This window comes from Leptinotarsa decemlineata, unplaced genomic scaffold (assembly GCF_025532065.1).
Source record: "Leptinotarsa decemlineata unplaced genomic scaffold, Ldec_3_MD MMD2_tig00000199_RagTag_RagTag, whole genome shotgun sequence".
NCBI lineage: Eukaryota > Metazoa > Arthropoda > Insecta > Coleoptera > Chrysomelidae > Leptinotarsa > Leptinotarsa decemlineata.
Genome location: NW_027412544.1, coordinates 13970720 through 14030423, shown reverse-complemented (window position 1 = coordinate 14030423; position 59704 = coordinate 13970720). Strand labels below are relative to the sequence as shown.

General features: G+C 32.8%; 3 protein-coding genes, 1 long non-coding RNA gene and 1 pseudogene across 6 annotated transcripts; 2 read left to right on the top strand and 3 right to left on the bottom strand.

The window, feature by feature from the left end:
• Positions 1-13569: 13569 nt before the first annotated feature.
• On the top strand, positions 13570-46367 carry LOC111506545 (uncharacterized). Of its 3 annotated transcripts, XM_074172996.1 has the most exons (5): positions 13570-13727; positions 14004-14265; positions 40899-41110; positions 44381-44716; positions 45822-46367. In XM_074172996.1, the coding sequence occupies exons 2-5, from the start codon at positions 14189-14191 to the stop codon at positions 46019-46021; spliced, it is 825 nt and encodes a 274-aa protein (XP_074029097.1). In that variant the 5' UTR covers positions 13570-13727; positions 14004-14188; the 3' UTR covers positions 46022-46367. The 3 variants fall into 3 exon arrangements, with proteins under 3 accessions (XP_074029097.1, XP_074029098.1, XP_074029099.1); XM_074172997.1 differs by lacking the exons at positions 13570-13727; positions 14004-14265 and adding an exon at positions 22103-22239; XM_074172998.1 differs by lacking the exons at positions 13570-13727; positions 14004-14265 and adding an exon at positions 40270-40377.
• LOC141481455 (uncharacterized) lies at positions 41197-42178 on the bottom strand. Its single transcript, XR_012464988.1, has 3 exons — positions 41770-42178; positions 41531-41579; positions 41197-41476 (listed from the first exon to the last, which is right to left on the bottom strand). It is a non-coding gene; the product is annotated as an uncharacterized lncRNA (long non-coding RNA).
• A 5292-nt stretch (positions 46368-51659) lies between the features above and the next one.
• Positions 51660-53927, bottom strand: Ccdc58 (Coiled-coil domain-containing 58). The gene is made up of 3 exons (XM_023161655.2): positions 53691-53927; positions 53293-53559; positions 51660-51868 (listed from the first exon to the last, which is right to left on the bottom strand). The coding sequence occupies exons 1-3, from the start codon at positions 53733-53735 to the stop codon at positions 51767-51769; spliced, it is 414 nt and encodes a 137-aa protein (XP_023017423.1). The 5' UTR covers positions 53736-53927; the 3' UTR covers positions 51660-51766.
• Positions 53928-54028: 101 nt separating this feature from the next.
• On the top strand, positions 54029-54129 carry LOC111506550 (U6 spliceosomal RNA; annotated as a pseudogene).
• A 1376-nt stretch (positions 54130-55505) lies between these two features.
• On the bottom strand, positions 55506-56473 carry LOC111506546 (mitochondrial ribosomal protein L30). Its single transcript, XM_023161654.2, has 3 exons — positions 56209-56473; positions 56030-56156; positions 55506-55975 (listed from the first exon to the last, which is right to left on the bottom strand). Exons 1-3 carry the CDS (start codon positions 56325-56327, stop codon positions 55679-55681), a joined length of 543 nt encoding a protein of 180 aa, XP_023017422.2. The 5' UTR covers positions 56328-56473; the 3' UTR covers positions 55506-55678.
• Positions 56474-59704: the final 3231 nt, after the last annotated feature.

Sequence of the window (59704 nt, the reverse complement as noted above, 5' to 3'; positions counted from 1 at the left end):
ATAAAAACCATACCACAATCATGATCAACTTTCAGTGATAATACGTAATGAATATTAAAAATAATGAAAAATAGATGAATAGTATGTCCTCTCATCAACATCAATTATAAAAACGATCCCTGGAGAGCACCAAATACTTTGTTTTATGTTCATACGACTCCTCCTACAGTTTTCACGTTTCATTCATTTTCAATTTATGAAATCTTGAGAAAAAAATTTAGAAATCGAAATGCTTCGTTTGAATTGTTAATACTATCCAGGGCTAGTGCATAGGGATTAGGAAATATAACTGACTTTTGGCACATGACGTAAAGAGAGTTCCGCGACTTCATTGGAGGGAAATTATTATGGCCCTCAGAGTAACTAAAAACAATAGAGATGCCTTTTCCATCCTTACATTGAAGGCAGCATAACTTTGTGTTTGTTTACGGGAAGTAAGTTGGACCATAAAACAGTGGCGGTGGGTTAAGTTAATAATCGAAGGGATATTATATATTTATGAAATAAATCATTTCAGGTGAAAATGTATTCTGTTTAAATAGTTCCTACAGAAAATCTGATTTATTATTGATGATAATGAAAATGATGCCACTTACTAGATTTTTATTTATGTATGGCTTTATAATAAAACGCGTGGTTTACTGAGTCAAAATTAAATTATTTCATATGAACTCATTCATATCAATGACAAATGTTGATTTAAAAAATAATGAACTTTGCTTCATAAAATCAGGTGAAGAAATTTCTGATTTATTCTCCGATTTGATAAACAAGCGGTACGGTTTGTGAGGTCCGATATAAAGAATTTTCGATTAGAAATCATGATTTCATTCAAAATTGGTATCTTTAGAGGTCTTTGTGGACCGACATTATGAAAAAGGATATTTTTGATGTTTTTAATGATCATTTTTTTGATCTTATTCTAATAAATAAAGTTTTCGAAACTAGGTTTATATTATTTCATTATTTGACATATCCCAACCAAAAAGAGGTTAAAAAAATGACAACCCTCATTTCTTATTGAATATTGTCTGTATGCAACGTGAGAGTCTCGTGCAAAGAAAGAAAAACCAAAACGGAAATCATATTCTTTGTGTGACGTAAGTTAATTGTTAAGTGAGCAATAATAACACCGGTTGCACAAGAATAATTATTTAATATACAAACTGAACATTGAGCAGAAAGCTTTTTAATCTGTTGATCACAGAATGAATATGACCTATGGCATACACATGAAAAACATATTTTTCATTTTTTAATAAAGTTTATTTCATTTACATTAATGATTTTTCGTAATTATAGAATTCGTCAGCATGAATTATTGCAAACATAATTTCGGTTCACAAAGACTCCTAGATACCAATTTTGAATGCAATCACATAATAATATCAAACCTCAATCGTAATTATAAATATTCATGATTTCTAATCGAAAATTCTTTATATCGGACGTCACAAACCGTACCGCATGTTTATAAAATTTGAGAATAAATCACAAATTTCTTCATCTGGTTATATGAAGCAAAGTTCATTAATTTTAAAATTAACATTTATCATTGTTATGAATTAGTTCATTTGAAATAATTTAATTTCAACCCAGTAAACCACGCGCTCTATTATAAAGCCATACATGAATAAAAATCTAGTAGGTGGTAGAAAAACTGGCCTCATTTCCATAATCATCAATACTAAATCAGACTTTCTGTGAGAACTATTTAAACAGAATACATTTTCACCTGAAATGATTTATTTTATAAATATATAATATCCCTCCGATTTTATCAACTAAGCCAACCGCCACTGTTTTATGGTCCAACTTACTTCAAATGTAAACAAACTCTCCATAACCCCTCATTACCCACAACACACCCCCCCACCTCGCTATTAAGTTGTACAGAAAAGGATAGTACGATACCTGTTTCAAAACATGTATTGTATTGGTATAGGCATAGCAACTCTATGTCTTATTATTACTCTAAGTTCTGGCCATAATGGAAGTGATGGCATTTATGAATGATAATTTAAGGGACAGTTTCATAATATATATTGTCACTAACAAAAAAATTTTTGGTTGAGTCACTGTTGACATCTGAATCGTTTCAAATATTTAAAATCGTCACTATCGGTTTTCACCGTATAATCAGAAGGAACACTCGGAAGCGGCACTTTTGATTTGAGGAATCTATTTTCATTAATCTACGCCATTTTGAGAGGTTGAAAACTGTCAACACAGCGGCGAAAAAGTTCATAAAGTTCATAAGCAAGAAACAAGGCTAGAAAAAGGAAATTAATTCCTTTCCCTACCTCTTTGCGTTTACACAAACTTGGGGCAATGAAGGACGAGATATCGGTACGACTGTTTAACATTTAAAAAGCAATTTAAATGCCTGGGAGGTGAATGTTTCATTTTGGCTCATTTTAGATATTTTGAGTTCGTTCTGTGTGGTTTTGAAGTATAAAGTAGGTGCGACGTATAACATGCCTCCTAATTGCTTCAAACGTCTTTTTTCCGAGCGTAACTCCTATCATCAATTTTCAACAAAAAATGATACTCCCAATGATTAGGAGTTGGTAGGAAAATCTATCTGAGAGGAAAAAAATCAGTGAAAAATTTTAATAATAGAATATTAAACAAAAAATTAACAATGAGTTGAGAAAAATGAACAATGAACAAGGAATTCGAATGAGCATAGGAACACTTAGTTGTGATGAAGAATTCATTGTGACCTGAAATGCAAAGGAATAATTGAATCTATCGAATAATAGTTTGAGTCAAGAATATGTGAACACTAAAAATGAAGATAAACCAGTCACCTATCAGCCGAAGGTGATTGTGAATAATAACAATTGAAAAGCCGTCAAGAAGTATGATTTGAATTATTTTCTCTTATTTTATTTATTTGCATTTTTCATCATCGTCTTATCTTAATTTTTATTGTTCACATATTATTATGTTCTTTTATATTTCTTTTCTACCTATTTCATTGGAATATTTCGGTTCAGGTAGGTACTTTTGAAATTTTTTCGACCTATCATTCAGACATTTCTCTATTTCAGCTTTCATCGATTTCAAAGATGGTAATACTAGGCTGCAATACTGATCACATCACCTTAAAATTAATCATCCCCTCTTTGAGAGATTTCTTAACTTTTCATCACAATAATTCAAATTTATAATTTCTATCCATACGTAAATAACGAAAGAACCACGAGAACTGACCTTACTCCTCTCAACGTCCTCTTTCTCGAATATTCCAACTTCATAGAATTTCAGTAATAATCAGTAGTGAAATCTGTTTTAACTGCTTCTGTAATTATGATGCACTGTTTGGAACCTTTGGTATAGTAATGAATATTACTGGAGTTTTTTCCCAACACCAAATCGTTATTTTTAACATCTCGACACGTGTTTCGATCTTCCTCTTTGAAGATGATCACTTGGTGATCGAAACACGTGTCGAGGCGGTGTTAAAAATAACGATTTGGTGTTGGGATATCCATAAGATATCCAGTGTTATCTGGGGGTGTTAAAAATAACGATTTGGTGTTGGGAAAAAACTCCAGTAATATTGCTTCTGTAATGGTTACCAACTATGAATATGCTAGAAAAACTCTAAATGATATTAAATATTCACATCCATTTTGTTTCTCACTACAATCCTTCAAAATCAAAATTAAAATGTATCTATTTCTATGAATTAATCGTAGGTATTAATTAATTTCCATTAACACATTGAATGTGATATTAACCATATTTTTAGTACATATAAAGATTTATTTTAACATCCTATCTTCTCTTCAAAAAATAGGATTTAGATTGAAATATATTTTTGAGAAATATCGTTGTAGATAAATATGTAAATATTAGTTGTCATCCCACCTTGTGTCATCCCACCTTGTGTCATCCCACCTTGTGTCATTTCTTATTGAATCTCTAGATACTATTTTGGATTCCAACTTATTTGTATTCCGAAGTTGGAAATAAAATAAATAAATATACAGTAATGTACCATTATCGCATACACATATTTTATATGACATGGGGTCAGGTTGCATTTGAGCTTAGGGCAGGGTTGCCAATGACATCTATAAAATATCCACACCGTCCAAACAAAATACCCGATTTTACCCGCGCGCTATTTCAAAATACACGCATTTTACCTTTTTTTGTCAAAGCTTTCAAAACTCCATCTTATTCACAAACACTTGTACCTAATTTTTCTACAGGGAGTGACGGTTTGATGTCTAATTATAATAAAAAAATATTACAAAAATCAAATTTCATTTCACAATATTAAACTATACATTCTATGGCATAAAAAAAATCAAGATCATCTTTAGATAACACAAAAATGAATATTTCACAATTGACAAACTATCCCAAAATAAAATAGGTGATATATTCCAGAGAAAATAAAATAAACAAGAAATTAACAAAAAAAATCTAGTTAACACAGAATTGAAAATTCCATGTACTCACATAAGTATATATAAAGAAATATGTATTATTCAAGTGGAAATCATCAGTTCTTTATTTTGTTTCTCAACATTCCATTGGTTGGTTTGAAGTTAATTACACCTCCAATAAGGGATGATACTCTTCGGTGGAAATAATCGATCTTTTTGTTTTTGTTTCCAGCTTATTTCGATGATTGGCCTTTGTGTTTGTTGAGACACTGAATACTCTTTTCACAGAAGCATTTGAGAATGGTAAAATGAGTGAAACTCCAATAACAATTTTCAAATTCAAGAAGAAGTTGAATCAGTATGACTCAGTTGTTGTGTTGCAATCAAAATCATTTGTTTTGAAATTTAAAAATTCATGTCTACTCCATTCGTTATCGAACTCCAGTTGGTCAACTTGTTCTTTCAGGAATGGACACTTTCCTAATATTGCTGCCAAAGTCTTCACTTCGTAGTTTTGAGTAATCCTTCGATTTACCACTGAAGTGATTTCAAATAATAGATCTAAGAAAATGAAACGTTTTTTCATTTCATGCACAACTTCAATATAGAAATTTTGGCAAGATTCGTAAAACTGCATAAGTTTAGCTTGTTTCAAATTCACGTCTTCTTTCATTGAAAAAATACTTTCATAGACAGATACCTACATAAATATTCTTCAATTATGCATGGATCTGGAAGTCTTTTGTGATCCAGTTCAAATATATTACATTCTTTTAAATAATTCACGGATCTAAAATTGCTACACCTACACACTCTTCAGTAGTATTTCACATTCTAGCTTCAGCTTATGGAGCAAAGGGGTTTGTAATTGAAACAGCTTATTAAATTCTGTCAAAAGACCCTAAATATACGACATAAATTCAATGTAAACTTGGCCGAATCTGTTCTCAAGTGTGGCTGAAATATTTCTGTCTAAATTGCCTTAAATTTTAAAACATTTCAATGCAACCATATCAAAAAATGTTGTGAGAACTCCTATAGTTTTTCAAAACAGTTATACATAACAGTGAAAGCATATTGTTTTTAATAGTGCTCCTATCTGTTGTTTCATTTCATTCATTATTAAAAAAAACGTATTTTGTAATGCACTACGGCGTGCTCAAGAAAGTGGCAAACCATAGACACTTGTTTCGGGCTTTTGGCCCATCATCAGTATGGTGCAGCCAAGTGTAAGGATGGGCGACACTTGGTTATCAGAAGAAAGAAATACAAATGCACGGAGCCACCAACAGGAGCCAGCCGCACATTTGTAAACTATTAAAATCACTCCAGAAGTATGTTCTCAGAACACTCACTCACACTTATTACACTTTTCCAAAGTCTGATCCCTATAACAGTGGCTAACAATTCCAACCTAGGTAGGGTTATATTTTTAGGAGCTATTCTTGATTTGGCCTCAACGGGTTCAACAAACACTCTTCCTCACATAACTTTGCTGAGAAATACGCGGTAAGCATAATCAGATTTACTAGTATCCGAAAACACATGAATCGTTACATGGTCATAATCAACTCTTTGACCAGCACTGAGTGATCTTGGAATTTCACACAGACTGAGAAAATATATTTGTTTCAACCACATATCGAAAGGTTTTACAATATCACTTGGCAAAACTTCATCCCAATCAACTTTTAGATTCCAAGTTCCTTTTAATAGTAATTTTGGAATAAGTGTTACTGGGCATGTGAAACCTTGGATCAAATACTGTATGTACTGCTAGTATTTCTCTTTATGTTGTTACTGGGCATGTGAAACCTTGGATCAAATACTGTATGTACTGCTAGTATTTCTCTTTATGTATGTCCTTGGAGTGTTTTCTAATTGAATGAGTGCATTTACATCACACGAAAGTTCATCATTATGAAAATTCCAAATCAATCTCAAAACATATATATTTTCATTTTGAGCTACATCATCTTTCATGCTTGAATTGGAATTGAAAGTACAATCTCTAATATTGAAGTCTCCCAACGACATTAATTGTTTGGATTCAATAATAAATTTATTCATTTTTTTTTTCATAATCAAAACTACATAAACAGTTATCTACATAAAACGATTTCTTCAACAAATTAGCTGTGTCTTGGAATTCTGGAGGTGATCTAGATAAATGTTATTCAATATTTGCAGCTAAAATGAATGGACTACATTTCAAACCAAGAACTACTCGACGCTGCTTGAAAAATTTTATTTTTACAAATGAATCATCTTGCTACCAAAGAAATCCCAGAAAATTACAATCCTTTTCAGTAACACTGATCTGTTGAAATAATTTTTCAATTTCAGCTGTTACTCCTATCTTTCCTAATCTGAATTTAACTAAAAGTGACGGTATTAAATCAATCATATTTGGACCTTTTTCTAGATACCCATTCAAAGATACATCTCTCTTATCAGTTGTCAAAGCATCAAAAACCGGCCTCACATTTGTGGTCATACTGACTTCTTTATAATGACAGCTTGATATGGTAAGTAGTGTACTTTTTTCTCCTTAGCTTCTTTTACTTCCTCAATCATTGCCAGTGTTTTCCAGTCATAAAAAACTGTTTCGTATTCTTGAAATTCATCTGTATTTCTTAACTTTTTGGTAGTAGACATCAACCGAGAATTGGTCATTTATTCATTTCTCCTTATTTCCGGATGACCTTCAATCCAGGGTAGATGAACTTCATATCTGGTCTACTTCCAAGCTATCGTTTGATTAACATTCTTAAAAACTTCTTCTTCATGTTCATCTTTGGTTTCGAATTGCGCGACATCTTTTATTCCTATCACATCCAAATTCCATAGATCTGCAATGGAAAACTTCCTTCCTATCACATCCAAATTCCATAGATCTGCAATGGAAAACTCAGTAAAACCGGCAAACATAGTAGAGTAGGTATATCGAATATTCACTTACTCTTCGACCCATTATTGTCCAACCTAAATAAGTTTCGAAAACATTGTACTTAGCCATTCATCAAATTGATTTCCTCTGTCAAGAGCTGACCAAAAATATCGGCTACTAATAATAATTGTATTTCATTTGAAACGTCAAAGTTTGTAGTATCACTCGAAATTATATTTTTATGTTTCAAATAGTCTATAACGGATAAATCAGTCAAACGAGGTAGGTTGTTACATATTTTCACCACATGTTCCACCACATTCAACTCTGTTTTAAACGTTTTATTTGGATTTTGTATAATGAAATTATACATATCATGTATTTTTGGTTCTGACTGAAACCCTCCAAAAATACCTCGTACAATATTTTCCCGACTTACACTATCCAATCGTAATTCAGCTGCACATTGACGTGAAATATATGAGTTTGAAATATATGTATCTATTTCTATGAATTAATCGTAGGTATTAATTAATTTCCATTAACACATTGAATGTGATATTAACCATATTTTTAGTACATATAAAGATTTATTTTAACATCCTATCTTCTCTTCAAAAAATAGGATTTAGATTGAAATATATTTTTGAGAAATATCGTTGTAGATAAATATGTAAATATTAGTTGTCATCCCACCTTGTGTCTTAGATTATTTTTTCATTTCTTATTGAATCTCTAGATACTATTTTGGATTCCAACTTATTTGTATTCCGAAGTTGAAAATAAAATAAATAAATATACAGTAATGTACCATTATCGCATACACATATTTTATATGACATGGGGTCAGGTTGCATTTGAGCTTAGGGCAGGGTTGCCAATGACATCTATAAAATATCCACACCGTCCAAACAAAATACCCGATTTTACCCGCGTTTGTAGTATCACTCGAAATTATATTTTTATGTTTCAAATAGTCTATAACGGATAAATCAGTCAAACGAGGTAGGTTGTTACATATTTTCACTTGTTCCACCACATTCAACTCTGTTTTAAACGTTTTATTTGGATTTTGTATAATGAAATTATACATATCATGTATTTTTGGTTCTGACTGAAACCCTCCAAAAATACCTCGTACAATATTTTCCCGACTTACACTATCCAATCGTAATTCAGCTGCACATTGACGTGAAATATATGATCTTTGCGATCCTAAATCAAGTAGGTAACGTTCTAAAACATTTTTGTTTGTCATTATTGATAATTTTGACAACAACCGTTTGCAATAAAGTTTCGTTTTAAAAATTGTTACTTTATTGTTTGGATTCAGTTTTGATCAGTGATACCTTTCTTCACATGCAAAGCAGGACATAAAATGGGGTAACGTTTCTTTGAACATATCAAACACCTAATTACAGCTCGACAATTCTTACTAATGTGTTTCAATTTCAAACAAGAAAAACATCCACGTTTTTTCATTATCCTAGATTTTCTTTCATCAATTGAAAGACTTTGAGCTTTTAAACATTCATATCTTGCTTATCTTTTAGATAATCCTTGGGATTAGCTGTGTACAAAGCAGATGTTGTATATAATTCGGGCTCACCTTGTTTTGGAAAATATTTATCCTTACTGGCATGATATTTGCTGTGCTCGTTGCCTTTTCAAAATCCTTTTTGTACCAAATTTATCAATTCTTCTGACTCAACCTCCATTTTCAAGAACCTAATAACATATTCAAATAATTAGTAGGTACCTACCTTTAGAATTTCCGTTATCATCCTTTTTATTTCGTTGATCAAAATTACGATGTCTTTCCCAAGTTCTTGAAACTTCTGCAGGCAAAGCCGATTCTACAAGAGGGAAAAGCATAGCCGTATTTTTTTTTGCAGGTAACTCCTAGGGATTCCAAAGCTCTCAACTGTGTTTGAAGTTTATCATACATATTGGAAAGAGACATACCTACCTATTTTAGCTTTTGAAGATTGTTGCAGTACAAGCTGTAATAGTTCCCTTACGTAAACTTTGATTAGGAATTTGTCCCTGGCAAAACGAGTCTTCAACTGGTCAATGGCTTTAATGTAATTGGGCCCAGAAGAGAGGTAACTTTCTACTAAATTTCGGGCAACTGGACCACTTTCCGTCGCTTATAAAAGATACTGAAATTTGTCTTCATTATCTATTTCTGGGTCGTTGTGAATCTTTTTGAATTGTCCCCAGAACCCAATCCAGTTCTTCACGTTCCCATCGAATTTCTTCAGTTCTAGTCTTGGTACATGAAATTTTCTCCGTTATGGAAAAATGGGACTGCTCAAACGATCTTCTTGGGTCTTCGTCATCTCGTTCAATCGGAATTCACATTTCGATCTATATTTTATCAGCTCGTCTCTGTAATATTCTACCTCATCGTACTCCTCTTCTAATTCAATATCATAGCTGATTTCTAATGATAATTTTTCTTTAACTCCTTCATCTGCCTCGAATAATATGCTACTCTTATCCTCCAATTGTCTCAGTAGAAATAGTAAATCCTCTTTAGTTGAATCTGTCAGCTTCAAAGCTCCATGAAGCGCTTCGACAGATTTTTTAAAGTCTCCTCAACTGCTGCCCATTTTTCTTCGAACTATCCATCTTTTATGTCCTGTCACGGTCGCCAAATATTGTAAATGGGATGGATTCTTATTATTTTATCGTTTTAAAAATAGGTTTTGAATTTTCTCGTAATTACTTTTTATTAATATTATATTAACAACTTAACTCAAATGGATGTAATAGATACAAAACAAATCAGAAAACACAATTATTCATATAGGGAGAGAAAATATTAACATCAAAATAATATAATTAACAATTCCAACACCCTAAAATATAGATGTGTGCATAGCATATTTTTAATAAAAAGAATTTTGATTGATTCACTCATTAACGAATCATCAGCCAAAGAAGAATTCTCATTTCCATCTTAACTTCTACAAAAAGTTTTTAAAGTATTATATTTTTTATTGTTCCATATATATTAGACATATTTTTACTATTTTATTTTGATTATATTTGACTAACCACTTGTTTATTATCTTCAAATCTGAATCATAAAAATTGAAAGCATAACAAATAATAATAGTGTTATATTAAGACACAGGACACAGTATATCAAAACGTGTTTGAGAGGTTGGGACGTTTTATGGCACTCTGCTATCCACATTCAAAACGAATTCATATATGTCTATCCTACTGATTTGGTTTGTCCTGAGTGTCCGAGAAAGGACAGCGATCTCTAAATAGTGCATGCACAAATCCCATAATTCTTATTAAAGTGAATTCCGATTTTGACTGTATCATTCCCGGCGATCGAGAGATGTATGACACGCATGGGAATGCCGGAAAACGTGGGAAGACATGTATGAGCTTCATAGGGGAGAGAACAGCCACCTGCGGGACGGTCTCTGAAACGATAAATAGAGGTTGTCCACAAAGTTCTAGTCTGGGACCAACTCTATGGTTAATTGTCATGGAAGCATGTCAGTTGGTCATCATTGAAGGTGGCTCCGTCAGGGAGATCGAGAATAGGTGGGATCTGGTCTGAAGCGAATGCAGAGCATGGGAGGAGGAGATGTGGTTGGGGTACAATGAGAGGAAGAGAGAACGTATGTACATACAGACCAGTAGAGGTGAAAGACCCCCGCTCATAAGGATGAATGAGAGAGATTGAGACAAAAACGAATGTGAGATACCTGGGAATTGTGGTGGACTCTGGATTATTGTTGATAGACCACCACAAAAAGGTTAGGAGCAAATTAGGCACATTGGCAGGAAAAATGAGAAGATGGATCGGGTGGAACTTTGGACTTAGGAGAGACTGCATTAGAGACTCCATAAAGTTGGCCGCGGTGGTAGTGCGCCCGACTCAAGATCGGAAGACCGTGGGTTCTTTTCTTGCCTCGACCAGGTATTTTTCTCTGATCGCCTCATGTGGGGCATACAGGACGGCGCCGACGGCTGCACTAAGCATGATCTCAGGTATAGCCCCACTTCATATTGAAGTCCAGGGCTAGATACCATGAATGGAAAATGAACGGTGAAAAGACGATTAGTGACAGAGTGAGAGGAGTAGACAAGATACTTTCCTGGGTGCAAGGGTTATTGCTGGAGGAAGAAACACCGAACGAGGGAGTGACTGAAGTGTACGTGGACGCCGGCGTGATGGGAACGACGGAAGAACGGGCTTAGGCTAGGTATACGAAAGGAACGAGGTCGGATGGGTTCTAGGAAAGACGCCGAATTGAAAGGCTTGCGAGCTAGGCAACATTATTCATGTATCATTCCTTTTCTGGCAAACTCTTGCGTCACCTTATAACTTTTCTTTGAAATCTTCAAAATTTTCAATACATTTTTCCTAGATCTGGAAATGCCCTCATTTCACCCGAAAAATCCAAATACTCGTAAAAATACCCGCAGAATTTAAAAAATCCGCAATTTAGATAATTACCCGTTATAGCAGGGGGGATCCCACGATGCAAAATGGAGATTTACTCTAGCGTCATTGAGATATATTAGGTTGCAAAGCTCATATGATGAGAAGGAAAAACTGTTATATAATATATACCTTTTCATCGGTGGGAGAAGCGGCTATAGATTTTTAAATATGTAAAAAAATACTGTTGCATGGACATACTCGAGCGCGTCAGATATTTGATAGCATTGATAGCATTTCTTGTTGATCAGGCATTTTATTCCCTGGAAGAATATTTTTCAATATGATAATTTTAATGTGAATCTTATACATTTAATGAATGAATTCTTTTTAATCTTTGTTTTATTATATAATTACTTTAATATTAAGATTTTAAACCAGTATGTAAATCCATATTTGACTAGTCTGATAAGCATTTTATGTGTTCAACTGCAAAGATCTGTAGATTGCTTTAATGATGAATAAAGATACTATTACTACTACTACATCAGACAAAAAATGGCTCTCATTCAATAATCTGACGATTTCCATCTGACGCAAAATCGCGACCATTATTTTAATGGACAAAAATAATTCGCCATTTTGAAATACTCAAGCGCGTCAGATTAGGATATATATGGTTCATATTTATGTTTTAGACGTGCTGTCTCATAATCTGACGCTTATCTAAAGGAATTCACTTAATCTGACAAAAATAATATTTTTTAATTTTTTTTTTATTCATTGAACTCAGTTAATCAAAAAGCTCAGGAAATAGCATGCAAATAAATAATTGTATGTTTTATAAGTAGAATACTTGTATTTATAAAAAATAATTTTTAAAAAATGTAAAAAAAAAATTAATTTTTTTTAATCAATTGATTAATTAATGAAGAAATGAGAAATGAAACTTTCTATTTTTTTTACCACTTTTATTTGTAACTAACGTTAATGCAGTTTCATCCTATGGGGACATTTTCAAACCTATACAATATATAAGGACATTTTCAAACTTATACAATATATAAGTTTGAAAATGTCCTTTTAGGATGAAACTACAGTAACGTTAGTTACAAATAAAAGTGGTAAAAAACATAGAAAGTTCAATGTCTCTTTTCTTCATTATGATTTCCTACCACGTAGTAACGGCTATATCCATCAATTAATTGATTAATTAATCATCATCTTCATCACGAACGAGTCTCTGTGATCAGCTGTGATGGCGTCATGGCAACAGAATTCACAGTGGGGATGGAGTGAGAGTGTAGTAGATAGAGAAAAAGTGAATAGAGAATAGAGGAATAGAAACTTGGAGAGGGAAATATAGGTATCACACAGCTGCACGCATTAAACTTAATCGACGAATTTTTGTTATTTCGGCTTGCGGAAATCGTTATCCTTGAACTATCTCCTTCAAAATAAAAAAAAATCAGCTACGCTCGAAAATGTCGAAATGACGTTATTTTTTCACAACTTTGCTGCCCTCCCCTTTCTTTACGTCACTCTCAAATTGTCAGATTACTGGAATATACACTTTTTAGCAGGTAATTAACTCACCCTACCTTAATCTGACGCGCTCGAGAATTTCTGATGATCAATTTTTTTTTACTAATCTGATCCTTTATCCCTCACAGGCGGCCATATATATGGGGCTCATATTTGGTGGAGGTACTTAACCGGGTACAAGGTATCCCCCTGTATATTAATCTGCCGCGCTTTAGTAAATCCCGAAATCCCCGCTTGGGTTCCCCTATTATCAGTTGGCAATGCTTGTTTCAAGTGTTTGGAATGTTCCGATACATATGACAACATTGTATGAAAATCATTCTTCTTCTGGTTATTTATTCCATTGTTTAATGGGTTTAGTTTAGTTTCTTCTCGAAGGAAGCGGTAGTACCTACCTTGACGAAGTTCAGGAAATCTAATTTTGTCCATAATGGATGTTTGTAAAATAAATCGTTTGAGTAAATCTAATAAGGTAAGAGCAATAGCATTTTATATTGTTTATTTCTCGTCGTGGTTGGTTGTTTCAGGGAATTCCTAATGTATATCAGATTGTTTTTTGTTGAAAAATAATATGGAGTCATTTTTTCAAAATTGTCTGAAAAGTGAATGTAGGCATCGTTAATACTTTGTTGTTACTAGAATATCTTTCAAATGCTAATGCTACCAACCCGCATGATCTATTATTATCAATCCATTTTTATCTTAACTTTTGGCGTTTGTTTTGGTCATATGATTATTTTTTTTTCAGATTTGTACAATGGCCAAAGCTTATTCCTAGGCACCACTTCTAGTTGTAAGCAGTGTTAGCAGTGCTAAAATTTCACCAATAGTTTTTAATTATCAACTATTCTGTACAATTCTAAATCTACAGCATTCCTTTGTACACTGAGACTGGTGTATTATTTTTTTTTTAAACTGAACAAACAATTCGAAATGGCAACACAAGAAGATCGATCACTTGGATCTGGAATTACCATTCCGAAGTGGATGAAGAGTAAAATGAATGACAAGTAAGTTTGACTTTTTGTATGAATGTTTAAAAGTTGATTGGGTATTTATATAGGTAAAATTGTTAGTTTTTCATATTCCTGGAACTGTATATCGAAAATTGCCATCTTTGGCTTTTCTTGTAACAGTTTCCAGTACTTACATTATGTTCAAATCAATTTTATTGATTTTTGAAGTGGTACCTAATAGATAGATCAATTGTTTACAAGAAAACAACACTTCTCTTCTTCACTTACCAGTGAAGTAAATGTCAAACTGTAGTTTTGTTTTTTTACAATAAACATCCCCATTACTTGAATATGTCGAAATTCTGCATTTTAAAATTGTAAAAAATACTCTATAAACCAAATAAATAAGATGTAAGTACTCTAAAATATTCACAAATGAATAAACAAATGAACAGAAATCAAATAGTTAGACTAAAAAAAAAGTCACAGTTGGCTGATTCATACACCAAACTTATCCCTTACTTTAAAAAAAGTCGCCTCAATGGGTGGGTTCATACACCACAATATTTCTTTTAATTTATTGAAAGGTCTGTGGGTGAAAACTTTTTCTTTACGGATTCCTTAAAGTAAAAATATGCCTCAATCCTAGCTACAATAAAAATATCCAAAAACTGAAATTGCTCAGTTCTGTGAGACTCTCATATTATTTTGAATAACTTTAATGCTGTAAATGTTCTGTTCATCAATCTGTGTAAATTCCAAATCAGATTGAGTAGTTATGTCACCTCAACTTTATATTTCTATTATGGGATCACTTGTTTTCTAATGGTCATATAAAAGAAAAGTATTTTAGTCCGGCCGTACATGGACCACATATTTGCAGTTGAGGCAACCACAACATTGTGGTCACGTTGACTGCACTTCGCGGTTAACCCAACCACATTTTTGTGGTCGACTTGCGGTCATATAAACCGCACTTGCAGTTGAGGCAACTGACATCAAAAATTGAATGCTGTGAGACCAAAATGAGAAAAAGTACACCACGATGTAAGTGGTTGGGTACGACTGCAAGTTTGTGGTTAGTGTATGGCGTATGCCGCGATGACACCTCGGCGGAGATCAGCAGCAAGTTGACTGCAGACGTCCGTTTTGACTTTTGTGAATGCCCGTGTACGTGTAGTATAGTTTTTCTTATGGGCGGCTTGAGTTCGCTGGAACGCGACTGCAATTATGTGGTCGATCCGACCGCAAAATGTGGCTCGTGTACGGGCGCTCTTATTGTATATCCCAATTTTTTCATGAAACTGATTACATATTATCTTTTCCAAACCATTGTACTAAATGATTACCAAATTCTGTTCTAAGCAATCATTATGATTTTTGATCTAACTGTTTTTATTTCTATTTGTTTATAATGTATAATTTAATGATGAAGATTATTTTTTTGTTTTGAATGAAAGTTATGAATGTTTTGCTTTTAATTTTTGTTTAAGTTCTTGCTTGAACATTTTTACTAGCCAGCATCATGGAAACTTATTTGTTATTTTAGTACTTTAGTTTTTTGTAAAAACATCATTCCACAATATTTTGAACATAAATAAAAGGTTTTGGAACTTTAGAGTTTGAAAAATGGAATGAGAATTTAACTTCGAATACTCCTGACATCATATTTTTCTTTGTTCTTAAATGAAAAATAATATTACTGTTTTTAATTTCACTGAGTCAGTTATTTTTCTCTCAATTACTTACTGTTGACCGTTTCTCAGTACATGATGAAACTGCACATAACTTTGCATCTGGCTTAGAAACTAAGTAGTAAACTTATATAACTTTGACCTTGATCAAAGAAAGGTTGGTTTGAAACTTTTGGCTATTTTTAGATAACAATATGTGATTTACTGGAAGTCACTGAAAAATTACATGTACAGAATTGAAACAACAATTTGTCATAAATAGTTTAAAACATAAATATACAGGACATGATATACAAGTGTCACAATTGAAAAAGTAACAATTAGATATATTATTTTACACTGGGATTTTTCATCAAGAATTATTATCCCAATTTTTACAACTGATTTAAGGGACATGTAATAAACTAATTACTAATAAACTGAAAACTAATTAGAAAACATATTCGGAAGTGGGGAAGAATTCAATTCTATTTGGTCATTCAGTAAACTTTCAGATTTCCTAAATTTAATAATTTCCAAGCATTCCAAACGATTTGAGTATGAAACTTTTCTCTTTCAAATGTAATACTTCATAGTTTAAATTCATTCACCTTCGCCAGGAGATAGTTTGCGAATGTGGAATTGGTCTTTACATTCAAATAACTGCTCCTATTTTCTCTTAATCTTTAGGAAAAGGTTCTCCCCGTTTGGCCAATAGTGAGTTTTGGGCAAGAACCACAGTTCAACTTAAACTCCTGATCTATTTGATACTGAAGTTTTGTCTTCATTGCTCTGAATAAAATAGCTTAATTTATTATTTGTCTGGTAAGCCACGCCCAAATAACGAGCCTTCCAATCTAGCAGTGCTGTGCAATTTAGGTGATTTTTTTCCTCAAAGAAATCAATCTGCTCATGTTGGCCTGTTCACAGGTATATTTATATATCTCTGCAGATTTCAAGTTTTTTTATATGATCTTGTAGATTTCCCTGTATAGATCATTTAAAATATCTTAACACTTTCCAGACTTTATAATGCATATTTATGATAAATTTATATGTATCCTGCTGGAAAAGTGTATATAATGATACTATAATTACACCTTTGTCACATTCATTAATATCAGATATTTTTTCATAAAAAAACCCAGAGTTTGAAGAGGAGATATTTTTTAGGAAAAATTAATTTTTCAGAAAAAACTTTTTGCCTTTCTACTCCTCATCTTTATACAAAAAATGTGAGAAACTTCAGAAGAAAAGAAAAAACTGATTAAGTTCAAAGTAAACTCTTTACAAAAATGTTTAGGTCATGCACAGATATTTCTTTTAAAAACAAACTGGAAAAAGCCCATTCGAAACAGTTTTTGTCTGAAAGGTACTTCTTTGCATGATCTACACATCTTTGTATAGTTACCTTTTTAGTATAGTTACCTTTTTTGAAATTGATAAATGAGAAATAAAACTTTCTATGTTCTTTCCCAAAAAACAATACATAGATTTGCACATGTATATATATATATATATATATATATATATATATATATATATATATATATATATATATATATATGATGTGTGTATGTGTGTATATATACGTATGTATGTATAATAATAATATTTATTCATCCATGTTACATACAAAATAGAATTAACATCTTGAAGATAATGATGAATAAATTGCAAATCCACTGAGGGTTTAACCCTGTGTGTGGTTGAATTAACAAATAAAAAAATAAAATAATGTTACATATAACACAATCACAATTACTCACGTAAAACAATTTGTTGTAATAGCTAAAAAAAAATTAAATATCAATGTCATACATTCCCGCATTGATAGACAAAATCAAAAGTTACAAAAAAATTTAGAAACAAACAACCACATACAGACAGATCACGGAAGTTCATGGTTGTTCGTGGAGATAACAAATATATATAGGTATTGTATGTATAGGTATGTATGTATATATATATATGTATGTAAAATATATGAGTATATATACATATGTATATATGTGTATTCACATTGCATTCATTTATAGTCCTTGGGTTTAATCTTAGTTTTTCTTTTTCATGTTTAATTTTAATATTGATCTTTATCATAATTATCTATGTACACATTTGTGAAATTTTTTTTGTATATTGGGTGCTGGCCATTAGATAAATAAATAAATAAAAATATATCTGCATAACCTTAACATTTTTTGTAAAGAGTTTATTTCAAATTTAAATTGAAGTAGAAAGTCAAAACAAAATTTCCGGAAAGCTAATGTTTCCTAAAAATATACCCCTTTCAATTTAAATACTAGAAATATTTCAAATCCGGAAATGTATAAAACACATTCCCATTACAATAAATAAATATATGAAAATAGGGCTCTTTAAAATCCCAAAGCACAGACAGAAGTTATTTTACCCGCCTGGACTGAAGTAACTTGAAAATGTATGTAACAGGGATAACATACCAGTTATTTCTGCTATTTTCTGTTAGCTGTTTAGAGAGGGTTTTCCTCCAGTTTGTGTCTAAAAGTTATTTCGTTGCATGATCTACACATCTCTGTTTAGAGTTACCTTTTTTGAAATTGATTGCTTCCTTCCTTCTTTCAATTTAAACAAGATTCCTATGGCTGGGATTTAATCAAATAAGGGAATGAATGTCATTACGTACTGTCATCGATGACATGAGTAGATTGAACTCATTCCTTACATAAAGTCGTAATTTTATGGATGAATTGAGTGATTTTTCTTACAATGTTATTCAGATTTGGTGCTGAAGAGCCGATGATGCAAGTGTCTTACGACGACACATGTTGATAAAATAAATTGTTGACAAATAGTTTATAACAAGTTTTTTAGTTCCTGTCTACAATATATACGAAGTAGTTATTCATTTAATTTATCTCAATGAACATAAGATGGATTGCATTTATAGTTATTGGTTTGTTGGGATATTTAACTAAGAGTAAGTTTCCCAAGCAGATGTATTTACTAAAATTCTTTTGACCTCGAATTTCCATCATAGGTCACCCATTCTTTATATACCTATTATAAAAATATAAACATTTACATATCTTAGCAGATATGGAAATATGAATTTTCAGAACCATAAACCTCCTTTGAATTTAAAAGGTGTGTATTTCTAGGAGAGATTAGTTGTTTGGGAAAAAAGCTTTTTGACTTTCTGCTTTCCATCATTGATGAAAGAAGATAGATAATGGATTCAATAAACACTCTTTACAATGGCATAGAATAGATCATGCACAGAAGTTCCTATCGGATATAAACTGGAAGAAACACTTGAAATAACTACTTTGAATTACATTAAAATCTTTTTTTATCGTTCACACGTTCGTTATGGAAACATATATCATTCATAAGAACGCTACACAACGTAATATATGAAAGGGTATTCATATCAGCACTGTATTGATTAACGTTTCAAGATGAAGCACTCATTTCTTTCATGACATTATGTCCCCAGAAGAGACAACTCCGCTCTTGTCTCTTGTTAGCTGATTCAATCTCAGCCATACTAGGTGTTTCAAAAGGTTTTTTCCTGTTTGTATCTCGGAAGATCTCATTGTTATTATTTTCTTTTTTCTTTTCTTCGGAAGTTTCCCACATTTTTTTGTTTAATGATGAAGAAGCAGAAAGCTTTTTTTTCTATAATTGGGTAATTATTTTTTTAATATAACATTTCAGTTAAATAATCAATAGCGGTTTTATTCAAAGATACCTAAGAACTAAACCTAATAACTATTTTTTTTTATTGTAACTAAAATTATACCCGAGAACAGATCCAAATTTCAAACAATCCTTTTGCAATTGCTGTAGTGAATTATTACAGCTGTAAATATTTCAATGTGGTGCATGATTATTTTCGTTTCAACTTAAGCTTTTAATTATTAGTTGAATGTTTCTAGGTATATTCCTCCGTTAACGCTCCCGTTGAATCGTTATGGTTGAACTCTTAGTTCTTAGTCTAAGGAGGTGTGTTGCATAAACCCGTTATGACATCAAAACACAGTCAAATTAAGTTCATAATTACATGATAAATTTGCATAAAACTAAATTCTTTTTCTCTGGACAATGAGTTCAAAAATTTCATCCATCATTCATCTCCAGTACCAATAAATCTCTTTTTTTGCTGCGATTTGGCTATTAATTTATCATAATAATAAATGGTTTTTATTTCGCGTGGCGGAGTTTAGCAGAGTGCTATTCTTCCACTCAACCATGTTTGAAAAAAAGAAACATAACAAAAATAAATGGCAATTTCAGGACAATAGAAAAATGAAATACAAATGTTTATGTTTGGATCACTGTTGACGGAGCAATTCAGTTTTAAGTTTACTTTCGAATAGTGGTAGTGATGAATTTTTCAAACATTGGCTGAATGAATTATACATTGTTACAGCATGATATGTGAAGGATCGTTCCTAGATGTCAAAATTATTATTAAATCTAATGTTTCTTGAATGGGAGGAGTTTCTTTACCAAATAAGTGGGTTGTTGGTTTTTTATCAGTTTGTGAATGAAACAGGCGAAATGCAATTCTCTTGTCGAAAGCCTCACTGTAATCAAGAGACAAGAAAAGAGTGACATTTTCATTATCGGTGGCTGAAAAAAATATCGTCGGTCATTTTCAACAGATCACGAGATGTACTGTTATTTTTCTGAAAACCACATTGGTGTTCAGACAGGATGTTATTATCAGAGACATAAGAGTCTATAGGTTGGGTGACTATAGGTTGCCTTTTCTACAATTTTTGAAATTGCCTGTACTATATTTATGGGCCTCAATAAATTTGGTGTCAGAGGTTTAGAAATTTTGTTTATAGGAAAAATAATAGATTGTTTCCATAGTTCCGGGAAGATATAAAGGTATTCGACTAGGAACATATTCAATCGTAAATGTAATCAAACATGTACAGCTATTATAATTTGTTATTATACTTAAAATGAAATAAAATGAAAAAACAAACACTATAATACAATATAAAGACACAGTTCAAGATTATTTAGCTTTCAACCAGTTCTGTTTAATATATATCAATCGTTTGTATTCCTGCTTGATAAGAATGAGACATATGTATTTAAAATGGTGTTCAATTTTCATTTTCCTTGAAATAAAAATATAAAAACAAATAGTATAATACAGTAACACATTTTCCTTCGATTGAATTGAAGAGTATCCGGAGGTGTTCAGTCGCAATCTGAGTGACCAAAGTAATGAAGTGATTGTTTATTTCAATCGTCTCAATCGATGAAATTCTCGGATTGGAATGGCTTGGGGGGAACGTGAAATCAAAGATTATTATTTGTCGATATGTTTGACTGTAGTATGGTTGAGATGATTGCATCAATCACTTTCTATATAGATAGTCAATGAGTTTATTAATTGTAATGATAACGTCACATAACATTAGAACTGTCAATTGAAAACTAAAATTGTAAACAAGTAGAGTCGCTATATGAACATGAATAACAACTGAAGAAACATGATACTACATGACAAAATTTTCTTTGGTGTTTTTTTATAAGTTCGGAAGCAAATGATGGCACTTTGAATTATTTTCAACCTATTATTTGAAAAGAGTATTGTATACCGATGTATTTGATTATAGGTAATCAGTTATCCTTACTGTGACTCGCTCGGTCTCATTTACATCATGCTCTGATGTAAACTGAATTGTTTGATAATTCCCACCTGATCTGTTTTGAAAGGGAACTTGCTTTGTTTAGAAATTAGCAAGAAATCCGTTATCGCAAACATTCAAAGGAGGTGTGTCAGTGACGTTATGAAATGCTGACGTAAAACCGATATTTTACACAACAACAAACAAGGTCAAGCCTGTTGGCTGAAACTGATTTCAATGACAAAACTAACGACTGAATATTAAATATTTTTCTATTTTCACAATGAATTGAAGTTCACAGTGTCACTTGGCAATGAGTTAATAATCAGTAAATATTGAAAAATAATGTTTTGATAAAAAATATCAATGTAGATTTCCGAACGTGCATCAGTAATCATTGGTATTCACTTTGATATGAGGCATCGAAGATACGACTGAAAATTCAACAACTAAAATTGTGTAAGATGCTATTCGAAATATGCATATGTTTTTATGAACTTTATTGGGTTGAGTAAGCCTCTTTACAAATTTCATAATACTTGTTACCAATGGCAACTAGATATGATTATTTTCCGTCAACACGTTCGAGTTGTCAACTGCGATTAGGTATTTCAAAATGAAAATCATTAAATTTTGTATTTGAATATTATTTAAATTGAATGTGATATTTCTTAATGGTTGAGAATTCAAGAATAATATTAGACTGCGATAGAGTTGAGGTGAGTACCGTTCAAATATTCTTGGGTACAAATCTGGTGAGTTACATTGTTTCTGTCATTTATAGAATCATTGACCTGCTCCAAGTGTAATAAAATGACAAAATTGGCATTTTTCAACCACAGAATGTCATTTTCGTTCCTTGAAATTATGCGTTATTCGCATAAATTTATTCTTAGGCTTGTGATAAACCGACCCCATTTGTGACTAGATGACAATATTACAAGGCATTTTTTCATTAGTTTGGCTTTGTTATATTACTTAGTCCCAAAATGCTATGTTGATTATCGCGCCTAAAAATTTTAATTTTGTGAAATAATGTTTGACTTTGTTGTTTACTGCAGTGAATGAATTTGCTGACATGAAATACATTTTTTAATGGTAAACAAATAATAAGACAAAAAGTTACATTGGAAATAAATTTTAGGGGTTGCGTTTTCCACCCCTTACAACCATGGGGTAAACCAAATAAATTACTGGCCAAGTGTCTTTTGGTAGTACAAAACGTCAGGTTAATTTCAATATTGTAACTTTTTCAGTGCTTGTGAAAAAAATGTTATACACATTTCATGTACCCCCTTTAAGGGGCTGTATCTTACCAAGGGATGCTCCAATGAAGTTTCTTTATATGAAAGATCCTATCTTTTTTTCGATGAGGAATGACCTCCTCAAATGTTTTACACTTATTCAGTTACACCCTGTATATATATTATCTTTATTTTACGAAAAACAGTAATTTCGATTTGTTATCATATGCGAACAGGACCTTTAGATAATATTATTAGTTTTTTTTAACTTGAAAATTAGGCTCAACATTTCATGGGTTGTCTTTTCGCCATGGCTATCATGGCTTTCTTCCTGCAGAGCTATTAAGGGTTTTGCTTCTGACACAAAAAATTTAAAAATCATGAGTATTATACAGTAATGAACAAAAAATTAAGTACATTATCAGTATATACAGTGTCACCATTAAAGTGCGCACCATATGGGAAACTTTTTTTTCGAAAAGTTTCATTGAAGTTTAACTTCGGCACTTGTTTGTTCTTTAAATTTAACTTAAAATGATGCGGCCAACTGCGACCCACTGACGTTCAGTGTTTGTCAAATTCAACTTATTTTTAATTGAAAAAGTGCATTTCTAGATCGAATTTAACAAAAAGTTACTTGAAAAAATTGTGTCTACGGCAATTTTATATCCATATGCCAAATTTTATGCAACTAGGATAAAGTTAACGTTTTGCTTATTTTTGACACATATCCCCTTCATTTTAAAAAACAAGTTCGGTTAATTGTCATCAATTCATGTATACATAACAAACTCATCATGGAGTTTAACTTTTCTGATAAATTTTTACTTATACGGACATTTTTAGAGAGAAATTAAAAATGTGCTATAAATTTTTTAACATGACTGGTGCAAAGTTTCAATCACTTGGCTATTTTTTTAAACAAACGTCAGTACCTTCAATTTTGAAAAAGCAGACACAACTCAAAAACTGCAATAAGTATTAATAAAATTACTAGAGTTGAAATTACATTAAAATTTCAATATTCAGTATTTACAGATTATTTATAAACACTAACTAGGGCGGTAAGGATGCTTAATCACGTTGAATAAATTTTTTAAGTAGGTCTTGACAAACAAAATGCATGCTATGGTAGTGTCAAGTTGTTGATTTACTTGTCAAATTTTTAACAGTTATTGTTGCAATAATGTTGTCTCTTCAGGAAAGAATAGAAATAGTTTTAATATGTGGTGAGAATACACCATACCGGCAAGTATCTAACATTTTTAATGAACGGCATCCAGGAAAAAATGTTCAACATACTACTGTGTCAAGGCTAATGTTGAAATTCAGAGAATCAGGATCCGTAGCAAATCAATTTAAGAAAAAGCACACTCCAAGTAAATAAACGTAACATTTGTTTAAAAGTTATTGAACACGGGCAAACGAGCATAACCGATATTATAAAAAATACCGATTACAAGAGAGAAAGTGTTAAAAAAATTTTATTAAAGAATAAATTTTGGCCTTACAAGCCAAAATTTATTAACACATTAAAAGAACGAGATTTTGATGTCAGTTTGGGGTTTTCATTCTGGTTTCAAGGAGAGAGAGAAGAATATGTAAAGTTTCCGTATACAATTTTATGGACAGATGAGGCAACGTTCTCTTCAAATGGAACGGTAAGTTCTCAAAATTGCCGATGGTGGGCCGAAGAAAATCCCAATTTCACAGTTGAATGTGGTGATTAGTATTCCTTCAAAACTAATGTATGGTGTGGGATACTTAACGACCAAATAATTGGGCCATTTTTCTTCAGGAAAAATTTATCATCCGTCGGTTATCTCAACCTTTTAAATAATGAGGTTGGTGAAGTTTTAGATAATATGGCTTTAAATATTAAATACGACCTATGGTATCAGCTTGATGGCGCACCAATACATCACACGGTTGCTGTAAAACAGTCCCTCTAACATATGTTCAGAGGCAAAGTTATTGGACGTAACTGGGAACATAATGGCCATCTAGATCACACGACTTGACGCCTTTAGTGTACCGAAGTAGACCATTTACTGACATACAACATCTGGAAAATATCATTCGCGAGTGCTGTGCAAATATAAATCCCCGATTTATTAAAAATGCAGTTACAGATGTCAGTAGAAGGACCATAATTTGTATTGAACGTGGAGGACGACATACTGAAATGCAGGCTATAAGTGTTTGACAACCTCATTTAGATCAATAAGTAATTTTTTGTACCCATTTGTATTTTCTATAATATTATTGTTGTTTAAAATTTATAATAATAACAAAATTATTTGCATTTTTTTTTGTTTTTTGCTTTTTCGAAATCGAAGGTTTGTTTAAGAAAATAGCCAAGTTATTGAAACTTTGCACCAGTCATGTTAAAATTTTTATAGCAAATTTTTAATTTCTCTCTAAAAATGTCCGTATGAGTAAAAATTAATCAGAAAAGTTAAACTCCATGATGAGTTTGTTATGTATACATGAATTGATGACAATTAACCGAACTTGTTTTTAAAATAAAGGGGATATCTGTCAAAAATAAGCAAAACGTTAACTTTATCCTAGTTGCATAAAATTAGGCATATAGATATAAAATTGCCGTAGACACAACTTTTTCAAGTAACTTTTTGTTAAATTCGATCTAGAAATGATCGATCAATAAAAAAAGGTGAATTTGACAAACACTGAACGTCAGTGGGTCGCAGTTGGCCGCATGATTTTGAGATAAATTTAAAGCACAAACAAGTGCTGAAGTTAAACTTCATTGAAACTTTTCGAAAAAAAAGTTTCCCATATGGTGCGCACTTTAATGGTGACACTGTATATACTTCGAGACAGATTTTGCTACTGAATTTTGAAGCGGTTATAACCGATTAAACTGAAAATTTTAATACAAATTTATTTTATATGACACCATTCTGAAACCATAACGGCGCATCGCCAAATTTCGGACTAGCTTTTCAAGCACTCCCTTGACATGGGTATCAAATAAAAGGATTTGCTGAAAATAATAATAAATATATAACGGCACTCTAAATCTACAATGGCGGACCGGTCAAGATGGTCGATCATTTTAAGATATTGTTGAATATTTTAGCCGTAATGATTTTTCACAATATCTTATTTAGTGGAAAACTAAAAATATCGTGTTTTATTGGAAACGATAAAGAAATAGACAAGCCATTGTATGTAAATATTATCAACTTTATATATTGACCTGAACACTTCACATATTTTTTACGATTATACGGAATATTCCAGAATCCATTATCTGGTAACTTGATTATTCAAATTTTTTGTTGAAGTAAATGCTAGTTATCTTCGAATTTAATGAATGGAAGCTTGTGAATATGTGGTACAGTTAAAAAAGGGGGAGTTGTAATAGGGTTTTCTATTAACCAACTGAGGTTCCCATACTAACGACTTACCTTGAAAGTCAAAACCCATGCAAACTAAAATTAACGAGGTCTTATTCTTTATGTACGATTCTTAACAGAGGTCAGGTGATACACCTTCGGCCCAGAGTTGAGACGAAGGCGTTCTTAAGGGCATGCATTTGTTAAATTTATAATCGAAGTACTTTGAACTATTAGAAATATTGAAGACGTTGGTACGTGTGGTATTGATAAATGGTCAAAGTTGATTAGAAATAATGAAAATTCATTTATTTTGAATAAAATTGCTTCAGCTTCGATTCTTTTTGAATGTAACTAAATAGAAGCGCTATGGTTGACTGCCTTATTTTACTGATAAACTTTTTGATCAACCATTTGTTTCTCTAATCAACTTTCTGTAGAGAAAAGGTATTTTCGTCATATAAAATTGTATTTTTAGGGGATGAAATGTAATTGTGATGAACCTCTTAATCAGGCATTATCAGTTTTACGCGACTGTATTCTCTATCGAAAACGGAAAGTTCTGGTAGTATATAGTATTTGAAAGAATATATCTGTCAAAACCTACAAATATTTCCGTGTTTGGCACGATTTTATATCGAAATGTATCACCTCACCTAATACATCGGACACGATAAAGAACGGAATATTTATACTTGATACGATATCTGAAGCAGCATTTGGTAGAGATGTTGATAAAAATAATTTCATACAATCTTTTCATCTGAAGTCAAGGTCACTGGCATCAAACCAAACATTTCATATTATGATTTCAATAATATTTTCGGTTGCATATAATTCATGAGAAGGGAATATTTTCAAACAGGATTCATGTTGAAAATACTGTCCTCACAGTCTTGCTTGAGGAAGGTATCGTATAACGTTTCGTAAACTAATCACAGTAGGTATTATGTATAAAAGTTTAAAGAAACAAATAACATATTAAAATCAGGTCGCATCGAGGAAAAATTTAATAAAAAAAAAAGAAATGGTTAAATTGTGTTTTTAAAGCCATAACTTATTGAACAGAAGGTTAACCAAGGATAGTATAATATAAAGGCCGCTTTACGTTTAGGGAATACAATAAAAAGTTGCACGGAGTATATTGAGCAGCAAAGAATTGTTTTACATCACAATTCATTTTCCGTCTGTCAATTGCCAAAATGGAAAAATGTTGAGCACGAAGTATATTATGTACAGGGTGAGTCAACAAGATTCCCTCGGTCCATTGCTATCAGAGGAAACAATGGTGAATATTAGTTTTGAGAGCACCCGGCGATTTTGAAAAAATGTTTGAGTGTACTTACGTATTTTGATGCGTAGATTACGAATCCGAAAGAAAAAAGCGGCGCTCTCCCTTATTTATAAAGTTACGGCCCCTCAAAGTTCAGAAAAGGTCAACTTTTCAGCCTTCTTTTTCATAAGATAAACTATTTTAAAACACAAACATTTATTCACTAGGTCACCTTTACACCTTATTTCTCCTTCCTTGGCACTTTTCACTTCAACAATCAACATTTTTCCAATAAAATTGTTAAAAAATGTACGGAGCTGCTTTTTGGTTATATATCTCTGTATTTTACGTTTTTAAGGTTAATGGCATAGTTGGTACGACTGATGCTGTCAATATTCCTAAAGTGATTCGAATGTTTTTTGCCTTCATTGTTTTTAGATCATAAATTGGTTTTAGTCAGACTAAAAATCCAAATCTACGATTTTGAAATAGTAAGCGGCGGCAAATACCAACCGCTTTTTTCTAAAATGTCACTAGTAACTAACCTAGAAATAGAAGAATGTCACCAGTAGAAACATTCGTTTTTAAATTAAGTTTTTATAAGAAAAATGTTCATTGTTGAATTGAAAAGTGTCAATTAAGGAGGAATAAGGTGCCCTATTGAATAAATGCTTTGGTTTTCAAATAGTTTATCTTGTGAAAAAGAAGGCTGAAAAGTTGCCCTATTCTGAACTTTGTAAATAAGGGAGAGCGCTGCTTTTTTCTTTCGGATTCGTAATCTACGCATCAAAATACGTAAGTATACTCAAATTTTTTTTTCAAAATCGTCGGGTGCCCTCAAAACAAATATTTACCGAAACAATTTTTCGAACTGCTCAATTTTTTTGCAGTCATATCGATAAATACTACCTTTCATACTGGGTGACTCAGCCGAGCGTGGAAAACAAAAGTTATATTTTTTTAAATTGAACACCCAGTATATGAATAGGTCATTCGATTCCATATTTTTTTAGCTCTCTAAGGAATTTTTATTTTCGAATTTCCATTGCGGCATTACCAAGTTATTCCAGAAAAACCTATTTAGCAGACAATATTTTTATGATTCACCTCCCACATGTCTACAGCAACTACAGCGAACTTTTTCGAATAGAACACCTTGTATTTTTTCAAAAAATTATGGAATCGAATGACGTATTCATATACTGGGTGTTCTATTTAAAAAATATAACTTTGGTTGGCCACGCTCGGCTGAATCACCCAGTATGCGGGAAAATAATTTTGAAAGATAGTAATTATCGATATAACTGCGAAAAAATGAGCAATTCGAAAAATTGTTTTCCCCGATAGCAATGAACCGATGGAATCTTGTTGACTCAACCTGTATTTATCACATGTTAAGAGTTATGTTGATACTTGATTTGTTTCAAAAGTTTTTTTTTTCATATCACGTATTAAAAAGCATAACACTTGTGTAAATCTGTTACCTTTCAGAATATCTAGTGAATTGTGGAATATCGGTTGCATTGAAAATCGTCAAAAAATCACTGAATTGCTATTGTAACGCAACTGAATTAAAGCGTGCTCGGTTTGCTTGCAATAGTCTGAAAGTTATAATAGCTGATTGCAAAAGCATGTTGCAAAAGCGGTCTTAATATTCATGTGTCACTGTTTCATATCATAACAGTGGGTTGATTTATTTCACCAAAGTTTTTCATAGGTAATTATCTTGCCATTGATTCATGTTACAAAGTGCAGCTGTTTTTGTAATTTTCGAATTTCGGAAAGCCATATACGTTTTATTTTGAATATTGTTCATACTGAAATATATATACCTAATTTGAGATATTTTTCATTGAATATCAGGCCTCCCTATAATACTATGGAAATTAGGTGCGACCTTGTTCCTCCATTTACCAGACTTCTATTGATGACCTTGAATAGATGTTGGCAAACAAAAATAAAGTAGAACCGATTCGATTTCGCTGATAACGACTGTTGAATATTCGGAGAATAAAGAAATATTGATCGATATAATTAGTATGTTATTATATAACTGACGAAAACTTTTTTTCATAGACTTGGTAGTAGAAATTGCTGTACTGAATTGATTTCTACCTGGTATGTGTCAAAATATCTTTAACTTTTGTTACCTTAGTCCGCAGTTGTGTAAGTGAGCGTTGCAGTGGTTTCAGTAAGAATAATTGAAAGGACTGTGATAAAGGGCAACAGAATGTTTAGCGAAATTGTGAATAAAAAGTAGAATCGAAGATTTTGAATCAGGGGCGGAAACCCACAAATTCATTACCTTACGGTCTCCTACGTTCTGAAAAAATTCATTTGACATTTATAGAGGAAATGCACTGTGCAATTGAGTTGGAAATATTGTATTTTTTTTTATCTGACACTACTCTTGGTTCGTAAAAAATGTATAAGGCGTGGAGTGAGTGGAGAAGCATACGTCTCCTTTTTTATGAAAAAGATGGAAGAAAATCGCAACATTGAGATAACTGAGGGAAAGTTTCTTTGTGCAATTATTATTCATTTGTTGTTAAGTTCAAACAAAATGAATATCTTTGTTATTAAAAAAAATTAGGCGTATTTATAATTGACCTTTGATGTTTTCTAATAATCTCCAAATATTACATACTTTCCTAGTAATTCTAAAAAGGCTCTATGAGTCAGTAGGGACAAAATTCACCATTTTTCCAACCTAGTCACATCCACTCTTATAACTTCATGAAACAATGGAAACCCCTACCTTGAACTCTCAGAGTATGGATAAGATTAGTGTCCTGCGTTACCTTTTTGCGTAATTAAATTCTCAAAAATACTGCATCAACTATTTCTTACGTACCAACATCACATACCAAAATTACTTGTGACGGTAGAGATATGCGATGCAATAAATATCTTGGCGTTTCTCCAGAAAAAGTTGATAAACAAAAGGAACCAAGAATTGCACCTTCAGAACAGAAAATATAGAAAATTATATATGGAAAGCATAACTATTTTTTTTTTTTGAGAAAAAACGTTTTTGGCTTTCTACCTACTAGTCCATCTTGATACAAAAAATGTGGGAATCTTCCAAATAAAAGAAGAAAGCAATCAATTTCAAGCCAAAAACTTTCCCAAAAATTAATCACTCCTAAAATTATAACCCTTTCAATATTTATCTTAAAATTCTATTCCATAACAAATTGTTCCCTGAACTATATCTTTTGCACGTATGAGTTCTGTGCGATTTTTTGACAGTGTTATCGTCTTTGTAGCTTTTTTTAAATATTTTTATCTGAAAATGGGCATACTTCACAGGTTCTGTTGATACATGTTTGTTTTTTATCGAGATCTTTCACTCGACTTTTATAGTACAATGCATTCGAATGAATTCCCGAACTGGTTTCATTGTTTTAGTCAAGGTTGTACTTTTGGGATGCTAAACGAGCAATTTATTCAAGATTTTTATATCGTTATTTGCTCGAAATCACTTGGAAATTCTCCAGTTAATCATATTCATCAGGTAGCATAAATGTTACTTTTAAGATATGTTGAATATTAATATGAATAATGTGAAGAATTTACCCACTGTTCAACTTCCCCGCATGCCCCCTCCCAGGTTGATTGCCCTGAGATGAAATCTTCTCCACACGGTTATTGTGTGCAGACCCATCTCATCCATCCACCCCGCTCCCCAGGAGGCGTCCTCAACTTACTGAGGGGCACTTCAGCAAGATTGACATCTGACCTACTGCGGTCGAAAGCCAGCCTTTAGGTGCTTTTACTTTCTAATCTAATATTTTATTGTGTCGTGAGTTTACTTGAATGTAATTATTGTAAGGGGCCCCCAAAAACTAACCGGAGACGAGTGCCTTCAAATCGCGAACAAGTGTTTCTCAGTAAATCTGCAAAAGAAGTGGGATTGAAATATGGTTAAAAAGTTTTTATATTTACCGGAGCTGCCTGATAGCGACTCTCGGGGGTGGTCTCTGATTCTGCTTGGTTGGCCTCCTGTGTTTATCTCTTTCTTGGAATCTGGGGGTCATCCCTATTTAATGCTTCGTCTAGATCGCGTAGCGCAGGATTGGCGTGCGATTGGATTCTGTCGAACACGTTTTCTGCGTGTTCTCTCATATACGCGTCTACGTATTGTATGTTCTGGTCCAGGTCCCGAAATATATATCTGTTCGGTATGTATCTTTGAGCGTTTACGGCGGCTCGCACGCACGCGATCATAAACGTCTGGATATTCCGTCTGTATGTCGCTGAACACTGGCTACATGCAGTGCAGGCATACAGGATTATTGGTAGTAATACGGTCTTTATTATCAGCGCAACTTCACTTAAGAGTCGGATGTTGTTTTTGCGACCTATAATTGGATATAGGTTTTGTCTGGCGCCTCTCGCCAGCCCTATTCTCTGCCGAACGTGTGACCTGAACGTTAGTCTCTTATCGAGGGTGGCTCCCAGGTATTTCGCTTCGTTGGTCTACAGAATATCTTGTCCGTTGAAGGTGACGTTTTATTCCCGGTGTACCAGCCTCCGGGTGAATAGTATCGCCATCGCCTGACTCTTGTCAGGGTTTATACTGACCTTCCAAAGGTTGGCCCACTCCTCTAGTCTGTTCGCCTGCTGTTACAAGTATCTGGTGACGTTACAAGTATCTGGCTTGTTGATCTCGTCAGCGGAGCTATGTCGTTCGCGGAGAGTGCCGACTTGTTAAAGTTCTCTGGCTTTGGCACGTCTGCTGTGTATACCGAGAAGAGGTGTGGCGAAAGGACGGTACCTTGTGGGGCCCCTTGTTCAACTTCAAGTCGTTAAAACCTCAAGAAGGGAAGTTTTCTCGAATTTGGGAAGGCCTTTATTTGTATTTGAAAAAACTGTCAAAGTTTTAGGGATTTTTCTAGTTCCAGCTTAACCACTAATAATCCAAACAGAATGTGAATGTTTTGAATCAATTTCGCTGACCCATTCTTCAATGTTCTGATTCTGAATGTTATCAGTATGGCCCTGTCCATTATACGCTAAAAATATCTTATCGGGGAATGTGTGAATTCGTCTCCAGATTTTTTTTATTTTGTTAACTCGTTTCACATCTCTTTTCTTATATCGTGTGTATGAAGTGAATCAACATCCGTCTTACTAATTTTCTTCTTCTTAATAATGAAAGGATTATGAGTCTAGTGTTAAAAATGTGCTTATGTCATCATATTAATTCTAGTACAATTGAATTCAAAAATATAACATTTCCGATAAACCGATCAAAATTGAATTTTGTACCAATAATTTTGTTAATACACAAACTATAACATTTTTCAATTGACAATTATAACTTCTGCTCTCATTGATAATGCAAGGGACCAAAAAGAATTGAAAATTACCATTTAGAGTTTGTTTCTCTAATAGAAAGCCATGTGTGTTTTGTAATTACTCGCTAATTAGAATTAACGTCAACCCGTCCGTAAATATACATTTTCGTTACCGTTTTTTGTATTATCACTTTTTGTCATCGATGGCTTATGTCTCAAAGTGTTCACATCAGCACAGCATTGCTCAGAATTTCAATAGAGAAAAAAGTCGATAGGTGTAATTTCAGAATACCCAGATGTATAAATGTGCATTTTCTCTATCCTGCTGCTTATATAAATTGTGCATGGTATTGTCAAGTTGATACAAACTGTGTTCAAAATAAGTCATGAACTCTACTTCTGGAACTTACCAGATTTATCTATCAGCAACCCTATTTTTTCTAATTAAAGAGTTGCATTTGTTGAACCACAAAATGAATATATTCAGATTCTTTCTCTACATAAATTTATAAATGACAAAAAAGTTTTGTCTCTGCCTGAACAAAGTAAGAAATGAGTTTTGTCTGTGAATTCTTTGAAGTCTTCAAAATACCACAGAGAAATCTGAATAATAGAATTATCTCTATTGATTATCTCTATCATATTGAGATTTTATTATATTCATTTCCTCTATAATAATTCAAATTTCAGGCTAATATTTGAAAAGTATTGTTGAGAATTTGGGAGTTATTCAGCAGCTGCTTGTTAATTTGCAAAATCTTACTACCTGAAAAAATTTGGTGTCCCACAGGTGTACCTGATTAACAGGTAATTTTAGATTGTCTTCAAAATTGAAAGACGGGTTGCTTATTTGCCAAATATTACTAAATATAACCAGTAGCCAGTGTTGCCAGTTTTTGGAAATGATAATCATTTAATGCATATGTAATTTTTTAAAACTATATCCAGGGTTAAATTGAGGCAGTAAAATTGAAGATGAAGAATGAAACAAATATCTCTTTTGTTATATATAAACACATTTTCATAATTCGACCGATATATCAAACTATCGAAACGATCATGGTAGTATCAATTGTTTTTTTCCAGAAATGCTAAAAAAAGTTATTGCTAATTCACCTAAACTATATCCATCCAACAAACAGAGTAACCCAAACAAAGATAGATGCGTGATCAAAGCATGATCACCATTCACATTTGCATCTATTGAGTAAAATAAACAAGCCTCCTTACGCTGACCAATCAGATTTAACTGCAATCGGCTGGCGGTATTCATGTTAAAGTGTCGGAGTGGTCAGTTACGTTGTAACGCCTGTGGTGTGTACATATACAGTATTAAAGTTTAAAATTTTTTAAATGTCGAGTACTGATACAGCTGCCGAAACTGCTAATTTGTGTTCGTACGCGCCACCTAAAAAAAATTCCTATACCCAGCCGCATATTATTCCGGTCGTGAAATTTCGGCCGTTCCTTAGTGCGACTTTGTACAAGCAGCCTTGTCTGAGAAATCACGTGCACTCTGCATGAGAATGTTTTGGAGCACTCTGTTACTTAGATAGACAGAGTATAGTTACCTTTTGTTGTTTTTAATTGGTGGCAGGCAGATGGCAAAGTGATTATCTGTCATTCAAATTATTTATTTATTTATTACTTGAAAGATTTATATGAACCGTTCTCTGCAATTTATGAGGGGACGGTTCCTTACCTGACAATCCTAAGCTCGATTTGTGAATTTATAATTCGGATTATTTGGAGAGTGAATGACCTGCTATTAGAATTTGTGAATACTTTCTCTACTCTTCCTTTTACGAAAAGGTATGACTAACACTATTCTCAATACTTAGATACTTGCCATCATTGTCATATTCTTGATAATTGGAGATTGGAGGCTCAAGAAAAAATTTGGTATTCTCGGGTAAAAGGGATAAGTTTTCCAAAACGTTGTGAAGATATTGTTCAAAATATTACTGAAATCTTATAAGTAATTACGGTGATTTCTAATTCGTATTCAATCAATAGCAAAGTACTATTTTTCACGTTTTCACCAACGATTGAATCGATTAGTAGATTTACGAAAAATCGACACAAGTAGCATACTTGGTTTTCCTGTTACCTGCAGTTGAAATTATTTCTGTCGTTACAGAATACATAGTATTTAATTTTTTTATAATTTATCTATGAAAGTTTTCTAACATAAAATTAAAAGTTTGCTGAATGAAAAAGCGTTGATATGATTTTAAATGACTATTACTGGAGTTTTTCCCAACACCAAACCGTTATTTTAACACCACGACACGTGTTTCGATCACCAAGTGATTTTTAAAAGAAAAAGATCAAAATTGATCTTCCTCTTGAAGATGATTACGTGTCGAAATGTTAAAATAACGATTTGGTGTTGAGAAAAAACTCTGGTAATATTCTGTTTAAAAATCTGTTTAAAATATGTTTTTCCGTTAATCAGCTATCGCCACCATACGAAAAACAACTCTCAGAAGTTGAGAAACTTGTGCGAGCTAAGGACTAACGAGTTCTTACCTTTTAACGTGTGATTCCTAACAAGGTTGCAGAATCATCCCCGCTTCAACCAGATAAATTCTCTCGAGAAAAATAGCTGGTCGAGGCAGGAATGGAACCCACGATCTTCCGATCGTGAGTCGGGCGCACTACCACCGCGGCCAATTCCAAATTACTACATCCAAGGGTCCAAACAGTACATCACAAGTACATGGTTTTAAATGACAAGTGACATCAGGATTTTCAACAAATCACTCTGAAATGCAAAATTGATAGTTACAGCGTGAAATAAACTTGTGTACTAGTATTAAATGTTATACTATTTACTCCTACAAGTGATCACTTTAGAACGCATTTCAATAAGACTTTGGCATTTATCCATATTAAAGTAGATGAATCGAATATGAGAATTTGTTCACGTGTTTCATTACTTTCTCAGGTCGAAATGGCAAAGTTAATGCATTGAAACAGTTTCATGAAATTACAGTAAACAAGATTGTCAAGTCTGTGGCAGACTTATAAAATCCATTTATAAATATAATCCAATTCATGGAATATATCTACGTCACAATTTCCTGACAATAGGCGCTTAATAGTGCCAAGTTTACAGTTATATTATATAATTAGCTCATTTCGATGGAGCTAGATCTAAGTCGAAAAGATTTCCCATACTGATACACCATTTGTAATAAAATTTCAATTCAGGGAATATTTAGTGATTGATGAAAATCCGAACATCCGGTAAAAAAACTAACTTGGCGTTTCCATTGCTCTTAAATGTTAGAAGTTATGAGAAATAATTTGCAAATAGCATTGAAATTATGTAATATGCTTGTCTGAAACATACCATATTTAGTGATTTCATAAAGGCAGTTCTTATTTTTTAGTGACATGTCATATTCAAGTTACAGTTATGGATTTTCATCAAGTACTGCCAATCATGGACTTATGATGCACTGTTTCTAATCTTTGGTGTAGTAATGAATACTACTGGAGTTCAGTTTAATCTTCCTCTTGAAAATGATCATTTGGTGATTGAAACACGTGTCGATGTGTTAAACATGACGGTTTGGTATTGGGATAGAACTCCAGTAATATTCAAGTTTTGCCAATTCCATCAGATACGTTATAATTATTATGAGGCTGATATATCTCTCCGATTTATTTTTATGATACTTTATGATACCTTAGGATAGTTCAATCTTCACAAAAGACCAAAAATTTGCACTTCCACTGTCTAATAGTTGTAAGATAATTGACGTTATTTTTTTTTTGACAGGACGTTTTTTTCTCACAAATATATGCATTTCTTAGAAATATCCCGTCTTCCAACCGTTCTCGTTTCACATATTAAAATTCTAGCAAAACCAATGTAGTAGATTTTTCTGCAGATTGTGGAAAGTTAACATACAATTTTTCCAACAAAAAACAATTTTCCTTGTGTAGTGACTATTTAAATCTATCATATTTTTGCAAATTCAAACATGCAAACATAATTTGAATGTTAGTAAGTCCGTATAAACAATACAAAGATGGTTAAATTCCAATGAAGGAGTGTTTTGTGACTGATTCCAATGACTTTGTGAATTGATGAATTTTAATGAGATCGACTTGAATATTTCTTTGTTGAAGTGTTTCATCAACGAATGATTATTTTGCAATTTTAGTTCATTTCTAACTGGACAGTGTATATTAATAGAGCTTCATAGATTTCATCCACAACCTTATTTCTGCGACCCAGAAAATTGTTTCCCTGGAATATATCATGTTTGAGAGTATCATGAGAGAGAATTTTATAATGATTCATTTTTATTGAGGGAAGATATGTGCATTTTTTGGTAATTTTTCTAAACAATATACGGCTGATTGATCCCAAAATTTAGATAAAATAAATATAGTTTAAAAAGACTGAAAAACACGCTTTTATAGCATACGAAACTAAAAAATAAAGTTTAAAAAACCAAAAAACACGCTTTTAAAGAACATCGAACTAAAAAGTTGAAAAAATGTTTTTTTTAATAAGCTTAAAACAATAACGAACGAAAAATATTAGTATTATTGTGAAAAAAACGGGCGCTTTGTGCCATATTTTTTATATATCAAGCGCCTGTCGCTTTTTTCACAATAATACTAGTTTTTTTTCGTTCGTTATTGTTTCAAGCTTATTTGAAAAAAATTAACTTTTTAGTTCGATGTTCTTTAAAAGCGTGTTTTTTAGTTTTTCAAACTATATTTATTTTTCATTTTTTAGTTTCGTATGCTATAAAACTGTGTTTTTTAGTCTTTCAGTCTTTTAAACTGTATTTATTTTGGTAATGATTATTCTTCTGGCTCCGTGTTTATAGCCGTACCATATTTCTAATTCACCTATGCTGTGTGGAAATCGGAACAACATATTTCACCCAACTCTGCGTTCCTCTGTTACCGGAGATACTTCCGCTTTATCATTATCAGTTATTAGATGATATACATTAGCACATATCCGTGCTTGGATTCGCACGTTAAAAGATAATACCTCGTTAGTCCTTAGCTCGCACAAGTTTCGACTCCTGAGAGTAGTCGTTCGAAGGAGGGCGACACCTGATTAACGGAAAAACATATTTTAACAGATTTTTAACATGCTAGACTAGTGCCACATATAATATCTGTGCATGGATCACGCTCAGGAGAACCCTTCTTTTAGAAATACTGGGTTATTAATTAATTTGACATGTTGCATTTTCTTCACTTGCTGGAAAACTCTTCTTCGCATGTTGGTACTAAATGTATCCTCCAGTTTCACCATGACTTCTCGAACGTCGAATTGGATTGTACTAACCTTCCTAATAGATGTAAACAGGGCGGCTGCCGTCTTCTTGGCTGCTAAAGCAAAGGCTACCAGGCACCTGACTGGCCATGTTTAATGGCTATAGTACCCTCAAATATGCATCATCAAAAATCCCAAGGTGGCAATATTGGGAGTGCTTCGTTATTTGTACCACAATTGCTACGAAAGTGAATGTTGGTTTCCCTTCTGAAGATTGTAATTTAAAACTTATTAGATTTCTGAGGTGATATATATTTCAACCTAGGCAAGCTAACATTAGTTCATTCTTCTGTGTCGGTGGGTCAACGAGCTGGTGTAATTTGCTTTTCGAGCCTTTTATTACAATGGAGGTTTGGAAAATGTTTTTCAAAAGGTCGGTACGTTTTGTCGATATTATATTCATCTGCATTTATCAAATCTTTCTGGAATGAACGAACCTTCTTATGTTTCATACAGTTTATCTCGAGTCACAATTTATCTCTTGTTATATTCATTTCAATTGTATATTTGTGAGAAAATGAGGTTTTTCAGGTCAATATTTTGAAAATCCGTACCATTGAACTTCCCATCTTCTTTCAATAACGTTAGTTTTTACATTTTCAAGTCTTGACATACTTTGTTTCAATTGAAGGTTTCTATTTTGAATATTTGATTGCAAAAAATTTAAATGTCAGGAAGTTACAAAGTCGTAAACCGTAGACAAACGTGACAAAATTATTAAGATTACTGATGATTATACTTTTGAGAGAGGTTGTGCGAAAACATTTCTAGTTGGGATCTTCGTGTTTAAATGTTAAATGTGGAAAAACTCGCTCGGTCGATTTAGAATCAATTTTACATATTTTAAGTAAGCTGTGATAGTACGTTGAATTTGGCATATCCAGGGAAGTTTTTTTAATTTTGTGTCTCGTTCAATTCAAAAACCGGACATCAAAAGGATGTGGTATCTCTTTATGATTTTTTATTACGCTAAGTAAAAATTACTACATTGATAATAATGATAGTAGATCTTCATTTCCCATAAAAAAACGAAGATCAGGTGGTCAGTGTACTAAATTTTATTGTCTTATTGTCATTTCGTCCATGAATTATATAGATTTTTCCTGCAATGCAAAAATGTATCGACACTAAGGCATTTTAGTTTATAAAAATAGCATAGATATAAAATTATCGTTTCTATTTTTTCTAATGGTTATGTTGAGGCATTTGTTTACCTCATATAACCAATGACAAATATCGTGACAAATTGTATTTCTATCTCCATTACCACAAAACCTTTACTGATATTGCTTTTGTAACTGAAATGGTGGGACTTCAATTAAAAAAATCGTTTATATAATTATGACAATTTTATGACGGCCTCAGGAAATTTATCATCTTATATATTTATTGAACTGGAAAAGTCTGGTTCATATTGTATTCCAACTTTAATTGTTGTAAATAAGAAATTGCTATGCAGTTTGTTGATGTGTGCCAATTGTTTTAGTGCTTTTGCTGTGAGTTTTATTTATCTTCGAAAGGTTACTAAGTAACCAATTTGTTGTTAGAAGTGATAAACGGTTTTGCAATTACTATAACATTTTAAATCAAATTTATATAATTTTATAATTAAATTTCATCACTAGCATTGATGTTTCATTCAATTAGTGTCAGTAGCATCTGCTGTCTTGCAAGTCTTGCAAAAAAATCTTTGAATTTTTTATTTCACAAAAAACATTTCCAACCATCTCGAAATTCCAAAAATGATTGAGCATTTGATGATATTTTCGATAATTAATTCGACTGGTGGGTTGGGTAAATACCGTTGATCAACGTTTCTAGATATTTCACAAAGTAAAGCTGACAACCTTCACAAACTTTATTTTCAAAAATATCACGACTGTGATAGCGAAACATTGATATTTTTGAAAATAATGTTTGTGTAGATCAAATCATTAGATGTAGTTTATGAAATTACTATGGATCTTCATCAAGTAACTGCCGAGTCAATCATAAAAAAGTTTCTAGATATTTTTTGTTTGTTTTATGTAGTATATTAACTTTTTTTACTTTGAAACTATAGTATATCTGACCCGTAAGCTCCACCCTCCTGTGTAGTATATTATGGTTTTATTTTTTTTCAGAATCATTCAAACTAGTCTAAATTTATAATATTTAATTTCATTCCGAGAAAAGAGGAAGTACCTAGTCAGACTAGGGGGATTTTCCAGAGATAAACAACGCCTGGCACTATCAGAATATCGAGTTTTATTTGTAGGATGATTTGTGATCGTTTGACTGTACTCGTGTTATTCATTAATGTGTTCAACAAATTTAATTAGTAATGTCTGTGCATATTTACTTTGGTTAACTATGGTGAGCATAACCCAATCCCCACAATCGCAATAATTTTCTAGTTAAATATTTGTTTTCTAGATCTGCTTCCGTGAAAACTCCTAAAAATAGCTCACAGTTGTAAAAACGTCAATTCATTATCTTTGATTAATTCAATTTCTTAGTACGTTTTTACAATTGTGTGCAATTTTTAGAAGTATTCGAAAAGGATTCGAGAAAGAGAACAGAGGTGGTTTTTAGAGAAGAGTGAAAACACAAAAATAACTTGTATATCTCCCTAATTAACATTCACACAATTTGTATAAAATTTATTTTGGAACCAATGAAACAAATTCGGTTTGGCCCACCATATAACTGAACGCCACTATCATGAGCTATCTCTATTTCGAAAATAAAAAAAAAATCATTAAAATAAAATGAATACTTGAATTCCATAAGTACTTCCACAAATATTGGAAAACTTTTCCAATTATCGGACATATTAATACATATTAGGTAGCAAACTCTCTCTAGGACTCAACTGTATATTATTGTTTTTTCAGATTTGACTTGGATCAAAGTACTTTTTCACCAACCGAATTGGATGACAGTTTCATGCTCTATTATAAACGCCCATCAGCAGTCAGCACAGCTGGGGATTCCAACGTAATCGCCAATCTGCAAAACACAATTACAGTGGCCCAGGTTAACAAAAATAAACAAGATTTTTCTCAGCATCCGGCTCCCTGTCAGAAATATCTTCAATTTGGCAAAGGTAAAATTACATTTCTTCTTTCCAATTCCTAAATAAATATATTATCAGCTTCGTGTTCTGTGAAACCTTTTTTGTTAAACTCTGGTGCACCATGTCAATTATGAAATGGACGGTAGCCGGTCGGTTCGACGTGGGTGATTTGTTCACTCACTCAAATCGATCGCCGTGTTAGTCGGTGGTTCAAGTCGCAGGCTAAACGATCGATTTCCACTTGCTATCGTCCATCCCGTGTTAGGAATCACTCGTTAAAAGGTAAGACCTTGTTATTCCTTAGCTCGCACAAGTTTCGACTTCTGAGGGTTGTCGTTCGTAGAGGTGCGACAGCTGGTTAACGGAAAGACAGATTTTAAACAGAAGAAAGTCAGTCTAAAATGATATTGTATTAGATAGAGGAGGTGGGTGGACTTAAAAAGCACCTACTTGAGAATTGACATGAAAAGTTCAGTCTTCAAGGCCCTCTTTTTACCTTCTGCAAAAAAATCTGTTTGTTTATTTTCAAAAATATACTTCAACATTTTCCTTATAATTACAAAAACCGAAATATAATAAAAGTTTTGCAAAGTAACATGGAGAAAGATGCATTCTGAAAACCTTAAATATAATTTTTTAATGAATTTGAACAAATGTGTCATATTAGTTTTACACAAAAATACACTTACATATTTTTATTCTTGTTGAAATAGATTACCACATTTCGTTTTTCATATCCCCACTTGAATTTCATGTACCAAATGTGGTTTTGCTTATCACATAAATGTTTATGAATGTCTTAGGAAAAGCAGTCTGATAGTAAATTATCTTAATATTTGATAACGTCATTCTAACAATGGTAGGATCGCTAAACGAGTTTCATTGGCTAAATTTAATTATACATGATCGCGAATTAACAACCTGTTGTTAGTAGCTGCAAAACATTCAGTGAGAAAATATCACTTGTTTGTGCCAATGGTATTTTTGAGGACCTAGTTGAAGGCTTATTATTTGTATATTAGATATAACAGGTTAAACCAAATATCATCCATTAAACATTTGTTAGTTTTTTAGGTGCGTAGCGTTAATATTAGTTTGTGTGTAGCTATATCGAGTATTATACTGAAATGTCATCAGAAATTGCATTATGTAAGTGAATATTGCTTTGTCATATTATTAGCTATCTTCTAAAAGTCTTGCTTACTAGACTCAAGAATTGATTCATTCATTTACCTCAGTTTTTCCAAATATGTTCATTATTGCATTTTCATTTTTATAATGCAGATCTTAAAAAATTAATAAACGATAATTTTTTTATTGGAAATCCTCAACCGTGACTAGAAGGTACATGAAAGTTTATTTATAGTTGTCTATAATTAAAATCATTTTATTAAGTTAATATACAGGGTGGCCCATTAGCGTGAGGAAGTACAGTATCTCGCCTTTAATGAGGAGTATGATAAACATTTTTAATGAAAGTTATATGGTTTATGTTGCTTATTTTAAAAACATTTTGGAATCTACAGAGTGTTCCTTGGAAGCGGGGCAATACAAGTCATCATTTTTTTTAAATGGACCCCCCCTGTAAATTTTTTCACCGTTGAACTGAGGTATTTCCTTTTTTCGAAAATTTTGCGGCGTTGTCAAGTTATTGCTGAAAGAAACCGTAAATGCCATCATAAAAACTTTATGAATAGAATTTAAGCAGAAATATTTGAAGCATGCAATACCAAGAGTGAGATGAAATGTCGATATGGATTGAAAATTATATTTCTCAAACAGGAGATTTAATACAGGGGCATTAACTTGACAAACTTTGAATATCAAAAACTTGATATTTTCAAATGAAACACCCAGTATGTTATTCTACCATTTTGAAGAACTACTTTATTTCTACAATTTTTGTTAATATGACAGCTCCTAAAATTGACAGATTTTGAGTACAGTTACATCAAGAGTTATTAGATGATAATTTTGAGAAAAGAGTAACATTTTGTGAATGGGCTCAGTAACAGTTGCTACAAGATAGAGATTTTTTAAATTATATCTTATTTTTCGATGAAGCAACATTTCATAAAAATGTGTAAAATAGACATAATTTCCTTTGAAAGGGTTATATTTTTAGGAGTGAATAATTTTTTGGGAAAGAAAGTTTTTGGCTTTCTACTACTCCATCTGATACAAAAAAATGGATGAGAGAATCTTCCAAAGAAAGGAAGGATTAATCAATTTGAAAATAAGTAACTCTATACATGGATGTGTAGATCATGCAAAGAAGTAACTTTCAGACACAAACTGAAAGAAAGTCCTCCTGAAACAGCTACTTTCATATAAACATTGAATTACACGAAAGAAAAAAAAAATTCTTTCGAAACAAATTCTTCTATATGAACACTGAATTATACAGAAGATACTTTTCTCTATTCAGTTTGTATATCGAACATTTGTGGAGGATTAAGAATCAGATATCATTCACATGAGTTCTACTTTGAATGAATGGTAATAAATTGTACTCACATGGAACACTGTCACCCTAACTGGTATACACGTGTTTCGCCTTAAGTGTGTATTTTCTATAATGTTATCCAATTTGGTACTGAAGAGCCTTAGGGCAAGTGTCTTAAGGCGAAACACGTGTATACCAGTTAGGGTGACAGTGTTCCATGTGAGTACAATTTATTACCATTCATTCAAAGTAGAACTCATGTGAATGATATCTGATTCTTATTCCTCCACAAATGTTCGATATACAAACTGAATAGAGAAAAGTATCTTCTGTATAATTCAGTGTTCATATAGAAGTATTTTTTTCGAAAGAATTTTTTTTTTCTTTCGTGTAATTCAATGTTTATATGAAAGTAGCTGTTTCAGGAGGACTTTCTTTCAGTTTGTGTCTGAAAGTTACTTCTTTGCATGATCTACACATCCATGTATAGAGTTACTTATTTTCAAATTGATTAATCCTTCCTTTCTTTGGAAGATTCTCTCATCCATTTTTTTGTATCAGATGGAGTAGTAGAAAGCCAAAAACTTTCTTTCCCAAAAAAAAAAAAAAACATAATTTCCATTATTATTCAACAGATAACCCCCATTTCTTTCAAACTTACCAGTCAGAAAAAGTGGTCCATAAATGTATGGGGCAACATAATTGGAAATTTCATTGTTGGGCCATATTTTTTTAAGGGAAGAAACTAAATGCTCTGATACTATTTCATTGATTCTTAATGAATTGTATTCACATTATATTCTTTCAGTTTTTTCGCCTCACTCACTTAATTGACAAATGTTATCAATTTTTAGATGTGAGCCCTCCTCCTCAAACCACTCCGCAGATGAAAATAAAATCATCTGGAACTGATGATGGATTCAAAGGTGAGGCCGCCAAATGTGGTAGTTCCATTATCAGGGTCGCCAGTCAGATGGTCTCTGGAAAAGTGATTCACGGATTCACTCTATCAGAAAATAACAATTGTGATGGATCCCAGCCACTGGAGAAATATGATGGACAAAAAAGGAGAGGAAGTAAATCCTTGCCAGCATCGCCTCTAACATCACCCCATTCTTCTCCTAAGTCAAACAGAAAAGTAATTAATAAATATTTCACTGGGGCCTTTACCGACGTTGATAGATCGAAAGGTAAGAATTTTGTAAATATTTGTACCATCGAAATATATCTACTAAGGAAATAAAGGTTTTGGATTTCTACGTCTCCATCTTGATACAAAAAATGAGGGAATCTACACATCTTTATATAGAGTTAATTTTTGGAATTGATTGCCTCCTTCCTTTCTTTGACAGATTCCCACATTTTTTGAATCAAGATGGATAAGTAGAAAACCAAAACCTTTCTTTCCCAAAAACTAACCTCTCCTAAAAATATACCCTTTCAATTTATTTACTAAGACTTATTTAGAAACATATGCTATTATCACTTTATTTGAGAGAGATTTCCATTCCTGTGACTCTCAATACAATTATATCATTATTTGGATTCTAATAGTAATAATAATAACTTTATTCGCAACATATACAGATTAGAGTACAATTAAAACAAAATATGTGAACAAATTGGTTTGGCGATAAGAGCAGAGCTTTTGTTTAAAAGACATCAACGTTTAGTAAAATATCATCTTTCTCATTTATCACTTCAACATAAGAAATTCTTCGAGGTTACGATTTACAGCAAGTACTTCATTAATGACATTACATAAGATTGAAATATGTAAATTATAACTTTACAATTCAATTGCCTACTGGGGGATACAACAGAAAGCCTCAATTGGCCCTAACCAAATGAAGAACTTGGGGATATTTTGTTCAACCAAAAATATCTATTAATTCCTTGCCCATTAGAAAATTGAGATTTAATGTGTGCGTTTCTTTTATCTTTAGTAAACTCTGAGAATGAAGTGAGTTTTGGTTCTCTTTAATTTTTTCAGTAAAGTAGTCAAACATCTTCAAAATAATTTCATTAATACTTTGGTATTTTGAACACAAAATTTCACTTCTATACTTAATGCTCGAAACTATACTTGTAATATTGACACCAATTCGCTTTAAAATTTCCTGGAAAATGAGACCAGTTAGCAATCTGTCAATTTTTGACAGGTAGGTACGGAAGTGATACTCTTGTGTCGTAACTTGACCTGAATTGTATAGCTTAGGGACGTTTCTTAGCTGTATCTATATATTATGCTTGAGTAAGTCAATCCTCCAATATTTATAATCATTTTGTTTGCAGGTGGTTGGATCTTATCGAATTTACTGGCAAAACGTGAAATGTCTGCATCTGTGGATCGCATCGTAGAATCTAAGGAAGAATTGGAAAGATCATCTTCTACAGCTAGCATAGATGATGTGGGTTTGAAAAAGTCGCCAGTATTCAAGGCTAAACCTTCTGAACTCAGAGAGATGAACTTCTGGTCTCCTACATCAATGTAGTCAATTTTTATATATTTTGACCACAGATCTGTTGCTCTTTATTCAGTCTGTAAGGTTATTCTTGTAAGATATTGTTCATGGCATAATTTTTATATTTATTTCTCTCTTATATAAGACTAGACTAAAGCGTGGAATTTAGTATTAATAACCTGCATACCATTTTAAGTAAGGAAATTCAATTCAATTATTCATCATTCATTTCGATTCATTTATTTCTCAGATTGTGGTATGTTTGAGATTTTTCCATAACTGGAATATTATTTATTATTATGTAATATAAGTACTTGATTTTTATTATTTTTGTTTTGTAATTATTTGATGAATGAAATAAATTCAAGTAACAATATGTTCTTTTCATATTCTTGGAACGGCAGGTTTTGAATAAACAGTGACCCCACCAGTTACATAAAAAAATTGTAAATTACAAATCATTATGTGGACTAACAATTCTGCCTCCCTCCAGGTCATTAAAAATTGTGGAATATTCAAACATTTAAAACTCCAATAACTGGTTTTAACCCTCTTTTTATTGCATTTCCATTTCACGTATTTTCTGAAGATGATAGTGATAGTCGCGTATTTCTATGTACCGCTCCTGGTGAAAGTATCTATAAAAGAGTAACAAATCTCCAACCTTTTTTTGAAGTTCAAAACAATGAAGGTTGCAAGTGATGTTCGTGTCTCCAATCAGGCGAATGGTTCTTTTCTGGATGGAATCCATTAGCTTCAGGGTATGCTTAGGGGCGGGGCTCCCATACATGAGAACAATACTCTAAAGAAGGTCTCACCTGAACTTTATAAAGTATCAAATGTTGCTGAGGTGTGTACAGTTTTCTGATTCGGAACAGTGTTCCAAGCTTTTGAGAAGCAGCTTTTGCAGTTCCAGCGACATAATTGTGCCATTTTAACCCTCAACAAACTTATCGAAGCAGAAAGCGAAATTGTCTGTCCCAACATTATTATATCTGATTCACATTTTTTTTTTTTTTGAGAAAACTGAAGCCTAGTTTTCGTGGTATTAAATTGAACCTGGTTAGTTTCACCCCAATTCGAAATCACCTCTAGATCCTCATTAAGATATGCAACCTCCTTCTGCCGGTGCATCCGCAGTCGATGTCTTGGAATCCAAATGGAATGACGAGACAAGTGTGCTGTCGTCAGCAAGGCAATATATTGGATTCTTGTTTTTTTTCCAATAAGTCGTTGATATACAATAAAAAGAGGGTTGGAGACAGGATAGATCTCTGGGGAACACCAGCGTTGATTGTAAAAGTATTCCAAAAGTATCCATAGACAGGCACTTGCAGGGAAGCTGGAGACCCTTACACAAAAATGATCCGACAAGCCGTAGCATCAAAGTTTGGCCAGCAAACCATCATATCACACACGGTCAAGCAAACTTCTTGATTACGTTATTCCAAATATGGGTGACAAAGCAATATTGATGATCGCCCAAGATGTTGAAGATGTCCAAATATTTAAAGAAATAAACTGCACGCGAACAATCTTCCATCAAGAAGGAAAAACCCCTTCCTTGTAAGACAGGTTGAAAAGTCTGCAAAATACTGATGCGAGTTCATTAGCGCACTTTTTAAGTATGATGATGAACACTTTAGCGGGACCAGACGCCTTGTTGATATTGAGCTGTTTCAAAATTTGCCTGACTAGATGTTATGTTGATAGTTCGTACTGGAACCCCTAGCGTAAAATGAATCTATTGAAAACACTTTCCCAACACCAGAACAAAATTACAGTCTCTTTGCTAACCGAGTTAGCGTCTCAGGAGATCATTATGACTAAATTTTACTATGTTAGTGTTTTCATATGCTAGTGACATTACTTAGTGGTACCTAACTACTACTCGTTAGTATTACCTAACTACTACCTGTTATTGTTCTTATGCTAAACTACTTGAATTTCCTACATGTTAGTGACTATCCCCTACATTTTTTCTCTAATATTTATAATTATTACGTATAAGACCAAACAAAGGGCTATTCGAAATAAGACCTTTGTCATTATTCATAGAACTCATTCCACACTTTTCGATTTCCAAGCTCTCGAAGGCATCCAGAAACCTGTTATAAAGTACCTTTCTCACTCATTCTGTGGTCGCTTGTTTTCTAATTAATGTATCCGATATTTGATGGATACCCATTGCTTTCAGCCACCTCCCTAACAACTTGTTTCTCAATCTCATACCTTTTTTTGCTCAAGAAAAATATGAGCAGTCTATCGACAAGAAATTGTAGTCCTGTCATTGTTTGTTGTGGGCAATGATGGAAGCTGTCAGGGATATACCTGAAAGTGCCCATATTCTTTCTATATACATCAAATTCTAGATCCTTAGCGACATTTTTAATAACTAGTAATCCAGGAGTGGTAGTTCTTCGTTATTTTCAATGTCATACGTGAATTTTATACTTGCAAATCTGTTGAGGCAAAATTCTCTACCTTACTTTTATTCGTATTGAAAATGGCAAATACATCATTCACATATCAGATCTAGGTTCGTGGAAACTAATCCGACTCTTCCCTTGCTTCTGTTTCAAATCTGCTCATGAACAGATTAGCCATGAAGAGAGACAACAGGTTTCCATTACCATACCCTCCAGGAACTGATTTGTTTTCCCATTATCTGAATATATATGTGAAACAAGCCCTCGTCTTGCAATAAATCGACGTAACGCCGCCAGCAAGGTATCCGAAGTTAAGTCAGACCATTATGAGCAGCTTTCGTTGCTAAGCTAACGAATAAGCATATTTACGCTTTACTTGTTACCGATTTCACTGTATCCTTAAATCAGCATGGACGGATCCAGAAGCTTTCCTCGGGGGGGGGGCGAATATATATATATATATATATATTATATATATATATATATATATATATATTATATATATATATATATATTATTATATATATATATATATATATATATATATATATATATATATATATATATATATATATATATATATTATCCGGACATGTTACACTGCATCGTCTTCGAGAGGTGTAACTGATGTTAGGTTACTCTTGTGATGTGTTTAGATGGTGTCGCTTGAGTAAATTGTAGGGATTAGGGTCAACCTCATCTTCATCGTCCCTTAAATCGATAGGGCCATCGTCACGTCTTCCTCGAAGAGCTTGACCTTGCCTTCCAAGCCATATTATGGATTTAATAATTGGAAGTATTCTTTTTCTGTTTTCCTGAATTTGTTGGGTCCTTGTAGTTTCCAACTTATTAATGACGTCATCCTGCGGGTTATGATAATGGTGTAAAAAAATTGGGAGGCAATTTTTTGACACTCTTTATGATATTTCAGGTTCTGATGCTCACTCAAATAGCCGTCTTTTACTGCCAATTAATAAATTTTCTTAGCGGTGTTTTAACTAAAAGTCCTAATGTGGATCCCTTATTATGACCAGCTGTCTCGCCACTAAAGATTGCGCAAAACTTGCAGAACAATCCTCTTCCTGTCGGTGAGTAGATGACCCATGGAAATTGTTCCAAGTATTTCTTCGATAAATACCTTTTGGTTAACTTTCCCTTTTCTATTTTGTCGGAATATTGCCACTGAAAATGCTCTGAAGGTGTCCAATGATTCTCTAGTAATTTGCACCTAAGATGATCGGCGATTGATTTCCCAATATAACGCCCCAAGTCATTTTCAATTTTATCGATGTCGCTCTGGTTGCCAATACTAGTACTGGTAGAAGGCTGTTGCAGTCGTAGCTCGTCCTCTGCTTTTTTTATTTTAGATCACCAGGCGAAATACTGTCCACCCTACGCACATGCTATTTGTATGCCTATTTTGATATGTACCCGCTTACCTAATTCAGGGTTCAAACTCGCTCGTTGTATGTCAAATAGAAAGTACACTAGTCAATTGTTTATTGATTTACTTACCCAAAGTGGATAAACGCAGTTTACTGCGTTTAGTGATGATGAAGTCCATCAAATTAGTTTGTTTGTTTCGTTTCATCCCAAAAAACTAGGTAATTCACAATCCACAAAAAAAGATAAATCAGTATAACGGAAGCGAAGGCGAAGTCAAAATCCAATACTATAGATGCAATTCAATTAGAAAAATCCAAAACATCTGCATTCAAAATATTAAAAAAATGTAAGTTGGTCACACCAAACACAATCAATGCTAAAAGACCACTAACCACTAATGATTCTATTTCAACACTAAATAGGTTGATGTTGGTGGAGGAGAGATGAGGGTGTGGCATACGGTTTTATACCTATTTACCTGTCTACGAAACTCAACATACGACAAATTAATTAATTATTTTAGGGTATGTTGGGTGGTGAACAAGCGATATCTCTGAGGGGGGGGAGCGATCGCCCCTACACATTTGGGAATGGTCCTCTTTCAGAAAATATCCAGTAATTTTGGAAAATCAATAACTGAACTGTCTGAGCACCTGAATGCAAATATTTTAAATTAATATTAAATGAGTTGAACGATAATTTTAATTTTTTTGGAAGCAATGTGGCAATTATATGTTGAATTTTGGTGAATGATGAAAATTTTTCAATCAGAATATCTAAAACTCGTTCAGAAGAAATGCTTGTTAGTACAAAACCAGTCTTCTCTTCCGCGAAAATAGTGTGATTATCAATCATATCTGCTAAAAAAGTTAGCCACGTAGATGCCGGTGATTTCAAAAAAGTCGGAACCAACCCACCATAATGTATTATTAGTGACTTTCGAAGGTAGTGCGCGGGGTTATGTTGAGTTTTGATATGAAACCAATGATCAAGTGGAACTTTTTCTTATATGGCTAAGGCGGTTGCCTACAAAAGTTTTCCACAGATATGGGTGAAATTTAATCCAGGAAACTGCTACAGAAGCATCTGACCAAGCAAAAATTTTATCAAATTCATTTTTATTATCGCCAACTTTTTTGAAATAATGCATAAGTTCTGATAATAGAACAGCTCCACATAATTCCAACTTTGGAATTCAAATGGTTTTCAGAGGGGATACTACAGTTTTTGGTGCATGAAATGTGTTGAACATTTTTGCAGCTTAACCTTTGGAAGTGGCATCGCAAAATCCGTGCAATTGACATGTAGAGTTTATAACAGGTATGATCCTTGGTAATTGTCTTCAAGAGGAAGATCAAACAGTTTGATCTTCCTCTTAAAGATGATCGAAACACGTGTCAAGGTGTTAAAATAACGGTTTGATGTTGGGAAAAAACTCGAGTAATATTCATTACTACACCAAAGGATCCAAACAGTGCATCACAAGTATATTCACATATGTTACTTCCCCAATCGCAACCCCAGAGCATGTCACCAAATGTTTTTAAATGAATCACCATAATGTATTCTACTTTGTTGAAATCTGTTCATCATGGAACACAAGTGAAATGCATCTGATCAAAAAGGAACACGGATTATATACTATTTCCAGTATAAATTTTTAAATTCAATATCTGTTAAATGTTTGGGTCACACCTATATACAGACTGATGTTTATACATTTTACCCCTGAATTCTTCAGTTTCCTATATCCCAGAAACTAAATAAATGAAATTTTTTCAAGGCCTGAAATTCTCTTCTAAATATGGGTTATACTGCCAATTTTATGGCTCATCCAGAGAATTTCAGAAGAATTATAAGGCATAACTATATTTAAAAAAATCAATTAACAAAGTTACTACAAGGACAAGAGTTCTATTCCACTTTAATCTTCAAACAGCCGTCAATTCTTGACATGCCATCATAAGGGTTTATAAAATCTTCTGCATCTTTCATTGAACACTTTGGCAGTTCTTTGTTTTATTAAATCTTCTACGCTAAGTTCTACTTGTAGCATACGTAACTGAAACAAAAAGATATATTGGGAATTAGTTCAGTAAATGTTACCCTTCTGTTATTTGCACACAGTCTGTCAGACTATAAAAGCATGTATTTATGATTTTATGGAAATTTGAAGAGGTATAAGGTCTTGTGATTGGTATGTTCCCAAATATTCCCAGGATCAGCTTTACCAGTGGTAGTTTGTATTTAATAACTATAGCAAACACTAGTCTATGAGACCAGGTCACTATTGGTGCACATATTTTATTCTTGACAATTTATATTGATAGGAATTTCTTTAGCCAGAGTGATTTTTTATTATGAATTATTCTCAATTGCAATACACTTGAGATGAATGTTATTATAAGAAGGAACAAGATATCATGAAACCTTTGTTAGAATAGGTAATAAGTAACGACAAGACGTGGTCCATAATGAATCTGATGTTGATAAACCAAAAAAGCAGTGAATCAAAAAAATGGGATAGAAATGAGAGATTTTTCCGAAAACAAATGCACATATTGAAATCAGAAGAAAAATGTAAAAAAATATTTAAAATATAGCTGCTGTTTGACAATCCTGCTCTGAAAATGTTCAACAAATGTAAACTGCATTTACTAGTTCTGTTTAGAAAGCAATAATAAATCACTATATATATATATATATATATATATATATATATATATATATATATATCAAGAATGAAATAATTCGTGGACACAACACTCAAAAAATAGGGGCAAACCGCGGACACGTGTCTCTGGCTATTGGCCTCATCAGCGTGGTGCAGCCAAGTGTAAAGATGGGCAACACTTGTTTGCCGTATCATCAGTTATATACCTGGTGCAGTATTAACTTGAATTTTTCAGTTACGAATCAATTATAATATATGGAATATAGTGATTTATTATTGCTTTCTAAACAAAACTAGTAAATGCAGTTTACATTAGTTGAACATTTTCAGAGCAGGATTGTCAAACAGCAGCTATATTTTAAATATTTTTTTTTACATTTCTCTTCTGATTTCAATATGTGCGTATGTGTTGTTTCCTGCTTTCAGCAAACAAGTGTTGCCCATCTTTACACTTGGCTGCACCGCGCTGATGAGGCCAATAGCCAGAAACACGTGTCCGCGGTTTGCCCCCCCTTTTTTGGAGTGTTGTGTCCACGAATTGTTTCATTTTTCATTTATACTTATAGATATATATATATATATATATATATATATATATATATATATATATATATATATATATATTAGATAATATCTATGCCCCTGCATGAATGCTGCTACTTAAAATTAATGATTACGACTTACGTCTGGATGCATGATATCACCCTGAATGAATCAATTATAGAATACTGGTCTGACAGACTAGTGTGATTGCCAGTATAAAAAAATTCGGATCAACTACTGGAAGGTTGTCAGAATATTTTTATACCTACCTTAGTTTGTTCAGCTCTGAGTACTTTGGAAAGCTGGATATCATCAGAGTTGCCTTCACGTTGATCCTTGAGGTTTTTAACCTTAGTGGTGGTAAGTGAAATGCAGTTCTTTATGAATTTTTCTCTTTTTATATTGCCTTCTTCTAAATTTTCATATAGACTCTTGCAAGCGGCAACCTCGTCTGCATGAAAAGAATCTGTTGGAACTACTGTATTTATTGTACTTACGATCACATCATGAGGCTTTCTCATAGCCTTCAAAGCTTCCTAAAAACCAAATACTGATATCCAAATCATTGATCTAATTGAATAATCTGGGAAAATATATATTTCTTTGGGTAAGGTTATTTTGGTTAAATAGTGAGGTTAGTTCTCCGAAAGTCGGCGAGAAAAATTACCTGAAATTCACTAAAATCTGAGCACTCCATTATTGCAGCCGGCATAATTCGTATTACCTACTTCGTGAAATTATTAATTATTCTATTAAAAAGTATTTATAAAAAGTTTTCAACTTGAGCATGCTATTTAAGCTTTGGATAATGCTAATTTCTAAATACAACCAGATGGCGCTTCTTGAAGATTTTAAAAGGAGGGACAATATATTTTTGACTTAAAGAAACTTGTAGAATTTTCTTGGACTTATTACTACTAAATTGCTTGTATCAGTGTCGTCATAATATACATGGCACGCATATTTATAAAGTGTTAAATTACATCAATATCAGCAAATATACTCGTTTCCACGGGACATTAACCAAAATTGATTTGATACAGAAAATATTATCATGGTCCATGTGCAAGCATGACACGAAAAATTGTGAAGCGTTCCACATTTTCAACCAGTAATTTACACCGACTTAGTGAAATCTTTACATGGACTAAAACCACATCATTCTAAACATCTAATACTGCAGGAGAACGAAGTAGGGTTAGGTATATGACTTAAAGTTGAAAAGAACTATTCAACAAAAGTGCAGGTCAACAAATTGTTCACATTGATCATTGCTCTTGTGACTTTGTAGGAAGTCTGAAATTCTTGCAGTTTGGGCCTCCCAGTTGAAGAACTCGACCAAGTCGAATCATTTCCGACAGAAAAAATTCCAACACCCCACTTCTGTGTTGAAAAATTCATAAAATCGAAAAAAAAACATGCAGGTTGGCATAAGCTATTACAGGTCGGGCCTCTCAGAGAAAAAAATTCGATTATAACAATTATTTTCAACAGAAAAAAAAAATTCAACTCCTACCTTGCAAATTGGCAGAAATTCTTGCAGGTTTCCAGATAAGCATATCGATCAGATTATTCATTATCGACAAAAAATGTCCAACCCTCCACCTTTCCTGAATGAAAAAATTTCACATTTTTGATAAAATGTATATGCATACAGCTTGCAGGACGGCAGGAATTCTTGCTGATCGGGCGTCCCAGATAAAAATCTCTACCCGAGTAATAATTTCTGGCAAAAAAAACTCCAACCTCCACTCCTCATGAATGAACATTTTTCACATTTTTATTGAAATTGAAAAGAAACCTTGCATGTCAACATACGTTTTTGCAGAGAAGAAACTACATTTTCAACAGAATAGAAATTCTAACTCCAACATTGAAAAAATTTCACAATAATGTTTAATCGGGCACTGAGATAGACATTTTCATATATCTACTTGATTGGCAGTGCATTCAACTGTTACTTTTTGTGGCTGGGAAAAAGGGACTATGCAACTGGGAGCAAAAGGTTATACCATAGACATGTCTTCACCACGTTGCGAAGTTATTGTTATATAACACTTTTATGTCAGGAATATGTTTTAGGTCCATGTTTTATTTCATTGAACTTCCAAGTATGATCATTTAGTTTTGTAAAAGAAACATGAAGTTGCAGTTGTCAGTTATTTTAAGGGGTGAAATTTTCAGTTTCTTCTATATTACACTTTAGCAGATTCTCTCTTGATTTAGCTCTATTTTACAGATTGTAAAGGGTTTAATAACCAAAAAACAATACGGAACACTAACCCCTCCACACAAAATGTTTTTCAAAGAATGTCTCATATCTAAATTTAATTTGAAGAATTTTATTCTGCAACGTTACATGGCTGACGAACTGTGAATAGCCATGATGATCCCTAGGTGACTCGGGGAGTTATTAACATTGCCTATCCAGGACACCAAAGTAGTCGATGCCGATAACACCCAAAAAATTAATAAATAAGAATTTTTCAGGTCTCACAACTATCTCATATATTTTCATTGCAACGCTTGATGTGTATCATTACACTGAACCTATTGCATATCATGTATATGGTTTCTGTAGATATTGATAAATTTTATAGATTTATGCATTGTAATTAATTTGAAGAAAACAAACATTGAATATCATTTGGTGAATTAACACAGTGTGTCCCATCCACTCAACCATTTTTGTCGTGAATGTCTCCTCAAAGTATCGCCATCTAATTTTTTCAAATCCTTTTGGAAATTTTCAGTCAATTGTAATTTCGCTTCATCCAGTGTTGAAATTTTCTTAATTATTCTCAATTTACCAGTATCTTCAAGAAAAGTAACATCATCATTTTCAGGAAATCCGTCAGGATAAGTTATAGGTGTTATTTTGATCATATGTTTCACTCTCCATAACCGATGATTGTTTTCAGGAATATTTTTCACGATTACAAATGAATTTGTCTGAAAGTTTAGTTTGAATTATTATATGAAAAAATCCAAATCCGTTCATTGTACCTTTCCATCAAGCTTGAATTCTTTCAAGATTTGTTTCTCCCAGTATGGAGCACCTTTTAATGGTTTTATACGTTCCACTCGAAACAGTTTTGTCGCTTCATATGGAGGATCTTGAAAATCAGATTTTCTGAAAAAAATTGTTCCTATATATTTTTTTAACAATTGTAGGGATTCTCTACCTTGGATAATATTTAAATCCAGGATACTGAATGCCTTCTCCATACCAATTGAACAATCGTTTCTTTATACCTCTATTGAACTGTAAAGAAGGCCCAACAATTTTCTTTAGAAGAGACATTATTTCTCACAAAAACGATTATTTAATGCAAATTGAAAGCAAAATCAAAAAATAATCTCAGTTTTCTATTAAAATACGAAATGAAATTTAAAGGTTATAAAACCTGGAATTTTGTTCGTTGGTAATGTTTTTCTACTGAATGTGGTATGTAGTTAGTGGTTAGAGGCTCAGAGTAACAAAGGACAATAGAGATGCCTTTTCCGTCGTTACATTGAAGGCAGCATAACTTTGTTTGTTTACAGGAAGTAAGTTGGACCATAAAACAGTGGCGGTTGGTTTAGTTGATAATCGGAGGGATATTATATATTTATAAAATAAATCATTTCAGGTGAAAATGTATTCTGTTCAAATAGTTGCTACAGGAAATCTGATTTATTATTGATGATTATGAAAATGGGGCCAGTTTTTCTACCATCTACTAGATTTTTATTTATGTATGGCTTTATAATAAAGCGCATAATTTACTGAGTTGAAAGTAAATTATTTCAAATGAACTAATTCATAACAATGATAAATGGTAATTTCAAAAGTAATGAACCTTGCTTCATAAAATCAGACGAAGAAATTTGTGATTTATTCTTAGATTTGATAAACAGGCACTACGATTTGTGATGTCCGATATAAAGAATTTTCGATTAGAAACCATGAAAATTTATAATTATGATTGAGGTTTGATGTTTTATTATGTTATTTTATTCAAAATTGGTATCTAGGGGTCTATGTGGATCGACATTATGAACGGGGATATTTTTGATGTTTTCAATGATCATTTTTTTGATATTATTCTTATAAATATAGTTTTTGAAACTAGGTTTATATTATTTAACATATCCCAACCAAAAAAAGGTTAGAAAAATGACAACCGTCATTTCTTATTGAATATTGTCTATATGCAACTCGTGCAAAGAAAGAAAACCCAAAACGGAAATCATATTCTTTGTGTGTTAGTAAGTTAGTTGTTAAGTGAGCACTAACAAATTCAACACCGGTTACACAAGAATAACTATTTAGTATACAAACTGAACATTGAGCAGAAACCTTTTTAGTCTGTTGATCAAAGAATGAATATGACCTATAGCACACATATGATAAACATATTCATGTTTGAATACAGTTTTTTTCATTTACATTAATGCTTTTTCGTGATTATAGAATTCGTCAGCATGAATTATTGAAAAAAAAACATAATGTCAGTCCACAAAGACCCCTGGATACCAATTTTGAATGAAATATCACAAATTTCTTCATCTGCTTTCATGAAGCAAAGTTCATTACTTTTGAAATTAACATTTATCATTGTTATGAATTAGTTCATTTGAAATAATTTAATTTTTACCCAGTAAACCACGCGCTTTATTATAAAGCTATACATAAATAAAAATCTAGTAGGTGGAAAAACAACTGGCCTCATGTCCATAATCATTAATAATAAATCAGATTTTCTGTAGGAATTATTCGAACAGAATACATTTTCACCTGAAATGATTTATTTTATATATATACCTAATGTATAACCTAACCTAACCTCTCATTATCCGCCACCCCCCCTCGCTCATAAGTTGTACAGAAAAAGATAGTCCGATATCCACTTCAAAATACATGTATTGTATTGGTATAGGCACCGTATAAGCATAGCAACTTATGTCTTATTATTACTCTGAGGGTAGAGGTTAGACCTTGGAATACAACCACAGAATACCTTACAGAATGGAGACTCATCTGAAATCACTTTGATGACGAGGCATTAAGTTTTTGTGATCTATAATTTGCGTTTAATGCTATCTTAGCGATCAATTCTAACTATTTGAAACTTACAAAACTTATATTTCAACCTAACTAGCTTTATTTCACTATCATCACGTTACCTAACAACTCAACAAAATATTTAGGTTCACAATAATCACCTCGATATTGTCAAAAAGTCCATGGTTTCTGTCCCGTCCACAGAGGTCCCGTCAATAAGGTATTCTATGGTTAGACAAAGACGTATATATATAGAGGGCCCTAGCGGGTTCATTTATATCATGGTTACGACCGCACCGGTGGATCTGGGGGCCGGTTAGGCCTCCAAGGACACACCCTGGCGTTGAATGCAGTCAGGCGTGGTGGGGTGGATTTTCTGGAAATCCTTGCGGGTACCGCCCCTCGAACCACGCCAACAGGATTTCGCAGGGCTTCCTTCCGCTCACCGAATCCGGAGTTTCCTCCTTACATCATCTAATTGTAGCTAACCTAGTGACGGGGCCATCGGTTGCATTCGACCGAACGTTCGTACAAGTTAACTACGCTCTTATTTCACCAGAGAGTGCTTGCGTCGCACACCTGCCCCCGTTAACCTGCCAAATCGAATGGGAAGGGGACACCTAATGCATCATAATGTACAAGATAGAAATCGTAATACACAGAAATTTACTCCATCATAACGTCAAACGATAGAAATCGCAATTGATTATATAGTACAAGATAGAAACGTACAGCGGCATAATGTACAGTTTCATAACGTAATTCATCATAATATACTTCATCATAACGTACTTTTTCATAACGTACTCCGTCATAACGGTAACGCATCATAATCATTCGATCATAAACACAATGCATCATAAACACAATGCATCATAACAGCAATGCATCATAACATCGGTAAATTTTCGTTATCTGGACACCCGGCGATTTTGAAAAAATTTTTGACTGTACTTACGTATTTTGATGCGTAGATTACGAATCCGAAAGAAAAAAGCGGCGCTCTCCCTTATTCAAAAAGTTACGGCCCTTCAAAGTTCAGAAAAGGGCAACTTTTCAGCCTTCTTTTCCACTAAATAAACTATTTAAAAACACAAGCATTTATCCACTAGATCACCTTTACACTTTATTCCTCCTTCTTTAACACTTTTCACTTCAATAATCAACATTTTTCTTATAAAAAACTTAATTTAAAAACGAATGCTTCTCCTGGTGACATTATTCTATTTTTAGGTTAGTTACTAGTGACATTTCAGAAAAAAGCGGTTGGTATTTGCCGTCGCCCACTATTTCAAATTCGTAATACACCACCAAAAACCAATTTACGATCTAAAGAATGAAGGTAAAAAACATTTGAATTACTTCAGGAATATGGACTGCATCAGTCGTACCAACCATATCATTAACCTTAAAAACGTAAAATACAGTGATATGTAACCAAAAAGCAGCTCCGTACATTTTTTAACATTTTTGTAAGAAAAATGTTGATTATTGAAGTGAAAAGTGTTAAAGAAGGAGGAATAAGGTGTAAAGGTGACCTAGTGAATAAATGCTTGTGTTTTTAAATAGTTTATTTAGTGAAAAAGAAGGCTGAAAAGTTGCCCTTTTCTGAACTTTGAAGGGCCGTAACTTTT

Coding starts and splice junctions, on each gene's coding strand:
- LOC111506545 (XM_074172996.1), top strand. CDS start 14,189: ATGGCAACACAAGAAGATCGATCACTTGGATCTGGAATTACCATTCCG. Junction 41,111..44,380: donor ATATCTTCAATTTGGCAAAG/GTAAAATTACAT, acceptor ATCAATTTTTAG/ATGTGAGCCCTCCTCCTCAA. Junction 44,717..45,821: donor CGACGTTGATAGATCGAAAG/GTAAGAATTTTG, acceptor TTTTGTTTGCAG/GTGGTTGGATCTTATCGAAT.
- Ccdc58 (XM_023161655.2), bottom strand. CDS start 53,735: ATGCCGGCTGCAATAATGGAGTGCTCAGATTTTAGTGAATTTCAG. Junction 53,560..53,690: donor CAGATTTTAGTGAATTTCAG/GTAATTTTTCTC, acceptor TTTGGTTTTTAG/GAAGCTTTGAAGGCTATGAG. Junction 51,869..53,292: donor TCAGAGCTGAACAAACTAAG/GTAGGTATAAAA, acceptor TTTTTGTTTCAG/TTACGTATGCTACAAGTAGA.
- LOC111506546 (XM_023161654.2), bottom strand. CDS start 56,327: ATGTCTCTTCTAAAGAAAATTGTTGGGCCTTCTTTACAGTTCAATAGA. Junction 56,157..56,208: donor GGATTTAAATATTATCCAAG/GTAGAGAATCCC, acceptor AATTTTTTTCAG/AAAATCTGATTTTCAAGATC. Junction 55,976..56,029: donor AATTCAAGCTTGATGGAAAG/GTACAATGAACG, acceptor CTAAACTTTCAG/ACAAATTCATTTGTAATCGT.